The sequence below is a fragment of the Tetrao urogallus genome (assembly GCF_951394365.1).
Source record: "Tetrao urogallus genome assembly, chromosome: 1".
NCBI classification, from domain to species: Eukaryota; Metazoa; Chordata; class Aves; order Galliformes; family Phasianidae; genus Tetrao; species Tetrao urogallus.
Window position 1 is genome coordinate 151,027,194 of NC_136813.1, and position 72,089 is coordinate 151,099,282.

At 38.9% G+C, this 72,089-nt stretch overlaps 2 protein-coding genes across 2 annotated transcripts; both read left to right on the forward strand.

Annotated features, from left to right (window-relative positions):
• Window positions 1-16,690: 16,690 nt before the first annotated feature.
• Window positions 16,691-58,424, forward strand: POC1B (POC1 centriolar protein B; the record flags this gene model as incomplete). The annotated part of the gene is made up of 14 exons (XM_079533087.1): window positions 16,691-16,712; window positions 17,950-18,047; window positions 18,895-19,203; window positions 19,293-19,377; window positions 31,268-31,439; window positions 32,190-32,369; window positions 33,442-33,549; window positions 34,172-34,287; window positions 34,591-34,724; window positions 35,472-35,540; window positions 37,407-37,559; window positions 41,583-41,669; window positions 56,925-57,107; window positions 58,320-58,424. 14 exons carry the CDS (start codon window positions 16,691-16,693, stop codon window positions 58,422-58,424), a joined length of 1,821 nt encoding a protein of 606 aa, XP_079389213.1.
• GALNT4 (polypeptide N-acetylgalactosaminyltransferase 4) lies at window positions 19,813-21,564 on the forward strand (the record flags this gene model as incomplete). Its single annotated transcript, XM_079539950.1, has 1 exon — window positions 19,813-21,564. The coding sequence occupies one exon, from the start codon at window positions 19,813-19,815 to the stop codon at window positions 21,562-21,564; it is 1,752 nt and encodes a 583-aa protein (XP_079396076.1).
• Window positions 58,425-72,089: the final 13,665 nt, after the last annotated feature.

Below are 72,089 nucleotides of genomic sequence, written 5' to 3' on the forward strand. Positions count from 1 at the left end.
TTTATAAGACAAATCTCAGGGCAGATAATGTTGGTTTTGGAGGAGGGGTGAAAAGTTGGTTGTTTTATAAGTGGTTTCATTTTTTCTATATTGATCTTGACAGGAGGAGGAAAAACCTTCAGCATGGAATAGTCTGAAGAGAAACAATGCTGTAATGTCAAACCAATAGGAAAACACAGGGGTCTGTAGCAAGTGTGAGCATCCAAGGACGATGAACTGACACCCAGGGATTTAGAACAGTAGGAAGCTTTCCAGTGTGTTTCCAAGTGAACAAGTAAATGTAATATTCATGGAAGGATAACTCATATTCAGCTGATGGTACTGGGAAGTTTTCCCAAAGGCATAATGTGTGCAGCTTCTGCTAGCAGTGCCAGCTTCTGCAGTGTAATGTCTAGACAATACTAAGCCTTGTGAAAATTAAAGTAGAACGTCTTAGCATCCATTCTGCTTTTGCAATAGAAATGCTTGGTTATAAAGAGCTCCTTGCTTTTCCCACCACCATACCCTCCCCAAGCAGTGTATATCTTCTGATCTTAGAGATTCCAAGCCCTCACTGAAATACCTTAACTTTTTTGGATGAACCTTACCAGCTCCGACTTAAACTTACTTACCTTGAGACAGAAGGTCTGGCTTGCTTGTTCAGGGTCATGTCCTGAGAATTTTTGTGCCAGAGTCAAGAACCAGAGAGCTGCTTCAGCTTATCTCCTCATCTCTATGCAGAAATATCTAATCAATTTCTTCAGGAGATCACAGCACCAATCCAGGAGTTGGCTTACATGGTGTCTAACCTAAAAGCCTCCTATGGGTACTTAAAGGAACCTGTATCATTTTAAAAGGACATAAAGATCTCAAAAAACGCAAATTCTGCTGATTTTTTTCACTGCTTTTCCTGGAGCTTAGCAGGGCTATGCAACTTTTAAATAGGTGGACTACTCGGATATTAAAAGTGAATGCATCCTTTTTGTTTGTTTGTTTGTTTGAAAACATATTGCAAACAAATAGAAAGCTGTGTAAAATCCAAAGCTTAGGAAGGGAGTGCCTTTACCCTAGTCAGCAAACTCAAGTTTGTAAGTAAAATGAAGTTTCCTTCAGACTGCATTCATTCCCACTAGCTCAGTTATTTTACTCTTTTGTATTTCTAGACTTAACAGAAATGGAGGCATCAATTTTGTCACAGAACAGTAAAAGAAAATAAAGTTAATGATTTTTTTAATCATTTTATTTTTGGTAGTTAATGAATAAGATTAACCTGTGTAGAATTAAAAAAAAGCTCCTAAACTTCATGTGAATACCTTCCTAAAACTTCTGAGTAAAGTGTTGCTCTTAAAAAAATAAAACAAAAAAACAAAAATCCCACCAATAAACCCCAGAGGATATATTAATTTTCTTTGACAATTCCAATTTTCTAAGTAAAGGCTTTAACCTGTCACTTTCCCTTTCCAGAAGTTGGTTGCTCTGATGATGGCCGTAGCTAAAAAGCATCTTTAGATTTAACCTAAGCTAGTCTCAAGATCTCCCGAAGGTAAGCAGCGATTTGGCCGATGTTTGTGAGGAAATGAACTCATTTCTGATGCTGTGCTGGCAGGTACTGAGTAGTGTGTTGTGCTACGTACTTCAGGGGGGAACCTGCAAAACTGTCAAATAAGAACATTCAGGTCCTTGCTGGAGGACCTGTCAAAAGACACATGGGTGAGAACTTAGATTGCCTAAAATAGGGAGATTTTGGGATTGATATTTAGGTAAGAGGCTCTCGGATTTGCTTTATGAGCAGCAACACTTCTGCAGATGGGAAGGTAGATCTTTTCTCACCAGACACTATGTGGGCCTCTACATTGTTTCTGACATCATACAACAGTTTAATAGAGCGTTGGGAACCACCATATAACAAGCACTTCTATTAAACTACTAGAACTAAACTACTATGTAGTTTAAAATGAAAAGAAAAACCATCCACCAATCCTGGAACATTTATTTGCCGTGGTACTTTAATTTTCTAAGAGGAATAATTCCTAGCTTTTTTCCTTTTACTGAATTATCTGGGCCATTTTAGTGAACATAGCAGGAATGTGGATATGACCTAAAACCAGGTATGATCTCCCTTTTCCTTGCTTCTCCTTCCAGTTTGTCAAAAACTGTCCTAAAGAAGCAGTGAAGGGCATGTGCAGTAAGAGGTACAATTATGGAGTTCTCCTGTATCATCCTCGTGCTTTGCCTTGGGTCTCTGCCTTCTGCATCAAGATCTCACCCACTGCCAGCATGCTGGGAAATATCTGTGTGTTGTGGCTCTTCATTTTTTTTTTCCAGCAAATTATCAATTATATGCTTCAGATTTTAATTGGTGTGAAGGCCTAAAGAATTATATCTTAAACTAAGCGCGGACACTCAATGAACATGAAAAGGAACAGTCGTGAATGGCAATTTCAGGCCAAGCCAAAATTTTTCCCAGGTAGTTGATACAAACATTGCTGTGTGCAAGAAACATTTTGGATCGGTCTAAAGTAAGGGAACCCTCTACTGCTCCTCAGTGCAGTATGTATAGTTCAGCTCCAAGTTATAAGAGTCTGAATTCCTCCTGTAGTTGCCAGGCCTGCACAGTCATTTGGGTGACTGATCATTAAGCATTCACCTTGGATGACCCACTGTCCTGGCTCTAGCAGACACTTGTGTAACTTTCAGCTGCCTCAGCATGAGTGCCTGGTGCCATTTTAAGTATGCTGATGAGCTGCTATTCTGAAACAGCACGAGACTCTCTGGTGAAGGATCCCCTACTTGTTCAGGGCTACTGCTGTGGTTGCATCGCCTGGGGCTAAATCACACGTTGTCAGTCTCCGTGCATCACTTCAGGCTAATGTTAAGCCCTTAAATTGGTATGCTGAGGGAATCTGGAGAGAGCTGTCAAGCAGTTGTGTTAGTATTTGCTATCTGTCTGTGGTGAAAGGAAAACAAGAGTGCAAAAAAGGTGTACATACCTAGAGAAATCACTACAGATGAACTGAAAGTCTACAGGAACAAAGGAGGTGGAGGTTATTCCAATCCTTCAATTCCTTCACATCAGGATTGAAAAGCCTTGAAAGAACTGCTTTGGTAGGGATTGGAGGGGGTTGGAGAGTCACAGAAGGAAAACTTCTTCATGGGTTAGCTACAAGAAGTGAATAAGGCTTTCCGTGTATGCTGTAAGCTAGCAAAAGAAACCAACTATATTTTTTGAAAAACAAAAGGTAGTCTTGAAAGATTCATAACAGAGTTTATTGTGAAACACATGAACAATAATTGTGTCGCACCTTAAAATTCCCTTTCTTACCCTCTTTCAAAAACAGGCAACAATAATTTTTATTTTTATTTTTTTTTAATGCAGTAAAAACATTTGAGAAGTGACTTGCTTACTATCTGTTAAGGGCAGTAGGACCTTTATATTGGCTTTATTTATGACAGAGCATGAAGAGAATTTGCAGTTGCATTTTAATACTCTGCTGCTCTATGCTTGAACTTATTAGGTTTTGAGCCAAACTTTGAAGTATTTTAAGGAATGTACATTACTGAAATGGAAATCATAAAGAAAATCTGTGGATATCATTTGAGATGTTAACTTCTTAAGTACATTTAGTTGACTTTACTGCTGTTGCTTGCTCATTTTATCCCCCAAAATCAGTAGCAAAACTATCCAGTTAAATGAGTTTGCAAAATACAGTGTAACTGGCAAGTCACAGGCATTATGTTCGGATGAGAATGGAGACCCACAAATTTGGGAGCTGATGTTCACATTGTTTTATCACAGAGCTTAGCGGTTGCTACGCAGATTTTGTGTAAAGTCTAATCCCTGCTTCTTCTCCTTTCTCAGCTTACAATGCAGTTCTTCCGACAGCCATCTGGGAAGATATTCTGAGTTATAAAGAGGGGTACTGAGTTAAACCAGTACTTAAACATTCAAAACAAAATATTATTCCATCATTATTTTATGCAGATGGAAGACTATTCAGCAGAAAATAACACTTACGGAGGAAAATTCACAGCCTTTTTTCTTCACAAACATTAAAGATGCTTCATGAGCCAGTTCAAGTGAAACTTCACAAAGTTCTACTGCTTTGAACAGGAACTTGTATTAGATGACTGTCTGAGGCCCCTTCCAGTCTGTATTATCCCCCAATCCTATTTTTAAATACTCTTCAGTGGCTATCTGTTAAACTTTGTTTATGCCCTCTAATGTTTGGTTTTTACTGTACAAATAGGGTTTGCTCAGCCACTTTGAGGTAGCAGTCTGTAATACATGGGAAAGCCTACGGAAAGCGGTACTGCACTCACGTGGAAAGTGGCTGTTCCTCCAGGAAGAAGATAATTTGTCACTCAGTTATTTGGCTCTTTTGAATCGTTCCAGTGTACAAAGAATGAAACCTACTTCTAAGGGAAACAAAGAGCTGCTTATTTGCAGACTGGTGTGGTTTCTTTGCCCTCTATTAGGGATGCTTGCAAGAAGTTGTTCCATTTTCTTGGAGCTGCCGTTTTATTCTGCTGGTTTCAAACACTGGTTTCTGAAAAATATGGTTGTCTTGTCATTGCACAGTGCTAATGAAATCTATATGATTGTTTAAATAAGAAAGAACAGAGCACAAATATATATTTTCAGTAATAGAGGCCTATAATTTCAATGGAATTGAGAAGCTGACTGTTCAGTTTAACTTACAGAATGGCTGTCTTTCAGGCTTTTTTGATACTGAGTGAAATAGTAAAAGAGAATGCAGTATCAGCTTCGGTGCTTCCTCTTCCGCCTCAAATTACAAAATAGACCTGGTTACAATTGTAGTACTTCATGTTACATCAACTTGGGTGTCTCTACTGATTTTCAGTCAATTGTGTGTATAATTTTAAATGAGTGCAATGTGCAGATAATCTGCAAATGTAGGAAGCCTGTTATTTGGTACATATTCTGCCAAATATTCCAACTTTAAGATCTATAGTAAAACTAGCTGGCTGACCAAACATTAAAGTGACCTGAGATTATTCAAAGAGGAACTTGACATTCTAGCTATTAAAAGAAGTCAATTTCCTGACAGTTGCTATAGCAATGTCTTATTTATAACAAAAGAAAAGGTTTCTGAAACTAAAAAGATTTTAAATGAGTATGTTTACAAGACATGTGAGAACTGCCTACAACACTAAATGTTAGTGTATTATGTTCTGGATCTCTAATAGTACAGAAATTACTTGAATTTTCTTCGGTAGGGCCAGTGTATTGCCATGTGTTTTATTTCAAAAGTATTAGCATTTTAATAAATGGTGACCTAAATTCCATAGCAAGAGTTAAAATATAAAGAAATAAATTCAGAATTGCTATTTTTAAAGATCAAGCAGAAACTGCCAGGCATTCTGCAGGCGTATCAGTACCTGAATGCAGTTATTTCAGCTTTAAACTTCATTCATTCTAGTCTTTGGAAAAAGGGCTAAAAACAGTGTAAGTCTGAATATCAATTACAGGATGTCACATTGATACTAATTACTATGATTGACATTTTCTCTACTTCAGTGGTGAAGTTCTACGGACTTTCTGATCATTGGAGCTGATAAAATATTCCTTTATGATACCACTTTACATGATACTGAACTGGGGAGATGCTGTTGACTCTCTGGGGAGGGATGAGAGATCCTACAAGAAAGATTTGGATAGACTGGAGAATTCAACAGTAATCAGCACCAGGGAATTCAACAAAGGTAACTGACCACCTACTGGTATTGCACCTGGAATACAGTAGCACTGGATACAGGCACAGGCTGGAAGGTGAGTGATGGTGAGCAGCTCAGCAGATCTGGGAGTGCTGCTGACAGCAGGCTCAGCACAAGCCAGTGGTGTGCCCTGGTAGCTAAGGGGCAATCTGTTTTTTAGGATGCATTAAAGGCAGCATAGACATCTGATGGAAAGAGGCGATTATCTCACTGTATTTAGCATTGGTGCAGCCTCGTATTGAACATTACATGCAGTTCTGGGCTCCACAAAAAATAGCAGATCTTAAGATATTTGAATGTGACCAGAGGAAGGTAACAAAGCTGGTAAAAGGGCTGGAAGACATGTCTTACAGAGGAGGCTGAGGACACTTGGGTTATCTGGTTTGGAGGAAAGGAGGCTGAGAGAGGAAATGAAGAGAGAGGTGCTGATCTCCTCTCTGGTAAGCAATGATTGAACATGAGGAAATGGCACAAAGCTGAGCCAGGGGAGGTTCTGACTGGATATAAGGAAAAAATTATTTATTATGAAGGTGGTTAAACACTGGGACTGGGTTCTAGAAAGATGGTTGATGTCCCACAGCTATCGGAATCTAAAAGGCATTTGGATAATTCCCTCATTAATATACTTTTGACTAGCCCTGAAGTGGTTAGGCAGTTGGCCTCAACCTTTGTGTAGGTCCCATTCCATTCAAGTTCAGTTAATTGCTGAAAGTTATTACTTACTGACTACAGCCAGAATACTGCCCAATACAAGGTAAGTGTTCTTCTGTGTTTCTTGTCTTCCTTCAGTACTGCAAGGCCTGTAGTGTAACTTAAAAACAAGAAGTTTGAGGAAACTTCACGGAGAAATAGATTCACCTATTGGCCACCCCATTAAAATTACACAGCTCAGGAGGTTTGCATTTGGGACAGAAGAATAATGATGTGAAATAAAATAGGTTAGCTATTTCCAGAAATGTAGTTGGAGAGGGAAGTGTTATTTTTGCATTAGTGTTTGTTTCTGTTGCTATTCTAACATCTCCAAGCAATTGGAACAAGCTTTGATACTCAAAGATGATGTCCCGGTGTTGTGGGTCTGGTTTCATAGAGTTATATGTAATAAATTGGTTTAAGTGCTATATAACTGTAACTTTCTCTAGTATAAATAATGTTTCACTCCACAAACTACTAGTAGGATTTGGGAAGCTGGAGAAAATGCATTGCTGAAAACTGATATAAAAAGAAAAGAGTCCATCAAACTTTTCCATGTCCTCTGGCAGTAGGTGGGTCCCAATGAGCTGTGCATGCACTTTCCTTAGCTTTCCTTTTGCTGTCACATACTTAAAGAAGGTCTTATTGTTTTTCATATCCCTCCTTCGAATTCCTGCTAAGCTTCGTCTTTCCTAATTCCAATCTTCTGTATGCAAATAATTGTTAAAACTGCCTTCCTCTTCCTGAAGTTCTATATCAAATCTTGTTTTCCCTTCTTATCTTCCTGTTACCTCATCAACTTTTATTAGTGGTTACTTTCTTATAAACTGAGGCAGAATAGACAGTCAAAGGTGAAGCCATCAGTAAGACTCAACTGAGCAACAGTCCAGGCATGTAGCACCCCCTGGCAGATGTGACATGAGAAACAGAACTTTGAGGCTACTGTTGTTACTTGCAAACATATACAGTAGAACAAGAGAAGAGAAGATCTGTTCCACCCTGGCTGCTGTGTCAGACCCAGAAATGCTAACTTCCAGTACACGTTCTGATAAAACAGTAGAAAACAGAACTACCATGTACCTATCCAGGGACATTCCAAGGCACCAGGCCTGCATCCAGCATTCCATGTGGAAGATAAGCTGGAGGAAAAAGGATGTGAGATGATCACTGCTTCCTCTACAACTTGATGTCTGTCTCATCACAAAATAAGCAAGGTTATAGGTCGAGTTGAAGCTGGCTCTAGAAGCAACAGAGTATTGCCAGTATTACCTTATCAAAAATCCTGATGGCATTTGTATGTGAAGTAGCAATGAGATGTGTTGAATTAGCTCAACTATCTCTGCTCCTGTGATGGATTACTTAGGTTGTAGATAATCTCTAATTAACTATGTATGGCACGATGTTGAGTATCATCTTCATAGTTAAAAATCCTAATATGAATGGGGACTTCTATAAAATCCAAATAAGAAAAAAAGTACAAAACCTGTGTTTTTTTAAACTGCAAACTGTAAAATGCAAATGTGAAATTAATGGCACAAATAAAAAAGCAATTTCTTCTCAGAAAAGACAGCAGAGCCTCTCTCCACTATCTCATACAGAGTAAGAATAACAGATTAAGAAGAAACTTGTGGAAAAGGTGGAACTTGGTAATGCAGAGGTGTTCTTAGCCCATCAGAATGTAGAGACAGGGGAGAAGCTTGATGAACAGATGATATTTCAGCTCAGTGTGACAGGAAGAAAGAAGTAATAAAAGAGATTAACTCAAGGATGTGGGGCAAAACCCACATTATGTAGTGTGCATACTTGGTAGAAGGCAGTTTAATCTCAACGTCTTACCTGGTGACCAGCTGACAGCAAGTTTCAGTTTAAGTATAAACAAAGCAATGAGAAAAATCAAGATGTTATGATACAGTCTTTATTTAGCAAATTCATAAGCTGTACCTACAAAAGCAATTTATATATGCAGAAAAATGCTCTTGATGATCTGCCAAAAAGTTATTTTACAAATCCATCTTTCTATCTCCACTTCTTTCATCTTCATCTAAGTTCAAAAGACGAGCTGTACAGCCAGTGGGTGGGAATCAGTAAACAACCACACAGTTTGTAAACATCACAGGAGGGAAGGAGAACCGGTGTGAGAAACATTAGGGACACGTTGCACTATACTGTGATTACTGAAATTACCTTGTTTACTGTCAATAAGCCTTACAGCAATCAGAAAACTTTTTAGTTGAGTTGACCTACTTTTAGCAGTAGCATAACATTACAAGCTATGATGCAGATCAGGTTGTTGTTCCTAGCTGATCACGTGGTGGCACTGTATGCTGATGAAACCTAGAAAATGAGTCATCTAAGGATGTCGTTTGACAGCCTCTCCAAGAGAACGTGCAGAATAAATACTGCCCAAAGCCATAGTGCAACACTTAGCAGCAAACTCCAACCACTTACTGTGCACCAGCATTAGCATCGATCTGATCCTGAGGAGAACTGGAGCACATTAAGGAATAAATAAGAGAAGAACACACTACTATTCTTGTTGGTTTAGCACTCTAAACCAGTTCTATCCTAAGTCAGATGAACATTAATGCCAGTATGAAATAGAAGAAATGATGATGACCCTTTAGGCAGCAGCTAGCTGCTAGGTTTGTCTGTTTTGGCACTACAGCTAAGCATAAATGCGGCACAAGGACGCAAGAAAGTTCAAAGTTAGAACAACAATTTGATTTAAAAGCCATCTGAAACAGGCCAGTCAAACTAGCATCTTTAAACACTGTCACTGCACAAACCTTGACATACCTTGCCGACACTGGAAAGTCCATTAAGCTTCACCCTGAGCTAGGAGATACTTAAAAAAAAAAAAAAAAAAAAGTGGAATTTTATCAACAAGAGCAAGAAGCATTCAGAACAAACCTTGGATTCTGACTCAGTCTTAAAGTATGCTATGAATCCAGGTACTGTTTACATACCTAATATATCTTGCTATAAACTGCCTATAATCCAGAGTTCTATTATTCTCACCATTTAAATTTCAAGCAAACATCCAAAGCAGTGCAAGAAATATAGAAATACTGTTCTCTTGTTCTTCCAATTTGACTCTGATGCTATAAAACAAAACAAAAACCAAGTAGCTAACAGAAAACAAAAGCAGCAGAAATTCTCAAATGCAATCCTATGGATTTCAATTCCGTAAAAGATAAGAGCAATAAGAAATGGCATCTGAACAAGGCATGACACAATGCACACATCAGGATTATTGAACAGAAAATGTCATTAGTTAAGTGAAATTCTGTGATGCCCTTCAGTAGGTACCTTTAGCAAGTAGCTTTAATTAAAAACAACTCTTACAACTCAGAATTTTATCTCCACACATTTTTCTTTTTTTTTAATGTCCTTGGAGGCTTGCCAGTAATTTCTTGGAGCCCTGAAATAAGAATTTGGAGTCAGATACGAATTCTGGTTCTGATTCTACTGCAATTCCCTATGAAATCTGACTCCTTTTCAACAGCAGTCTTTAGCATTCAGCACTGTGTGTGTCTCTGCAGAAATTCAAGACTACGTAAAATCCTACCTGTAGAACAAACTAGTAGTCAGACTGGAAAAGTACCTCACAATCTCCGAATAAAAAGCATCGTATCAATACAAAATACCTGATTTAGCAACGACATGCACATCTTCTATTTTTTCATTCAATCCCATAATTCCCCAAAGTCTCAGAGAAAACCTATGCATCCTGTTCTGTTTTGTTCCTTCAAGATGAGGAAAAAATCCCCAACATTCTTGTCTTTGTTCTTCACTGGCACTTTATCAGCTACCCATCCTCACTGATACGCTCTGGATTATTGCACAGCCTTCAAATCTGAACATCCTTCATTCACTTCCTTATGTTTATTTCTTAGCTGTCCATCTACATTCAAGAGGTATTTTCTTAAAAAGTTTCTGACAGCTTTTTGGGTTCCTGAAGTGTTCTTATCAATTGTAATTGCAGGTGGTAAAACAAGGTGATTTTTCTACATTTTCTGTTTAAATGGAAAGCATACAGTATTTTTCCTTTCTAAAAGCTTAGTCAAGCAAAATGCATTAAGGTTTTATCACTCCTTATATTCTCTACATTTTCACTGCAACATTGAAAACATCACCCTTCTACTTTCAGTGAAGTCTGGTTTATAGTAAACCCCATGAAATCCTGCCAACAGGAACTCTGCTATGTGCAAATATCAGGTTCCTCTGCAACATCCAACAAACAGATGTTGTGCCACCATTTATTCATCAATTCGTCACCTCAGACAGAATTTGTTTTCACCACGTTTGGACTTCAAGAAAAGCTACTAAAATTGAGTGAGTTCATCTATTAAGAGTTCATCTTTATTTAAATTTATGGTAGTTTCTCTTAGTCCTGTCTATTCCACTTCTCAGTTTCTTCTCATTATTAGTTCCTTTATGAATAACGTTGCCTTGAGGTGCACCAATAAGCAGACATTTCATCAAGCTATGTATCTTCACACGGCAGTTCATCAGTTTTCATTAACTCACTCTTGCAGTTAATAACCACATAATGTTAGATGAAGTTGTTATTCAGCTGTACTAAAAGGAGATAATCTGCAAACACCATAATGTATGGCATCTGCTAAAGCATCACATTTATTCTAATTTTTGCTACATTGTAATAAATTCTTCAAAACTGGTTCTAACTTCATGAACCTAGTAAAACACGTAAGTGTTCACTGGTTTTAAACATCCCTTACCAGAAACTTTGCTGAAGTTGATTATGCAATTTTCCCAGATTCTGTATGCAATGGAAACAGTCATCATACCACATATCTATTTAGAAAATGCTGCTTATTTCTAGAAAAAGTAGATGCAGGTGCTCTGAAATAGAAATCTATTTACCAACATACTCGTGTTTCTGGCAACACAGCAAACATTACTAGTATTGGTCATCTGTTAAAACATTATGTAAGGAGAGGAGAAGGAAAAGATGTTCCTTAAATTTAGAATTGCATGTGGCATGCAGGTAGTGATGTCATGGCTATAAACCATAGCAGGATTATAGAATCCTAGAATGGCCTGGGAAAAGGACCACAATGATCGTCCAGTTTCAAACCCCCTGCTATGTGCAGGGTCGCCAACCAGCAGACCAGGCTGCCCAGAGCCACATCCAGCCTGGCCTTGAATGCCTCCAGGGATGGGGCATCCACAGCCTCCTTGGGCAACCTGTCCAAAAACTTCTTCCTAACTGTCCTAAACCAGACACAGTATCTAGTTATGACTTATAACCAAATAATCAAGTCATAGTAAGGAAATATCTAACCACAGACTTCCTAGCTATTAACCCAGATAAATTTAGGCAGCATTTACTGTTAATTTCTACAAATTTACATAGTCCACTTCAAAGATCAGAATGTTTAAGGTAAAATGCTTTACATGAAAAATACAAATTCATTAACACAAATGGATTTGACATTTGGAAAAAACCTATTTTACCTGGCCCCAGAGTAGTGTTCCCATGCCCAGGAAAACAGACCACAGCCACTGTTCAATTGAGAGTTTTGAGCAACTAAAAGGCTTTCCACCAAACTGCACGATAATTATCTGTGAAGAGCAATACCATTAAACATGTATCAGTGATCCATTAATAGAAAACTCCCTGAAGCTTCAAGATCAGCATAGACAATGCTGCATTAAAACACTGGATTTACTATCTCATTAAGCACACACTTCTACGTCTCAGCAGCTTGAGTTATATTTCCAAATCTAAGCAATTTTCTCAGTATTTTAAGAACTTATTGTTATTCTTCAAATGGTTCACAAAAAGAAAAAAATGTTTTTTGCTTCTTTGTCCTTACACTTTTCCCCTTTCATTTAACATTTACAGCGTGTACTTGATGCTACACATTTAGTTCAGCTATCTCAGAACCAAGTTAACTAATGATCTTCTATTAATGCAAGTCTTAGGTATCCAAAACACAAACACGATTTCTGAAATCATTTAACAGAATATTACCATGTATCCCAGTCTTAAGCATGAGAGTTTATGTGACAAACTGTGATGAGGAGCTGAAATCTGAAAGCCAAGTTAAACACATTCCCACTGACTTAACTACTAGAACAAGCTACATGGGCTCTAATGAGCAAAGTATCTCACTGCATAGGAACTATATGCATGGAACGCTGCCCTGGAGAATAAACATTCAAGCAGCAGGGCAAGTGTCAAAAGGAGACAGTATCAGCCATTAAATAGGGCTTTTAAGCCATATCAGTCATTAAATAGGGATGGGGCATCCACAGCCTCCTTGGGTAACCTGTTCCAGTGCATCACCACCCTCTGTGTGAAAAATGAAAAACTTCCTGCTAATATCTAACCTAAATCACCCCTGTCTCAGTTTAAAACCATTCCCCCTTGTCCTATAACTATCCACACTTGTGAACAGCTGTTGCCCCTCCTGCTTATATGCTCCTTTCAAATATTGGAAGGCCACAATGAGGCCTCTCCAGAGCCTTCTCTTCTCCAAGCTAAACAAGCCCAGTTTCCTCAACCCTTCCTCATAGTAGAGGTTCTCCAGCCCTCTGATCATCTTAGTGCCCTCCTCTGGACCCACTCCAAGAGCTCCACGTCCTTCCTGTGCTGGGGGCCCCAGGCCCGGACGCAGTGCTGCAGATGGGGCCTCACAAGAGCTGAGTAGAGGGGGACAATCACCTCCCTCTCCCTGCTGGCCACCCCTTTTTTAATGCAGCCCAGAACACAGTTGGCCTTCTGGGCTGCAAGCGCACACTACTGGCTCATGTCTAGCTTCTCATCCACCAGGACCCCCAAGTGCTTCCCACAGGGCTGCTCTCAAGGAGATCTTCCCCCAGTTTGTATAAATACCTGGGATTACCCCAGCCCAAGCACAGCACCTTGCACTTGGCTTTGTTGAACCTCATTACGTTCTCATGGGCCCACTTCTCCAGTGATAGAAGTTATCCATTATCCCAGAAAATTCTACTAGTCAAACCAATCTCATTATCAGAAAAAAAATCTGTGGCTGCAAGTATTCTCACAGGTTCAAACAAAATGTGTACGTTACAGAGACCATGATTTATAACGAACACTGGAGGTGAAACTAAGGCTTAAACAGAGCTTGCAGCATACTTGAAGTGCACATTATTACATGAAGTACCTTCCCTGTGCTTTTAAGGTACTTATGGAGAAACATTAAGAAATGTAATTCCCTGAAGTCGTTATAAAGATACGCTTCTTTTATACAAATTATCCTAATTAAAAGGAACAAACAAAAAAACCCTTTGGATAACACACCCATTTTTTTCACAAACTCTAATGACTTAAAGACAAATTCTTTGGCAGAGTAACTGCCACTCAGCTTCTAATCCAGACAGTTATTGGTTTTGTAGCGTAAATTATGCTGTTTCTCTTTACAGGTGTTTCCCTTCAGGCACTTAAAAGTTCTCTTATGTATCCTTCAATAAAAATACAAATTGTACAGTGAAAAAGGAAAAAATCTTAAAAATCTATCAGCTGCAAGCTACTGTGAACGTTAAAAATTATATTTAGATTACTATATTTCTGTACTGTGCTTAAGCAATGCCCTGTTACACATTCTTCCTCTCTTGCCCTATTTCAAAGATACCTTCAAGCATCAAGGACACCTTACAAAGTCATTTAACCACGTATGTAAATTTGTCACCATTTCATCAATCTATGCAAATATAAAACTAATTATTTAAGGAATCAAAGCTCTTGACATTTTAATCCATCCCACTATATAGTTATTGAACTACAGAACCATGTAGATCTAAAACACAATGCCTTCCAATTTCTAATTAGAGATACATGTGACTTGCATGCAATATCTAACTTGTCTGGCTGGAAAAAAAAGTCCAAAAATAAATGAATCCAAATGTTTTAGTTTAGCTAATAGAATAGCTATAACCAGTGCAACTCAAAAAGTTGCAACTCATTTTCATTAGAAGATTTACACTGGAGATTATGTAGTCTATTTGGAAATAGAACAGTGATACAGATTACAGACATTATAAATACGAAATACTCCACAGCCATCTACATGAGGCTGCCACTGATTTTAATGAAGACAAACCATTCAATATTCAATAACTTTCATGTATTTTAATAGGTTTCCTGAGCTACCTCATTAGCAGATTTAGATGTAAAATGTAACTTAATATTTTAATTAAGCTAGTAGTACTTAAATATTGGGTAATTTGCCATGTATGCCTTGCTTTGATAAGAGCCTCATCTGCATTCTGAACTACGTAATACTGTTATGAGCACTTCACTAACATGAAACTCCTATCATATCTTTCACCTTTTGTGAAGAGTAGAAAGCTGTGACATGAAGCAGGTGCTGATTATGGTTCTATCTTGCATTTAGTGGCAAAAAAAGCGTCCCGTTTACACAGCAAGAAAATCTAGAGTTTCTGTAGCTGGAGTGTTTGCTGTCTCCTCAAGTTTTTTAGACCAGCTGATGAAAGGTCTGCCAGGAGCACAGTGCGGTGTTTTGAAAGGGCTGCAGCTACATTCTAGCTGAAAGCTAGAAAGATCTGTTCAGAACAGATCTTGTACTATCTAGATGCTTATCAAGGTCTAATGATCTGCAGTCCTATGAAGAGTTAACAGACAGGAAAGCAATGCATGGGGTTTAGCTAATTTTTATGCCTTCCTTCTTTGATTGCTCGCAAAAACAAGAACAATGTTTCTGAGCTTTCCCTCAGTTTATCATATGCATTCTGATACTTAACACACTGTACAACTTACTTCTGATCTACTCATTGCTCATTCCTGAAATTTCAATTTTTGTTTAGATTCAGCTGATCTGATCTGTCAGGCTAAGGAAATAATTTGATACAGTGATGTATGCATAGAGTATAAGAATACACAACAAATACACCTACCAAGCTTTCCCACTAAAAGCTTCTATGAGTGCTCTTCAACAAGTCTTTGAAGTCAAACAATGTTTTTGAAAGTTTCAAGTGACTTTCTTCAAATAAACTATTCTGTCATCCCCAAAAGGTAATTTCCAGTTATCTCTCAGGTATATGCGTCTTAGACTATAAGTAACATCAGATATTTTTTGAATCACCCTTGCATTATAAATCTGTATGTACAAGCTTGCAATCCTTTTATGTTCTAGATGTTGTTGGTAAAGAGATTTTAATGGGACTTTGATAAGAAAATTTCTCCAAACCAACAGCACTCCACCGTTTTACAGTCTTATTTCACAGCTCTTTTTAACACAGCAGAAAACAATGCAGCAGATTGGAAAGATGCAGAAGGAAAAAGTTGCAATAGTTCTGTAACTGCAAAATAGCCCCAATACAGGAAGGATGTGGAGCTCTTGGAACAAGTCCAGAGGAGGGCCACTAAGATGATCAGAGGGCTGGAGCACCTCTACTATGAAGAAAGGTTGAGGGAACTGGGCTTGTTTAGCTTGGAGAAGGGAAGGCTCTGGGGAGACCTCATTGTGGCCTTCCAGTATTTGAAAGGATGTTCAGTTCATCCCTAGTGCCACATGCATTATTACCTATGTAATTATGAAACAATATGTGCTCAACTTAATTTATGTATGCATTGCAACATGTATGCAAGAAAAGTACTAAGTTTGTCCATGCGTCCTTAAATTCAACACATAATTTAATTAGGCCCTTCCCTACTGTGACCAGGTAACCCACATAACTTTGAGCTACAATCTTAGCGTTCCTCTATGCACAGTTTCTGGTTGGACATACACACACTACCTTAACTCAGTATCTGAGAACAATATCACAGGTGATAAAGCAGCACCTTGCTGAGACATTATGCTTGGAAGGCATCTTCTGATGCACCATTTGTCATTGCCATCATGGCATACAAACAACCCTGTATAGCAGATTGCAGCTGTATATTACAGAACAGTTGCTTTCAACCATAAAAAAGTTAATGTCAACTCATAATTTTACTAAATAACTAGGAGATTCAAGAATCAGAAAATCATTCTAAAAATAAAATCTATGCATGCTAATGAGAAAAAGAAATCTACATAAAGACTATTACCTGCCAGCCTTATAGCTACAATTATTATAGCTAATTATATATCTGCAACAAGGGAGTACTTCATCTCCTACAATCATTTGGGAGTCCTCAAAATGCCCTCAGGTGAGGGAAAGCAGCAAGGAACAGATTAACTTTGTAAACCCTGAAAGTTGAGAAACTTTCAGCCAGTAGAAACAGTGATATCCATACTCCTTTCATAGCTGCAGTTCTTTCTTCACTTTGTGCCTATCACCTGGCACTATGTCAGGAATTTTAGGGCCAGGTACAGATTTTTGTTAATTGGCAACACTCTAAAATGAATAAAAGATACTGATCTGCTGGAAGTGTATGTACCTGATGCCAGCTGATGTAGCTGGCAGTAAAAGGAGAAAGATTCATTATTACTTAACTCCCATTTATATCAGCTTGTAAATATAATGCCAAGTACTCCTGCCCACTGGCTTCCAGAACACAAGATACCAGAAATACTGAGATACTGCAACAGTGAATTACAGAAGTAGAGGATAATTTCTCTCAGAAAATATAATGCAGCAACTTGAACTGGTACTAAAACTGCTTCCCAGATGCATACAGCTCATGGGTGCTTGGCTGTTTCCCTGCTGATAGGCTTCACTCAGTCAATAAACCTTAGGAGAAATGGGATAGCTGGACAAACAGTAAAGAAGTGGCTGGAAGACTTCCATAGTGGTAAAGAGGACAAATGAACTCACTGAGGATACCTCAGTGTTCCTACAACACAGCAGAATCAGAATGTGGGACACTCAAGTCTTATTATTACCAATTTTTTAATGCTAGATTTTTACTCTGTAATAGTTAAGTCATGGAAGTTAAAATGAAGGGATGAATTAGAGTGCTGTGTGGAAAAATACAGTGCCAAGCCAAGAACAAATAATGACATAAAGCTGTAGTTTTACTTAGGTCAAAGTTTAAGTCAATGTATCCCACCATTTATTTTTTGAAAAACTTCTCTTAAGCTCTGAAGCTGTAAAGCCAAATAACCAGTATGCAATGAAAGGTCTGACTAGAAGATAATAATGGAAACCTTTTTCACATACTCGTGATAATCCTGCTTCTTCCAGCATTTCTAAATTGCTATTTTAAATCTAAATTTCATGGTTAAATATAATTGATTTGGAGCTGTTCTGTAACTGACCAATCTTACATGTTGGCCTAATTACTAACCTGATTCTATAGATGTTTGAGTTCAATGTCAGATGAAACACTGTAAAAATGCAGGCTAGATTAAAAAAAAAAAAAAAAAAAAAAAAAAAAAAAGGGTAATTGCAGTATAAGCTATTTCTTCATGAATGCCTGCATATTGAACGACAGCCTGATAGCAACCTTAGCCTTCCATTTGCCAATTACTTTTACCTATTTCTCCTAGTACAACTATTGAAGCAGTATTTTTCCCTTGAGGTTGGTTTCCCTATCTAAGGATTTGAAAGGCTGCACAAACATTCACACCACTAGTAACAGTAACTTTTTTGTTGTTTAAACAGAACAAAAAGTCTACTTGTACTTTTTTGAAGCATTGCGGCTGGGAAGCCCACCTGTATCATGTGTTGCATTAAGAGGGGTGGCCATCAAGACAAGGGAGGTAATTGTCCCCCTCTCCTCTGCCCTTGTGAGGCCCCCATCTGGAGTACAGAGTACAGCTTTGGGGACACACAGCACAGGAAGGACATGGAGTTGTTGGAACGGGTCCACTAAGATGATCAGAGAGCTGGTGCACCTCTCCTATGGAGAAAAGTTGAGGGTGTTGAGCATGCTCAGCCTGGAGAGTGCTCCTGGTAGACCATACTGCAGCCTTTCAGTACTTAAAGGGAGTTTATAAGCAGGAGGGGGACAGCCTTTTTGTGTGGGCAAATAGTGGTAGGACAAGAGGGAATGGTTTAAAGGAGGGGAGATTTAGGTAAGATGTTGAAAATTTTTTACTCCGAAGGTGGTGAGGCAGTGGAACAGGTTGCACAGGGGAACTGTGGATGTCCCATCCCTGGTTCAAGGCCAGGTTGGATAGGATCATGAGCAACTTGGTCTAGTGGATGGCAACCCTGCCCTTATCAGAGGGTTGAAAATGAATAGGCTTTAACGTCCTTTCCAGCCCAACCCATTCTGTGAATCATTAAAGGAGCATTTGAAGACAACTCTGTGCAGTACAAACACTAACTGGGAAATGTGGAAAGCACAAACAGGTTAATAAAGAAGGGGAGGGGGGGAGAAGAGGCCAATACTAGCTTATTTAAAGCAAAATCGCTCACTGAGGTGTTACTTACAACTTAGAGTTGTTCTGCGTTAATTTAAGGAAGATCCAGGACATGCGGGCCGTAACTTTCACCAGCTCTGAAGGTTTTGTCCTTTCCGCAGCTCCCCTGAAGGAAGGAAGAGGCAGATAAAAGCACTGATAGAAACACGCACTGCAGACTGACTCCTGAAATTACCCTCAGGCACTCCTTGCCAAGTCTGCTGCTTGGGTGACGCTCCTACAGCGAAGAAAAACGACAGGCTTTAGTCGGGGAGAAAAAAAAAAAAAAAAAGAGAAAAGATCGAGTACCGATGGCGGGAAAGAGAGCGGGTGCCGGCAGGGCACAGCCCCGCCCCGCTCCTCCCGTGAGGCCGCCAATGGGCGGATCGCAGGACGCGAGGCGGGCGCCGCGGAGGAGCTCGGGGCTCGACCGGCCGGCCTGGAGCGCGCGGGGTTTGAGGCGTCGCTCGGGCGGCCGCAGCAGCCCGCTCCGCCCATGGCCTCCGCGCTGGTAAGGGAGCGGGACGGGGGGCGGCGAAGGGCGCGGGTCTGTGCCACGGCTCTGAGCCACGGCTCTGACGGAGCGCCGCTTTCCCTCAGGAGGACCCTGTCTTGATCCGTCCCCTCAGAGGCCACGGGGCGGCGGTGACGGGCGTCGCCTTCAGCGCGAGCGCCGCCGAGCTCGGTGAGTGCGCGGGGCGGGAAGCGGCTCTCCCCGCCCGCTGGACTGAGCCGCTCCGGCGGCGGTTCCGGGAGCGGGTCCGGGGGGCGGGGCGGCCTCCCGCGCCGGCCGGGCTGCGAGTCTCTGCCTCTTCCTTAAGCGACAAGTTTTTGAGCAAACCACAGGGCGGGGGAGGGGTTTGTCCCGCGATGAGAGGGGAGGAGGAGGAGGGGGAGGAGGAAGTAAGCAGGCGAGCAAGTAAGTGAGGGCAGCGGCGGGGCCGTGCGGGCGGGGGCTGTGCCGTGCCTTTCTGCCGCCCCTCGTCTCCCCGGCCCGGCCTGCCGCACCCCCGGTGTCGGCCCGAGCCCCGCGCGGGGGCAGCTGGGGGCGTGAGGGAAGCCGGTGGCGGCGGCGGCTCCCCGAGCTCCGCTCCGCGAGGGGCTGCTGCGAGGGGTTGCCATGAGGATCCGGCTGGCGAGAAGGTGGACGTGGGTCCGCAGAAGCTGTGCGTTGTTGGGCTTCTTGACGGTCGCCTACTTCGCTTTGGAGCTGTCTGTTTCTTCCTTCGGTGCCTCCCTCTCCGGGGAGAGCATCTCCAAAGGGAAATGGGAGCGGCGCTTTACGGACGGAGCAGAAGAGGCGGTGGATTTGGCTCGCCCGGTTTATGATAAATCTCCACCCAATTCTTATGCCCCGGGAGAATGGGGCAAACCCACTCGCCTGCAGCTGAGCCCTGAGGAGAAGAAACAGGAAGCAGAGCTGATCGATAAGTATGCAATTAATATTTATTTGAGTGATAAAATCTCTCTCCATCGGCACATTGAAGACAATCGAATGAGTGGCTGTAAAACTAAATCATATAACTACAGAAAGCTGCCCACAACCTCTGTTGTAATTGCCTTCTACAATGAAGCCTGGTCCACGTTGCTGCGGACAGTACACAGTGTTCTTGAAACTTCTCCTTCAGTGCTTCTGAAAGAAATTATATTGGTGGATGATTTGAGTGATAAAGTGTATTTGAAAACTGACCTTGAGAAGTACATAAGCAGCCTGAAAAGAGTTCGTTTGATACGGACCAACAAACGGGAAGGGTTGGTTCGCGCGCGCTTAATTGGAGCTACCTTTGCTACTGGTGATGTCCTCACCTTTCTCGACTGTCACTGCGAATGTGTCTCCGGTTGGTTAGAACCATTGCTTGAGAGAATTGCCGAGAATGAGACCGTTGTGATCTGTCCTGTTATTGACACCATCGACTGGAACACGTTCGAGTATTACATGCAGTCAGCGGAGCCCATGATTGGGGGCTTCGACTGGCGACTGACGTTCCAGTGGCACTCAGTGCCGAAACACGAACGGCTGAGGCGCAAATCTGAAACAGACCCAATCAGATCCCCAACTATGGCCGGGGGCTTGTTTGCTGTCAGCAAGAAGTATTTTGAGTACCTGGGTACCTATGATACAGGAATGGATGTCTGGGGAGGAGAGAACTTAGAGTTGTCATTTAGAGTGTGGCAATGCGGAGGCATGCTAGAAATTCATCCGTGCTCCCATGTAGGCCATGTGTTTCCAAAGCGTGCTCCGTATGCTAGACCGAATTTCCTTCAGAACACAGCGCGTGCTGCTGAGGTGTGGATGGATGAGTATAAAGAACACTTCTACAACAGAAATCCTCCAGCGAGAAAAGAAAACTATGGAGATATTTCTGAGAGAAAGCTACTAAGAGAGCGTTTGAAATGCAAGAGTTTTAACTGGTATTTGAAAAATGTCTTTTCTGAGTTGCACGTACCAGAAGATCGTCCTGGTTGGCACGGTGCTGTCCGCAGCATAGGCATATCGTCAGAGTGTCTTGACTACGTTTTACCAGAGCATAATCCTACTGGAGCTCACCTTTCTCTCTTTGGATGTCATGGTCAGGGAGGGAATCAATTTTTTGAATACACATCAAATAAAGAGTTTAGATTTAACTCTGTGACGGAGCTATGTGCTGAAGTCCCTGAGCAAGAGGATTTCATAGGTATGAGGAGCTGCCCAAAAGATGGATCTCCTGTCCCAGAAATTATTATATGGCATTTCAAAGAAGATGGGACTATTTATCATCCACATTCTGGAAAGTGCCTTACTGCTTATCGTACTGCTGAGGGGCGTGCTGATGTGGAAATGAGAACTTGTAATGCTGCAGATAAAAATCAGATGTGGAAATTTGAGAAATAATCACTAGCGGTAGTAAGAATCAAATTGAGCAGAGTCTCCAAGGTTTTTACATATGCGAGCAGATAGCAACATTTGACTGTATACCTTGGAATGTCTTCAGATGTGTCTTTCCTGTAGTGGTGTAGAAACTATCTGCTGTGGTGAACTATATGGAAAGCAAAAGCAAATGCTGGGAGTTAGTTTCTTAAACAGTGATTTACATTTCTAATGCCTTCTATTTTTGTAAAATTTTGACCAATTAGTTTCTTATTTTGGTCTCTCTTAATTATGGCAAAACAAATCCTTTTGAGTGGACTGAAGAGGGATTTTCTCATTGTTTACTCTTAGAAAATGAGCGCATTAAGCCTGCACAGTAATGTTACGTGCAAGTAAAAATTTTGTACTTACTGAAGTAAAGTTGAGGTTCTTGCAGTGTTCACCTATTTGCAGATTCATCGAAATAGACATATCTGTTGCCCTAAGTTATACTGCAATAGCATGTGACTGCATTGGCATTGATGTGGAAAGCTGAATCTGAAGTCTTGGAATATTCTGGGAATATTTTTTCTAGGGAATTTACATGCTATTAAGGGTTTTAGGGTGACCTCTAACAATAATGCCGCATTGAAGAGAAGGAAGGACTTCTTAGAGTGTGTGGATATGGGCACAGCTTTGCAGTCTTGCTCCTGTTCTGTAAAACTCACCTGGCCAGGATGAGTCTCAAGTTTAGAAAAGAGAGCACAGTAGCAGTGAAACCAAGGACATGCTAGAGGTGCTGCAAATGGGAAGAAATGAATGGTTAGAAGTATGAGTTCTGCTGGAAGGTAGTAAGTAAAGCACAGAATTGCATTAGCAGCTGCTGTTTCTTTGCTATGTATTTAATATTTACATCACTGTGTAAGCTTTTCATTAAGTTTGGCTTCATAGAACACAGTCTATGTGACTATGCCATGTGTTTTTTTTTTTTTTTTTAATTTTAATGAATCTTACACATTTTAGACTGACAGCAGAGTAGGGGGGGAGAAATACAAAGGAGAAGTTGAGCTGTCTTATTCTGTATTATATGTTTGTCACCAGCTGGCATGCTCTGCACACTCGGTAGTCTGGAAATAGTGCAACATCCACAGGTTCTTTCTATTCACCATAGTGTCCTGGGAGGCCTAGTCTGGAGTTGCTGAGGTAAAGAGGGCTGGAAAGGCAAAGGAGAGATTGGAAGAAAACAAGATGTCTTGTGAACCGTATAATAAATCTCATTAATGTTTTCTGTATCCTGTTATACTGAGCTTTGAGTAACACCGATTCTAGAATCATGTCATGATTAGCTTTCAGTGTGATGATAGATAGTAGATGACTGATATGTTTTTTGTATTTGAAAAAAAAATCTTGATTCTGTGGTTTTTAGTTATATGCAATTAAGTTGAACACTTGCTTTTATGTTTTGGGCATTTGAAGTTTGTTTGGTCCCTTACACTGAAGTGGTAAATGTCTTTCACAGTATAGTAATCCTTGACTCTGGGCTGGTGGGAACTTGAACTTCGAGCAGTAAGAATCTGGATAAAGACAGCTGAGCTATGCAGTAGATGCTCATTTAATAAAGGCGTTGCTAAGTAGAAGGATTAAAGGGGAGCAAGTGAAACCTGAAGTGACTATATTAAAGATAATAAAGCAAGAGTTAAGAAAGATATATGTTAGAATCTTAGCAATTTTGAAGAACGGAAGGGTTTGCGTGCAAACAGGCTGAGATTGAAGGGGAGCAGAGGAAGAAAATTTGGAGTGGGGGATACAATGTTGAATCATGCTCAAAATGCTTGCCACTGTGTGGCATGAATTGTTTTAAGCCTCTAATTTACTTTTAGGAGGTTACTTACAACTTAATTTTTTCTCTTTTTTTTTTTTTCTCTCCCCCTCCCTCCCCCCCCCCCCCCAAATACAATTTTGGGGTAAAAGGAGCTTCTTTACTATATAAGGGAGACATTCCAGCAAAAATCCATTCCACTGCAGTAAGGAATTGTTTTGCAGACCTACGAGTTATGAATCATGTATCAAATGGTAAAAGGCAACCAGTCATGAAGTACTGGAGGAACGAATTATACAAAGTTACGTGCTTTTGTGAAAAGCTTGCTGTAGGCTGTTATGTTCAGTAGGTACAACAGTAAAAAGGCCTGGGTTCTTCTACGTGACTGAAGCATCAGCTGTATATGCAATGCATGTTTCCTCATATGAAAGTAAAAAGCGTGAATATGGACTATGCAAATTTTATGCAATTAATTTTTTTTAGGATTTGACAAAAATATATATTTTGTATAATGAACAATCTTCATGTTAAATCTGCCATTTGAAGTGTTCCTTATCTGTTTAAGCAATAAATCAAAGTGAATCTGCCTCTTAAAGTTTAAAAACTTATTCTATGCATACTTGAACCTTTCTTCCTTCTCCCCACTACCTCCCCTTCTGTTTTTGTGGTTATTTAAAACCTATATGGAACTGGGAGGGGAAACAAAACCAAAAAAGGCAAAAGCAAACTACCTGGCTGAGGTAAACAATCTGGATTTCAGACATAAAGTGTGTATTTTCTCCCAAATGGAGGAAAAAATTTGAAAGGGGGGGAAGTAGGCAAGGAAAGAAAGAGAGAAGAAAAGCTTGCTGTTCCCAGTTCAGCTAGTCTTGAACTGGGTTGTAGCAATCGTACAGAAATCTTCCAATCTGGTCGTCTCCCAGTGCAGATTCCTGGAAAATCTGTAGCTGTGGAAGATTTTCTATTCTGTTAAATTTTAAAAATTTGGGAGCACTTGTATATATTTTAAACTACTGATTTTTATGTGACTTAAGCAACTGAATGTAAATTTAACACTGAATGAATGTGAGATTACTTTGAGGTTTCTCTTGAAAAATAAAATCCAGAATGATAATTAAATGTTGGCTAGTTTTGTTCTGTTTTTTCTTTTAATTTATTTATTTTCCCTGCCACTTGCTACATGGTGAAATTGCCACAATTGTGATCTTTGTGGGAGCTATTGAAATTTCTTCATGTGGAGTCCACTGTTAGAATCCCACATTAGTTACTTGGTCAGAGGTTTGACTGCTAACTCTTTTCCTTGAAGTAGGAAATTTTTGGAATCGCTGCTATCTGTGTTTGTGTTGTGACGCTGCACCTTATCACAGTGTGATTTGCAACGTTGCTGTAAGGTGTGAGATTTTCCTGTTTGTATTGTTGTTCTTCAAATATTCACACACATGTTCTTGTTCTCCATTTAATGTGTAATCTTTGCACCGAGTGAGCTAATCGTGCTGGGCATGTTTCTGTATGAGGGGGGCAGATGGGATGTAGGGGCAAAGGAAGAGTGACCAAGTGGTGCATTTAGCTGGGAGAGCCTTGCTATGTGTATCCTTTCTGATCTTTTGCACAACTTTATCTTGTAGTCACTACTGTGGTGTTCCAGGAAATGGAAGCGTAGTACGTAATTCCATACTGAGGTACCTTGTGTTTATTTTTCTTTATCTATATATGCATACATACATTTCATGATGGAACACAGGCACTGCAGTTTGAACTTTCTTGTAATGCTGATGTATGTTGTACCACCTCTGATGGAGTTGAAATTGTAGTACACAAAATGCTGGAACCATGTTGTATTATCAGAGGATGTGGAATCATGTGTTTTGAATGAAACATTCAGTGCTGTCATGGTGGTGTGACAGAAAATGGCAATCAAGCACAGCTTGTTTGGATAAGTAATGTACTTTGTAAGGCTTTGTATTCACATCTGCCAGGGCACACAGGTGGAGTCTGAAATTGCACATTAACAGCACTGTATTAACTCAGGACGAAGTATCACCTCTATTGTTCTTTTGATTATTATTATTTTTTTTTTCTTCTGTACTGCAATTCCATGAAAGGAAATTTTTTGTTCATTTGCTTGTTACTTTATTTAGTTCATCAGTTTCTGACGTGCTGTTGTATGAGTCTCCAACTCAAAAAGCATTCTTAGTTAGAGATGATCTTACCTAGGTAACTATGATGAGCATAGTTCCTGCTGACAGTTATCTGCACTGTGCTGGAACGCTCTGAGTATGTTTGTGTCTCAGAACTAACTATAAAATTAAAAAAAAAAAAAAAAAAAAAGATGGGAACTGCATAGAGTCTTGGTGGGTGAGCAGTAGGGCTTAGGAAAAAGTTAGGAATTCGGGATTTCCATGTTTGAACTAAAAGCCTGAATTGAATGCTGAATTGAATAATAATTCTTTGGGGGCTTTTTGTCGTTAAACGTGGCTGAAGTTGTCAATCAGGTGAATCCAGGGGAAATCATTAATTTAGGGTTTGTGATTTCTCCAGAACATTTACTGCAAGTATGTGAAGATGGGCTGAGTTCTCTGTGTTCTCAAGACACATTCATGGCACTTTGCACCCAAGGAATGCTGCGTGGCAAGCTGAAGAGGATCAGTGTGAGGCTGTTGTCAGTGTTGGGTGGGAGATCCAAGAAGGAGAAGATAGAGATAGGGAAGTACTTCAGGCAAATCTCAAGGCGGCACAGGTCACTGTGTTAGGATACCAGACAGAGCAGGGAGCCTCAGTATATGGGCTGCCTGTACCCAGGTCACCACCTGGCTTTCTGGCAGGACAGTTTCAGTGGAATTTTTTTGCTCCTGAGTTGATCAGTAATCAAACTATAATTTTGAAAAGGGGTATACTATGTAGAACTGGAGAAGGGGCTATAATATACTACCTTGGGTATAGACAGTGGGAGTCCCTCCGTGGCTTGTGATTGAATTCTGCTGATGTTGCCTTGAAGCTGGGAGCTCCGTGCTCTGTGAGAACCATGGGAAAAAATTAAAATACTGTTTTCCTTCTCTAGCCCCATAAAGATGATGCTTTTGAGCTTCCCTTACCTTCTTCCTGCCAAAGGAGATAAACTGGTATGGTCAGTAGAGAGTAGTGCTCTCTTTGTTTTCTTTCTTTTCAGTTGAACTCTTCTTTGCTTGACATCGATACGTGCAGTGTAAACAGTAACGTCCAAGCTGTCAAGGCAGAGTTGAAAATATGGCTTATTCAAGACCTCTTAGAATCACAATTTTATGAAGTTTTGTAACTCATTTTTTAACTTCATAACATTCAAACAGATTCGTGAGCGTTGTTTTCAGAATTTTTAATTCAAAGCACATGAAGAGGCAGAGTCTATTGTGTAAAGTGGTGATTCTGAATGAGGCGTGTGTTGGACAGCCAGATTGTGCATGTATATCTGTAGAGAAATGTTGGCCTCTAGTTGGACTTGAGCTGACTTCTGAGAAATCTGCTCTTTGTTCTCTGATGAAAATCTTATCAGGCAGAAAGTAAATAAAACGAAAGTTGGAAGTTAATAGATTTAATAGAGCAGCATACTAGCAGGGATCCAGGACAAAAGGATTTTCTTGAATTGTTTTCCCTGGTTTCATTTAAAATGGGATTAATAGCTAAGGTGGAGGTCTGCCAAGTATTTCTAAGTACGTTTGGTTAAATCCTCTAGTTCTAATTAATGAACTGAAAATCTATCAGATGGGTATCTACTACCATTCTTGAATACATTATTCAGTGCAATACTTGCCCTTCCTAGTAGCTGGAAAATGTACCTAGAGAAATAGTGCATTATTACAGGTCATGAATCATTTTTGTTCATGGCAATAATGAAACACAAAGATGAAGACAAGTTGAAAGATAGAAAATGACCAAAGACGAATTGTGACTGAGAATCAGGGTAATTTGTGTCCTTTTTGCCTGCCAGTATTCTTTTAATGTGAAAAATTGGAGGGGATTTTTAAATGTCATAAGCATATTTGAAATGAACAGTAACTGATAGTGATAGTTATAAATACTTTGATTTTATTTAATAATATTTAATTGAACAGAAAAAGTAGATTAAGAGGTAGGGGGGAAGTATAAGGGGATTTATTCTATGTGCACTCACTAGAGAAATACATTACAAGTTCAGAGGCTAAAAAAGAAGCAAGTCAAATAAAAATGAGCAGTATGCTTCAGTTTTTAACAAGCTAAGTAATGGATTCAGCATCAATCAGTTTCCAGTCAAAATATTTATTTTCTTCCTTGATATCCTGTAACTCAAACAAATAGTTGTCTCATTGCGTAGGAGGTCAACCACAGCAGTCAGAACAAATCCTTCAAAAAGAACAAAAAACAATTAAAAACCAACAAACCATGAAGCTAATGAAAGATGTATATAACTTGTAATAGATTTCTTACCCAGCTAGATCATGAAACTTGACAACACTGCTGGAAGTAGAGCTGTATCTGCAAGAATGCTTAACTCTTGAGAAAATCTAATTGCAATCCTGCTTCAAATAAGTATTTTTTCATATTTCTGCAAATATGTCTTACTGCTCCACTTTTTTAAATATTTTCAAGAATCAGACTGGTATAGGAATAAATTGGAATCTTTGTCTTTTGGGTGTATTCTCCCCTGGCTATGTATGCACACAGCCCCATTTGGTGCATGTCAGTGAATACCACCCGGTTCTTTCAGCAAATCAGAATGCAAGACCATCATTAATTTACTGTCACTGATTGATTCTTATAGTCAGGACACGTGATTTTGGTAAAGCATCTTCTTGGCAATACTGGAAGACCTTGAGGATACTCAGAAGCCTCTCAGGAAATATTTTACTGATTGTGAGGAGGACTTGAGATAGCACTTGTAGGTATCCACAGGATTTGTAAAGGATAGTGAAGACAAATTGGCAGTGAATGCCTGCATCTCAGACTGTCTAAATGATACTGTGTGTGGTTTCAGGCTGATGGCAATACTGTTGGGCACTGAGAGTGTCTCTATAACAGTAGCGCTGATGATATGAGAGCCTGCATGCGGGGTTGTGGCTGAGCCCTGCAGACACATTTCAGCACGTGTGTGCATACCAAATCCATCAACGTGCCTAAAGGTGCATGTTCACACCACACAGCTCAGCATGTATGGTGTGCATGCCACACACGTGAATACACCTGTTAACATCACACCTCAGCATATGCGAATGGACCCAATATGTTCCTCAGCATGCCTGTTCACCTATTTTCATTTCTCCTTTCAGTATGCTGTACCATGTTTGTATGTTTTTACATCACATTCCTCATCGCAATTGAGCGTGTGTGTCCTATAGGAAAGGCAGAGCTTGATTTCATTGCAGAATACCTTAAACATTTTTCTTGGCTTATTGAAAGCCTAGGTGTTTGTTTAGAGAACAGGAACAAAGCAGTGTGTAAACTTGACCTTTGCATTTAATCCAGGTCTCTGTTCTTTGGTATTCCCTTCTATTGTGACACATGACCACAAAAACGAATTTTCTAGCACTATTTGAGACTTGGCTGTATGTACAGAAAGCCCTGAGTTTATAAACTGGACCAAGTTGCATATTGAAGTAGCCCCAGAGTGTTTTTCAGCTTTCATCTTTCTAGTTACACGTTGCAGGTGGTCAGTTATTATCATTGCTACAGCGAGCATTGGTTAGTTTTTTTCCTCTACATGGATTTCTGGTTACATTGTATTTCTGGGAGGAGAATGTGCCCCAGATCCCTTATGTGGCTCCTCTCAAAAAACTGCTCTGGACCTCCTGTGTTTGTTTTATTTCTGATGCTTTGAATTGGCCATGGAGATCTGTGTAGGCAAAGTACTGGTGATATGATAACAGGAAGCCAAGCATTAGGATACTGGCTTATTTAGCAAAGTGCTGGCAGGAGGTAAAGTCAAGGTCTGGTTTGTCCCCCTGCCGGACCCCACATAAGCTGGGTTGGAAGGCTCTTGCTCCTCTCCTTTTGCATGCTTAATGTATACACAGTGTGAACTTGAGACAAGAAAAGTACTTCAAAAGGTGAAGAAACAATTCCTAAGGTTCTGTGCCTGAGTAAATTGGAGAAGCAGTGTTACAAAGGAGATAAAATCCTGTATAGTGAAATAAGGAGAAATAGAAGAGTTAATTTGATGGAAGTGATTTCTGATGCACATTTAATGCGTTTACAACTTTTAAAGATTAGATTTGATAATAGAAATTACTTTTGACGACAATATTGCCCTGTGAACTCCTTCCTAAAATAAAATATTTGACTTTACAGCAAAAAGCTTAGGTGTTAACCACATACTCTGAAGTCGATTTCAGCTTCCTTGGATGGGTCTGAGGCATATTCCTGGTAAGGGGACCTAACTTCCTTTGCAGCCCAAGTTCAAAGGTTTGATTTATTTTCTTTCCCTGGGCTTAAGCTTCTCGAATTGCCTTAAGAAGGCATTCATGTTGCCTCGGGAAAAGAATTCTGCATCTGGTCTGCCAGTTATTGACCCTTTCCTGTGCAAGTTCTGAACTCCTCCGTTCTTCTGACCCTGGAGTGGTGTTAACTGGGCTTGAACTGCAGCAACAGAGATAATAAATGGCCTTTAAACTTCTTGGTAATGAAGAGGTGAGTTGAAGAGAGAAACCTCCCTAAGGATGGAGAGAGGATGCTGTTTCAGCACAGGCAGTGGGGAATCCAAAGGAAGAGAAAGAAAGGTTTTTGTAGGTGTTCCAGGAAAGCAAGAATGTCACTGCTTGTGTCATTAGCCTTGAGATAATCCTGTGAGAGTGCAAGTAGCAAGAAACCAGGCTTTAAATTTATTATACTGTCATCTCTCAAAATATTTCCCTTAGTTTTAGAACTGGAAGCAAAGAAGGCTAGTATTTGAAAGTCTGTCGGCAGTCTGTGAGGTGCTTATTCACGTTCCATAGGTAATTGGCAGTTCGTACATTTTAAATTTTAGGAAACATCCACCTTCTACGTTCCACGTTTTCAACATGACTCCTTCAAATTTTATTGTGGCTTATTTTTGATTTTATTTCCCTTCTTGTTTATGCCGCTCTAGGTCACATTTTTCTGAATCAAAGACAAAAATAAAAATCAAGTACCTTTAGCAAAAGCTTACTTTGAAATAAAGAGATCAGAAAAGTTGGAATGGGGGTGTGGCTAAATATCCTATGCTTCTGTCAGATTTACGCCTACTGATATGGGTATTGGGAAAATCTAGTTCCACACCTTCTAGCAGAAGCCATTTTGGGAGGAAAATGCTATCTCTGAGCCAAGCTGCAGAGTCTAGTATTTTGTGTAAGGTTAACTGACTTCATTTCTTCAATTGCTGCCAGTGCTATCCTGGTGCCTGAAACAGGCATCTGTTTAGATACACAGGCATCTTTAGGTACGCGTTCTTTAGATATACATCTCAGTTTAGGTATATGAAGTATAAGAAATGTTGTCCTGAGTTTAAGATTGTCTGTTTCTTCTGAGTTAAGTAGTAGGTGCTCCAAAAAAAAATAAATTCATCTCAGAGAACAAAGTTCCTGAACATATCATTGAAAAGTTTCTGTTGTTTTTAATGATGTTCTTAGCATGTGGTAACATAGTATCTGGATCCACACTCATGATATGTGTAATGTTCATCTTACTTGCTCTATATGTGGGAGAGCTAGCTGTTAAGCATTATTTGCCTTTACTTCCCTAGTCTTTTCATATCCTTGCCATAAACTGTTGATGATGTTTCTGGCTGCCAGGCTTGCGTTGAGGCCAAGCAAACCAATCTATCAACTGAAACCCAGTAAATTCTCCCTCCCCTAATACCCTCCCAAACTAGCAAGTTGATGGTGATTTCAAATCTGTAATCATATGGTCTGATTTTTCAAATAACAATTGTCAGACTTTTAACATGTTTTAATCATTTTTTGCCAGCTACCTCTTCTTTGGATAGGTGTCTTATGATATGGAAGCTGAAGAAACAATGCAGAGCTTACAAATTTGGAGGTCACATGGATGCTGTGACCAGTGTGAATTTCTCACCAGAGGGGCAGCTACTTGCTTCAGCTTCCCAGGATCGTACTGTCAGACTGTGGATTCCTTGCATGTGAGTGTCATTGGGAGATGCTAGCTATATGTTTCTTTAAAGTGCAATGTGAATACTGGGGCCCTTTCACGGTAAATGTTTCTGTTTGCTTCTCATGTCCCAGCCTGGGTGTTGACAGATACAGAAGAGCACAGGTAGTGTGATTCTTTACTGTTTACTTTTCTTCCAGGAAATAGTCTAGCAATTTAGAGATTATAATTTCATGAGTGTGCAGGAATACACGTGGTAATATACTTCTAGTTTAATGGGTGTATTTCTTTTATAAGAACTGCATGGCTGTACCTCATTTTGGAGAGACAAATGATGAAAGAAACAAGAAGTGTTTTTAAAGAAAATATTATAATTGATTTGTCTTCTTAGACTTATTTTCAAGCAGCTGTAATTATGAGCTATCCAGGATGATCTTGGGAAGAGTGGTGTTATTTTAACTCTTAAACATTTTGTAGATTAGTGTATCAAAATATTTAATAAATCCTTTTTCAAATACTGCATGGAGAATGGATCTGATAGTTGCAATATTTTCCAAATATTGGTCATCTTAAATATGATCACTTTATAAGCCTGTATTCTAATATTTTATCTGCAAATAAGGCAAAAAAATATTGGCAGCAATGATTTAGCCAGTGTGTATTGCTTTTTTCTGTTTGGATGAGATGTAGTCTTCCAAGTAGATAATTTTTTTTTTTTTTTTTTTTTTTTTTTTGCATTTTTTAACCCTATTTTTATTTTTATTTTTATTTTTTTTTCCAGTCATGGTGAATCATCAGTACTGAAAGGTCATACAGCATCTGTCCGTAGCGTAAGCTTCTCACATGATGGCCACCTTCTAGTTTCAGCATCCAATGATAAATCAGTAAAAATATGGAGCGTTCAACGTCGGCGCCTTTTGTTTTCACTGTTTCAACACACTCACTGGGTTCGCTGTGCCAAGTAAGCTTTGGTTTTACTCTCCTCAAAGAGGCTTTCATGGTGGATTCTGTGTTCAGAACTCCTTGAAAAGGATCTTTATTTCCTAAAACAGAACTAATTGAGGAAAGATCTGTGAATGGTATAAGCTGATCTATCGCTAATAATACAATTATAATAAGCCAATATCTCACACACATAGTTTGCATTTATCTCCAAATTAAAATCTGAAAGTTTGCTTTGTGTTAATATGTGCACATATATCAGACACTGATTCTTAATCCTTTTACTCTAAGGGGCATTTAGGTCTTAGATACTGAGTAAAGGAGATTTAGGTCGTATATCACTGAGTGTCCTGTCTCCTTCCACTATCCTGTATATGTCTGTGCTCTGGTAACAGCTTACTTTGCAGCATTCACATATGTTTAGTTTCATTTTTCATGGCAGTGATTTTCTTAACTATTCTTCAAACAATAATGGCATAAAAAAAGGTCATGAGTCAAAGTGAGTTAAATTTACAGAATTGGAGAAGGTAAAATAAAGTCTTTGTACTGAAAGCTAAGATTAACATCCCATTTAAGGCAGAGCAGATTTTCAAAGACAAAAAAAAAAAAAATTGTTCTTTCATAATTTCTTTCCATATTAATGGCAAATCTCCAGCTAAGAGGCCCACTTTAAACATCTTGGGGAAGAAACATGATACTTGTAAAGCACTGAGGCCCTACAAAATTCCAAAGTATCTAACCTTGAAAAGAAAAATGGAAGCTGTCAGAAGTGACAGTTTTCTGTAATTATCTCATTGGTATCTGAAATGCCAACCTTAGGCTGCTGTTACTGTTGGTTTTTTCTCTTTCCGTCACTTATGGGTCTAGTATTAATTGTAGTTGTCTGGAAAAGAAAAGTATAGAGGGAAGTTTACAGTTTTATTACTTCCTGAAAAACATGAGAAATTCAAATGTTGTTTGAATGCTATACATTTTACTTCTGGGTAGACTTATCAGGTTCTGGTGTTTTGCTGCTTATGTCTAGAATACAAAGTGACTGATACTTCTCAGACTAACAATCTGTACATTTCCAATTTCTATACACGTTCCAGATTTTCACCTGATGGAAGACTAATAGCATCTTGCAGTGAGGACAAATCTGTGAAGATCTGGGATACAATAAATAAAACATGTATTGATAGTTTCATAGATTATGGAGGGTAAGTGTTGCTATAAAAAAAATGTAAGTGTATAGTTCTAATAAGATTAAATTTGTGTTTTGTTTTGTTAATGTGTGCTATATTTGAAGATAGGTTGTAAGTTCTTCTGTCAGCCACATAAGCTAAAATAATTAATTTTCCTAAATAATGCTATTTAATATTGGAATTTTAAGAATTCTCTACTTGCTGTAGAAGAGGATCGTATTTTGTTAGCTTCAGTGATCTGCCACATCTAGGTACGGAGACATTTATTTTACTTCCTACTTAAAAACTCTTGATTCTTGTGTTTATCAATGCCATTATGGTCAGGAATAGATTTTGTAGCATTTTCTTCTAGGAACTTTGTACACCAGTATCAGTTGTGGATATCTGAGTCAGTAAACTGTCCTTAAAAAAAAATAATACAACAAATAACAAAAAAAAAAAAAACAACCAACAAACAGATTGTACAGAATCATCAACCTTAATGAGTCCATGATTTATCAGGCACATTTTGTTCACTCATGCTTAAGTTGTTTGGAAACTCAAGTAAGGTATTTCTTACATACTCAATACTTTATTAGAAAACCCAAATATTTCTACCAAAACAATTAATCAGTCTATTTTCATGAATTATATTTAGGTTTCCAAATTTTGCAGATTTCAACCCAAGTGGTACATGTATAGCTTCTGCAGGTTCTAATCATACTGTGAAACTGTGGGATATTCGAATGAACAAGCTGCTACAGCATTACAAAGGTAAAAACATCATTTGTTGTGTTTTAGAAAGGGTGGGACTCTGTTACAAAACGTCATTTACTTTGATATATGTGATTTCATTCCTTATTGGAAAAAATAGAGAAACAGATGATGCTGGCATTTTGTAAATAATCTTTTTGTAGCCCAGTGACCCTAAAAAAAAAAAAAAGAAAAAGCCTCAACATAATCTGCATTCTGATTATTCTAAACAAACATTACTTTTAGAGTGGGGAAGTAGAAAAGATCACAGAAATTGTGTGTATTTCCTTATATAGACTTTGAATGTTGTCTTTTGTATATTAGTTCACAGAGCAGAAGTTAACTGTGTATCGTTCCATCCTTCTGGTAACTATCTCATCACGGCTTCTAGTGATGGTACCCTTAAGATTCTGGACCTCTTAGAAGGAAGGCTTATTTACACGCTTCATGGACACAAGGTATACACCATAAACCTATTAAAGTAGAGATTTTAATAAGTTTCTCTTTCTTTTTTTAAAGTGGAAGTAACATTTGCAATGTCTTGTCATAATTGAAGATTAAATTTCAGTGAATGGCAAAGTGTTATGTTAGTACACCTTTCTACAAGTGTGTAAGGAAGCACATCAGTTTTGGCTACAGCTGTGCAATTCATCTGTCAGTATTGTGTGCATGCTTAACACTGAATAATGGTTTGTGTTATGAATTAATAATTCATTTTGGAGAGTTAATTATTTGGAACTTTAGGCTTTTGTCTACTGAAAAACAGTGCTCTCCTTAGGGGGAAGCTTATGAAAGATATTTTTTTGTGAAGAACGATAGATTTTTTTTTTTATCCTTTTCCTCCTCATGCAGAAGAAATCTTAAGTTTGATAATGAATCTCTCAAACACTTTCTCTTGAGAAATGTCATATATATTTGATTTTTTGTTTGTTTGTTTAATTCCACATAAAATCTATGGAAAGTGTCACCTTTTTTTTTCAGTATCTATTGTAGTAATCAAAATGAAGCATCTTACCAAGATGTGCAACTATAATGCATCCGTCAAATCATGCAAAAATTTTTATAGCTAATTTGCTCCTTTATTATTGAAATTGTTTTTTTTTAATATTAAATAACTATGATTTTTTTTTTTCCTTTTTCTGTGTGTTAAAATACTATGACTACAGTCATAGCATTTTACTCTGCTATTTTGTTTTTTCCTTCAGGGACCTGTCCTTTCTGTGGCCTTTTCAAAAGGTGGTGAAAAATTTGCCTCAGGTGGAGCAGATGGTCAGGTTTGTAGTGCAGTCTTTTGAAATTAAATGTCTTCTCAATGTTTGCTACAGTTAATGTTAATTAGAGTATGGTGACATTCTTGGCATTTTGTCTAAGAATGTGTTATCCTAAAGTTAAATTTGGGTAGAAAAGTGGTAAATATGTTATTTAAAAACTTAAGCTTAACTATGTTGGATTGGATATTATGAGAAGGAGATAACAGGCATTTCTCTCCAGGTCATTTGATTTACAGTAACGAAATGGTTTGTAATTGTTGCAGTTCAGTGCCAAATAGGTTTTTTGCAAATAATATTAATTCATACACACTCAATTTGTTTTTCTCTTCTTTTAAAGTCACTACTTTGTTTTCGCTTGATGTTTCAGGCAGCACCCTTTCTAGAAATGACTTGAAAGCATTCAAAATGTATTCCTTGAGCCACTAGTATAATCTTTTATTTTCTTTATTGAAATTTTCATATGAGATTTTTTTGGCTGTCCGAAGAAAATTTTGATTCTTAAGGAATCCTGAATTGTCCTTATTCTTATGAGCACTTTCTTGGAGCCTAACAACCTCAATAAGGAATTGGATGGATGATCACAGCCAGAGCATTGCACTGTGTCCAAGTGAAGGCTGGTGATGAGTGGTTTCCCCCAGGGGTCTTTCTTGGGACCAGTACCGTTAAATATCTTTATCAACAATCTAGATTAGTGGGATTCAGTGCATCCTCAGCAGGTTTGCTGATGATACCAAACTGAATGGTACAGTTGATGCAATAGCAGGAAGGGATGCCATCTGGAGAAACCTGGACAGACTTGAAAACTAGGCCCACATGAACTGAATGAGGTTCAACAAGGCCAATTGCAAGGGGTTGGGTCTGGGCAACCCCAGATATGGGTGCAGACTGGGAAGAGAACTTCTTGAGATCAGTCTTGTGAAGGACTTGTGGGTTCTGGTGGATGAAAAGTTGGACATGAGCCAGCAATGTGCTCTTGCAGCCTGGAAGGCCAACTGCATCCCAGGCTGCATCAAAAGAGCAGCCAGTAGGGTGAGGGAGGTGGTTGCTCCTCTCTTCTCTGCCTTTCTGAGGCCCCACATGGAGTACTGCATCCAAGTCAGTGGCCCCTGGCACAAGAAAGGTGTGGACCTGTTGGAACAGGTTCATAGGAGGGCAGGGAAGATGATCAAAGGGCTGGGTTATTTATAAAGAAAAGTTGAGGGAGCTGGGCTTGTTCAGCCTGGAGAAAGGAAGGCTCTGGGGAGACCTCACTGTGGCCTTTCAGTACTGCTCTAAGCGATCAGTGGAAGATGTTGAACTTGAAATGAGCTTGTAACAATCCATCTACTTTAGATTATACTAGAAGTATGATTTAGTCTTACTGGAATTTCTGCTTATACGTTTGACCTTTCTGATGTTTACATATTTTTGCTTTTTTTCTAAAAAGCATTTTTAATATTTGCTGTAAATACTCTTGCTCTTACAAGCGAGTGATTTTTAAGTCAGACCATGCAGAGTAGACCATGCTCCAATCTCTTTTTTTTTTTTTTTTTCTAATTCAGAGGATAACTAGAAGAAATCAACATTGGTCTTCTGGAAATTGCCATCTTCTGCTAAGTGTTATGAACTTCTTTTTATTAATTTTTCTCAGTATTTAAAGACATTTATTTAAAGACAAGTATTTAAAGACAGAAATCACGAAACTTATGCTAAATTTAATTAAATGACTTACATTTCCAATTATTTTGTTACATGAAAGAGATGCTATGCAGAAGTGTCTGTATTGTAGAATAGACCAGGCTTGTTCTGATGTTATGATCTATTGATGCTAACAAGTATCAGTGAGTAGACTCAAAATAGTTATTTGCTGACATAGTGGCTTTTTTACAGGTATTATTATGGAAAACCAACTTTGATTCATTTGATTATAAAGAAGTTCTTAAACACCACATTAGAAGAATACAGACTGATGACCCTCCTCATCTTCTTGATATTTACCCAAGATCACCTCATCTCCATGATGAAAAGCTTCAGTCAGTTGAGGTGAGTGTAATAAGTGCTCCAATATAGGAAACTGGAAACTTACTTATAAACACCATCTGTGTAACATTTATAGTTAAATGTAGTCTGTATGTACTGGAAAACTTTTTGTTGCTGTGTACGATATTTTGGAAGCAATCATAGCTTACAAATTCATATTAACATTACTAGGCTAGTTGATACTGGCAAATAATCCTATAGAATTCCTTTCACGTTTCTTGTGTAGGTCTGTATCCTTCTAATTAGAAAAAAAATGCAGACAGGTAGTCTGATTTCTACTGAAGTACCATACCAAACTGTTGCAGAAGATATCTGAATCTTCAGTGAGCACACAAAGTAGCATTGTTACTGATATTCAGAAACTAGATTGTCACAAGTTGCCACTCTTTCCAAAACCTTTAGATGTTGTGAGAAGATCTCGTTATTGATCTGAAAACGTATCAAGCTTTTCTAGGACAGTGGAGTTCTTTCGTGTCATTATGACATAGTAGGTCCATGTAGTCTGATTTCCTGCACCTTGTTCTGCAGATGCTTTGCTGTCAAGTCTTGTATTAGGAAGCTTTAGAAGTACTGGGAGTTGGGGAACCAAAATGGTATATTGAATACTGCCAGTTTGGAAAATCCTGTTGTCAGGTTGTCTGATAGTTAAGCTAAATAGGTGAACACTACAGTGCTATAGACAAGACAAATGTTTGTGCATAAATCGCCATGGATATGTTTGTGACTGCCTTTGGTAAATCTGCTTGGTGACGATTACGTACATTTTTATATCTTTGATATTCTCCAGATGTCTCTACTGTCCAAAAGTTGAATCCAGTATATAGATCCATTAATTATTTGACTTCTGTCATTACTAATAGGGTCCTATACAAATTCACCATTATCTGTTTTTTATTCAAATAGAATGCTGCTATGGTATTTGTTTCCTTCTCTGACTTTTCAAAGATTTGAACTTGACACTGAGAGGTGCCACTGTGTGCCTCTGCGGGCATGTTTGCCTTTCCCTATTGAATGGGCCTGAGCATGAAGACAGTACTACTACACCCTTGTAGAAAGCACAGATGTTCAATCTGAGTATTATAAAGATTGAAAATATTTTGGTGGAGGTCAGGAACCCCAAAAGAATCCATCACTAAGTATTCTCACTTATCTGGTTTGTTGTCAAGTTAGATGTGAGACTTTCTGATCATGGTCAGAGTAAGAGCAGGGTAATTTTTTTGTATGACAGTTTGATAAATAAACTTCTCTCATGGACAATGATATATCATTGCAAGGTCAATGAATGAAGTGTAAGTCCTGTTTGTAGCAGCCTTCAGTATCAAGGGTCAGTGTTTGAACCAACTCAGCCACAGCATTTACCATCATTTAAACTACCCTTCCTGCATTAGCAGTTTGCTTCAGGATCTGTTCAAATTGCATACACTTTAAAGCACTTAAATGCTAAGAACACAGGTTAATATATATAGTTTCAGGGTTTGGTTGAGTTCTTTTCAAGTTGATTTTTCCAGACTACTCAAATGCTTAGCAAATGAATGCGTATTTACTAAAGCAATCTTCCTCCTTGATTCCAGGCAATCAAGGAGATCTGGAAAAGTGTTGAATTCAGGCTACAGACAAACTAAGGTTCACAAGCACCTAGTTATCTTCACTAAAAGAGCAGATAAGGGAAATCTGATATTTGAATGTCAGGAAATTATTTACAAGCCTGTTTTGATGGATTTAGTTTAACCTATTGTCTGCATTTCTGCATGGTTGTAACATTTGTAGCATTTTACAGGCTTCTGGGTTAGCTGCTCCCAGGGAGTGTAGTGGTCTGAATTTTAAGACACAGCTTTGAAATTCATATTCTTGACTTACAAATCTTTATGGCTGTTGTTCAGTTGCCCTGCATCTATGCAATTCTTGATTATTCAGGAAACAATACACTAGGATCTGCTTCACTTTTCTAAAGCTTGTGACCATTGCAATTATTCAGACAATTCGGAAATAAAAGTAAGTGACTTGAAGTGCTCACTTTTCTCCATTGACCATAGAGGTAATCTTGGATGACCAGTTCAAATACAACAGTATGTCTAAGTTTAAAATGAGGTGAACCCCAGTCACTGTCTCCTTTTTGAGCTAAGGAGCTTTTGAGGGTATTTGAAAATAGTGTGTTCAATCAGTAGCACAGTTTTAGTGCAGTATTCCGGGAGATGCGTTCCACTTGGTGGCAATTATAGAAAGTGAAATGTCCATTAACATGTTAAAATCCCAATGCTATCTTTTTTTAAAGATATGTGGAGTTTCTATCTTCAGCATGATAATCTAATGTTAATTTAGTTTCTCATTAAAATGTCAGTGTACTTTCAGTTGCAGATATTTTCACAGATGTTTGAAATCCACATGTACACTAGATGGCAGTAGAAATAAGAATATATGGCTACTGCTTGTTTGCCTTGAGAATTCCAGTCTATGAAAAAAACAAGGGTTAATCAAGCTCAAAGCAAAATTTTTTCTGTATGTTTGGAGAGATTATTTAACAGCTAGCTATATCACTTTTCTAGGAAATGTTTTGCATGAGTCATTTAGAACTTTATCTTTTAACTGATAAATTAATAATCAATTTGCTATCTTTTTATTTAGCATCAATGTCTTCTTATGAAAGATGAACATTTTTTGTTTCTTTTCTTGTTTGATTTTTATCCACTTTAGAATGAAATAGATAGAATTAATGCCACCTCTGCTAAGGCTGCTGTTGGTCTACTGATAAAAAGTTGAAAAAGGGAAAATTCATTTCTCTTTGCTACACCAGACTTCATGGTGTTTTGAAAGTCATCTAGTCCTTCTTTATTTCAGTCTATACAAAATAAACGAGCTTCCTTTTCACTTAACATATTTAGCACAAGAAGCTGGATGCATTGGGCTGTAAATCTCCATAACTGGCAGCACAATTTCTGGCCAACAAAATATTTGGCCTTTGTGCCTTCTTATAATGCATATGTTTACTAATTTTTCCATATATGAAAAGATTATCCGAGGGCAAAGAGAGTATCCTGTATTAATATGGTGCAGGTTTTTAGCTATGTGGTGCTGAACTATAAGGTTTTTTAACTATGGTAATCATGAAGGTAAGTTATAGTGTGAATGCTGTAAGTATACTAGCAGTGTACATGCTGCAAGTTTCTGTTTTGGTGAAGTAAAAATCTGCAGAATAATTCTTAAGTCTGTATGTTTCAGCTGTAGTGAAGTGGGAACAATTTGGAGAACCATGGACAAACTAGAGCAGACAGCATGGGTGATGCAAACATATGACAGCTAAAGCTTTCTATAGTTTCTTTATTTGTAGTTACGGAGAACATAAACTAGCTCCAGAACTGAAAACCTACTGGCAGCGTTAACTTGGTATTCCATATAAGACTAGCTTCACTCTATTTCTACCCTGTGCTACAGAACTAACACTGATTCAGCTGCCTAAAATGGTTCATTGCTCTATGGAACATGTTTTGATACAGTATAGATTCTTAAGTGTCTGTGTCAATTAAAAAGAAAGCAGTATAACTTAGCAGTAGCACATGTCAAAACTTGCAAAAACACTTTCAAATGAGTTGTGCAGTTTGGAATTTTTATGAATAATTCCTATTGTTCAGTTTTCAGCAGCAGCATTGGTCACTTTTTTTTTTTTTTTATGTTGGATGATTTTGAGGTAGCTGATCATGGTAAATCTATGTCAAGCTGGTATTTTTGACTAAATTTTTCTTGATTTATCATGAAACTAAATCTGCTATTGCTTAAGCTAAGAATGTTTGAGCTAGTTTTGAGGAAACAGATGTTTATAAAATATAAATGACATCTTTAATAAATGCATGTCTGGATTCTGTTTCTGTACTATATGATTGCGTTTTATATTGTTGTGGATCAGCATCCTTCCTTTATTCTTAAGGCTTATTTTCAGCTTGTGGCGAATAGCAATTCCTCACTGAAGCTTTCAGTCTTATTTCCCTTCTTGTACTGCTGGAAATAATGAAGACTGTAATTAATTTTCAACAGGTCAACCCTACGTTTGATGTGGCTGATACACAAACAGTTGACCCACCTGTTGTAGAGATTAGTTCCTCTCCATCTTTTGGTACTCTGGTAAGTTGCCTTCTGAGCCAGAATGAAAGAAAAAAAGAAAGAAAGGAAAAAATAATACTGCTTAGCTAGCTTAGCCTTAACTAAAGATGTTACTGATTTTTTTTTTTTTTTTTTTGTATGAATAAAGTGCATTTTTAATAAGTTGTTGATTGTTCAGAGCTCAGTATTCCACCTTCTCAATGTAAGCTTTTTTTTTTTTCACAGTTCCCAAGGCTAACCAGAAGATGGTGTAATAGTGAAGCTTCCACATTATACTAGTAATTTCATTAATGTTCTAAGCAGAAATTCTAATTAGAAGCCCATCTTAATTCTATCTAGATATTGCTGTTAAAATCTCTGGCTTTTTCTTAGACAATTTTTGTAGCTGTCCTGAGCTTCAAATAATGAGAAACATAGAGTAGTTGCCTCACTGATGAGAATCCAGTAGAAATTCCAGTTTTTCCAGAGGAGAAAAAAAAGCAACATTTTAGGAGAGAAACATAGAATTAGTTCCTTCTAGTGTTAGCTTTTCATATGACATTGTTAGAGCATGTGGGAGGAGAAGGATGAAATGTTTTAACCATAGTTTTGCATGTGGGAGTAGAAATATGCTCTTCTAGTTTGAAGTCCTAGAAGATGTACTATTCTAGAATTTAAATGAAAACATCTTTTCGTTCTGAATCTGTTCATGGGAAGGTATGATTTGTATCTTGAGCAATTTTAATTACCATAACAAGAATTTGTGTAGCTGAGGGGTCAATACATATGAGTGGGCAGCAGGTGTGGTTTCTGTTGTTTTCCTTTGCTGTGAATGCTTTACAAAAAGGCACGTTGTGAGGATAGTTTATAAAATGCTTTAAGGTCGTTCAGTGAAAATCATGATAGAAGTTCACATCCTAAAATAAACCTTTCCTTCAAAAACAAATAAACGTAATAATTCAATGTGAGAGATGGCATTCAGGTCACTCCAAAAGTAATGCCTTTTATTTATTTCTGTGGAAACCACAATAGATACAAAGAGCACAATGACACTATTTGATAAAGCAGATTCTCAGCTACAAAACACTATTTTTCAACGTAGTCACCAGCATTAGGCAATTCACATGGATGAGCTGGTTGACACGCTCTTCATTTTATGGTGTGACAGCTGTGCATGGCCATCCAGAATGAGGCTTGTCTTTCATGTCGCTGTTGCCACTGTTGAAACACACCACCCACTGCCTCACTGTGCTCACATCCACTGTTTGGTCTCCATAAAAATTTAGCAAGCGTGGATGAGTGTCAATGGGTGCAATTTTTTCTGCGTTGAGGAATTCAGTGACACAGCTCTGCTTCAGACATACTTCTGTGTCAGATATGACTTTGTCAGACTGCCCTTCTTCTGCCATCTGTCATATGGCAACAAAACGTTACGGAATATTGGTGGGAAGATTCAACCTCTAATGCTATACCACCAACATTCACCTCTGATGTTGTGGGTCAATATAAAAAAATAGGAGGCATTACTTTTGGAACAGCCCTGTAGCTCCATATATTTTAAGTTGCTGTAGTTGATGTGTTATGTTTTCACAATACAGTATGGATCTCTGAGATAATTTCAGTCAAAAGTAATTTGCGGACTCACAGATGTCTCTTTAGGAGGCTTGACAGATTAAGGATTGCAGTGGATAAAATTTATTGATTGTCAATTCAAAATATGCCTTGTTTACTACTTCCTGTTTTTGATACTGATCACAGAATCCAAATGTACAGCTGCACTGTAATTCTTTGTTATGTACCTATAAATCTACCAATCATTTAATCTCCTTCCTTAATCCATTTAATAGGAAAGCAGTTTATAAAATTTTATGCCCAGAACTCATTCTGGGATTAACTTGACTCGCTACTGACAGCATTCTCTTCATTTCAGTATAGTTGGCTTTACCTTTTTTTATTACAAAAATGTTGCTTCAAAATTCATATTCATCTCTTTTGACAGACAGTAATCACTATGTTTTTGTTTTTGCATTATCTTCATCTCCTATTCAGCATTGGTTCCCACCTTTCTGCATCTCAGTATTCAGTCTGCATATTTTGTCTATCTAGTGTTGTTTCTGCATCCTTGCAATTCAGACTACAGACATAAGGACAACTGCTTTATCTTCCGTATTTTTTCTTCAGCTAACTTTCCCCTCCAGCACAGTAAGTAATACTTTGCAAAACTCTGGCAACCTTATCTGGTCCTCCCTGCTGTATGTCATCTTACCTTTTGAGTTATCATTCCGTTCAGCATCTGTGTACCTTACCTACATTTGATGTTTGTGGAATGATTACCTATTTCTTCATTGGGTGAACCATCCAATCTCTTGGTTGCTTTCATCTGAAGCTATCTCGATTTCTAGTATGTAGAGCCTTCATGTTTTCTTTCTAAAAGTCAAATGCAGAAGGGAGATACTGGATTTCTTCCCATCCCACCTTCACTGCTAGCTCTCCCTCCTGGATACTATTTGGCATCGTGTGAATGGTACTGTGTTTGTGTATCTGTGTATTGGAAGACGTCATCAGCCTCTAATGAAGCTCATTTTCTTCCCTGATGTGTTACCTCCAACAACATCATGCTGAACCTCTGGATTACTCTTTTCCTACTGATTATCAAAGATAATATAACTGTATACTATTTTCTTTGGAAACTTGTCAAGACGTATCAAATCCACTTGTGGTTTTTGGTCCTACATTCACTGGAAGAACTCTTTTCTAGGCTCTTGCTCTTCTGATAATTGAAGTTCTTAGATCAGGTTATCAGATTATCTTACAAAAGACCGGCGTTTACCTACTTTATTCTTTCTCAGTCATTTTTATTTAGCTTAAGCAATTCTGCATCCATTCTGGTTTATTTAGAGAGGAAAAAATACACTCTGTACTTACGTATCCTTAAAGATTCTTGATCAGTGCAATTGGAGGTTTAGGTTGGATATCAGGAAAAACTTATTTACAGAGAGGGTTGTTAAGCACTGCAATAGGCTTCCCAAGGAGGTGGTTGAGTCAGCATCCTTGGATGTGTTTAAAAACCATTTGGATGTGGTGCTCAGGGACATGATTTAGTGGAGGGTTGTTAGAGTTAAGGTAGTACGGATGGGTTGTGGTTGGATTCAATGATCTTAAAGGTCTTTTCCAACCTGAGCAATTCTGTGATTCAATGGCAGGGCCCTAAGGAGAATTTACACAACATTTTGGCAATTCCCTGGGCCACTGGTGATAGCCAGCCTTTTTTCAAATCACTGTCTTAAGTATTTAAAGACAGACTTCTCTAGAACAAATGAAAAGCTTGTGTAGGATCTGTGATGAGTTTCCCCTAGATCCCTGAACGATCTCCAGAGAGAATGGATGTCTATACCAAACTGTGTAATGTTTTGTTGAAGCAGAGAAGTATACCTTTTCCTCCCTTCTGTACAGATAGATTGGAAAGGATATCTGAAGTAATTTCATCTGTCCCCTGCCTTAAAGCAAGGCTAATATGGATGAGGTTCTGAAGGGCCTGGTCCAGTTCTTTTGTGAGTATGCGTAACAACGAAGGTCATGCCACCCATCCAGGCAGTTTGCTATGATCTTATACTAGTGAAAATATTTGTCATAATATGTAGCTAGAGTTTCCCATGTTCCAGTTTATCTGTTGTCCCTAATTCTGTCACAGTGATTTTCTCATAAATTTTTGGCTCAATCTTCTCCACTTTTCACCCGTTAGATATTTTAGGTGGCAGTGAGATCTCCATGTGGCCTGCCTTCTTTGAAGCTGAGCAAACCTGGTTCTCAACCTCTCCCTGAATTTCATGTGTTTCAGCCTCTTATCTGTCTTGCTCTTCTCCCTCTGGATTTGCCCAGAATGTCAGTATCTGTCAACATACAATCTTGTACTGAGAAATACCAAACTGGGCACAACTCTAGATAGTTAAGGTGCAGCTTCATACTATAGTTGTTAATTATTTACAACTACGCAAATTATTAAACTCCAAGCAGCACATCTTTTCAATATTTGTACAAAGTTATATGGTATAGGGCCAGTTATTTTCAAACATAGTGAATAGTATGCTTTCGTCTAAGATCCAAACTGAAGCAACTTACTTCGTGAACATAGAAATGGGAACATAGTCATTGTGTCAGTGTAATAACTTAAATGTAATTATTAGTACAGAGCTACTTTCTTTTGAACTGTAATCACATTTTAAGAAATCCTCAATATAGTCAATTAAGTCAATATACTGGTATTTTCAGCAAAATGGCTTTTTTAAGCTATTTTTTTAGCTAATTTGATGATTCATTTACTTGTTTCCCGTGTGTTACTGAAATGTATATAAAAACAAGCAAACAAGCTGTATATTCTATGTAGCTAGTTTGCTTAATGCCCTGACTTTTCTGATGTTAAGAGTGTTTATATGTTGCAGTTATTGAAACTGAGGTATGTGCTAGCCTTTTACACTGTGAAAACTTTCCCTGAACTGGGGTCAATGTTTTTGGGGCTACGTGAGTGGGTTCTTTTTCACCTCTGTCTCACTGAAGACCCTGAAAACATTACTGCCCCTCTTCCAACCACTCTTTTCTGTGTGTCAAGCTTCTTAACATTGCCTTTGTTTTTTGAGCTATTGAAAAGGAAAAAATGGAGGTCTTGTTTCCCTTTTTTTTTTCTTTTGGTATGTAAGCCAATACACTCATAACCTCCGGTCCCTGATAAGCCGTTGGGAGCAAGTGAAAGTTGATGATGTCTCAGTAGTTTTTACTGACAGCAGCAGGAAATCACTGTAGAGGCTCTCTAATGTTCCATCCCCTGACCTTGCTCATGTAAACAGGATTTGGAGGAAGCAAAGCAATGTACTGTAATGTGGAAGTCAGAAAGTCTGCACTGGCTGTGAGACGTTTGCTGTTCTTTCTTTTCCAGTACTGGTTAACACTGAAAGAAAAATGTGCTTTTTATTTATTGCAGTATGGATTGTTAAGACTGTAGATTAATTATTAGAAGGGGAAAGATTGTTCCTGTTTGAGACAAAAGAAACATGCTGTGTTTTAATATAGGAAGTGACCAAATAAATTCTCCCCAAAACTTGTAAAATATTCAAATAAGAATGTGTAATTTTTATTCCTTGAGATCAGACATTATTAGCTAAGCTGTCTTGCATATGTAGTAGGCCTCTGGATGCAAAAAGAAGTATCTATATTCTCAATTTATCCTATACACGTGCCTTCCTTGGTATGTATTTCAGTGGCTAGGTATTTTTGACAAAATTTTTAATGACTGTATTTTGAGTATGACCAAAAAATAAACAACCCCATATAAGTTGTGAAGTGTGTCAGCAATTGCAAAGGCAAAATTTGCATCTAGCTCTTCCATCTCTGTGTATATTAAGGTCTACAGAACTATCCTTCTCATGGCAACTTCTTTTGAAAAAATCTTCATGGGATATTGTACTTTCCTTGCATGCCTTAACACAACTTTAGAATTCTAACAAAGAGAATGACAAAAGAAAATTTATCTTAATGCATGTTTTACTTACTGTACAACTTCAAATATATTGTGATTTACATCCTTTCCTAGCTCTATCCTTATATGGAAATAAACACCAGCCCTCTTCAATAAGTTTAAGGCAAAGGGAAGAAGAAGAAAGGAGAAAACAAGCATTTTACAGCTAGATGCAGCTTTTGTGTAGGTTAGTATACTAAACTTTAAAAGAATCTTCCAACACAAATGCCAAAAGAATGAAGCAAATGGTATATTGACCAGTGAAATTCTAAACTTTTAAATGTCTTCATAGATGTGCAGGTATGTTTAGAAAAAAATGTGTGTTTAATCCTAAAGGAACCATGATTTAATAATACTAACATAAAATAACAAAGGTCAAGACACATAAAAGTGAACTCGGTGTTCACAATAAAAGAAGAATAAGATTCAAGTGGCCCTTGCATTTTGCAGTGGTGATATTCTACCACAGCATGTAACTGCAGGTTTACAGGGATAGAACAGGAAATGTGCTAATGTGCTACATAATTAGGTAATAATATATGTCTTGATGTTCCCTAATAGGATTCATTATATTCTTTGAGTGAACTGGAGCTTCAGAGAGTTGAGTTTTCACTGGAGACAGAATTCTGAACACTAGAGAGTGCAAGAATATAATATTTCTTATACTGTTTTTTAACCTGCTTTCCCAGGGCAATGTAGCTTATGAGTTTATATTGCTTATTTGTCTATCTGTGTCTCATCTCCCTAATAATTCTTGAATCAAATTTTTTTATGAACCAGATTTGAAATCAGGAGCCAGCAGAATAAAGAAACTAAAGTTAGTGTGCTGCCACTAAATTAAAAACAGGTGGGATGATCTGAACCCACTGATGCTGGACTAAGAATGGGCTAACTGCAGGTGAACTGTCCTGTAAGAGTGTCACTGGACATATGGAGCGAGCTACAGTAGGACAGGAAGTTCAGAAGATGGACCTAACAGAAATCCCTCCTCACCACTCCAGTGTAAAAGATTAAGCTTCAATATTTAGTTTCTTCATAAAGCAGTTAAATTATGTTGCCACTGCCCCACAGTGATATTGTTTGCAGGTGCTGTTGCTGGACTTTTGGTACCATTTTTTGACATTATGGGCTTGCTGTAGATGACTTTGAAAACTGGCAGTATTTTGCTTTGTCTGAGGTCTTAGTCATGGCAACAGCACAATGCCTCAGGAATGCTTCAGGTTGATCCACGTCTTTATATTGTTCTTTCAGCAAATCAGCACTTTTCTGGGAACTGGGGGCCTGGAAGTTCCAGGTATTATTTCTGCTTCAACTTCCTGAGATACTGTACTTGTCTGTTCTGACCTTGTCTGCCAAAGTCATGTTTCCCTCTCATATCTGCTGGGAATCCAAGCTGTATTCATGGTTCTCACAGCTGATTCTGAGGCATGTAGAAAATGCTTGACAGCTATCAGCCCCCACATCCAATAACAACTGGTTCCTTCCTCTTCCTGGGGAAGTGTAACATCCTCTGAGAAGAACTATCCCCTGAGGAATGCACGAACAGCAAGCAAGCCTTTCACACAGGAAATTGCTACTATTGCACTTGCAGAAAAGTGTCTCTGTCACTTGGATTGTCAGTCTATAATGAGCTTCCTGCTGACCTAGATGATGATTTACTACTGATCTGAGTGCCATTTGTGAATCATTTAGCTTAATGAAAATAAATGAAGTTAGCATTCAGTAGCTCTACTACTGTAAACATCTGTTATAATTTTTTTTCATTCATTAGCACAAGTTAAGTTTTGAACTTCTTAGTATTCATGGCACTTCAATAATTCTGAGATCCCACATTTTCTAAGACAGAGAAACAAAGGAATGTTTGGCTTGATTCATAGTGTGTGATTCCCTTAGAAAAGGTTACAAGGTTTTATTTTTGTTTATCTTAAACTGAGTAATAAATTTGTGCCACAGATGAAGCATGCCAGAAAAGGTGATGCTATGCTCTTGACTTACTCTATGTTCTTAAGTATTACTGGAATCTAAGTTTGGCACAGTGTGCTTTCAAATTAGTTGTGCAATCTTGAATATAAAATTAAGTATTTATAATAAATATGCTCTTAAAGTGATTAATGCAAGTTTGTTACTAAAGGAAATGCTTTAATTGTGTTTAAATCTCTTCTTATTTTTCTAAATAACGGGGCTTGAACGAGTGCTACCAAATTCTATTTATCACTGAGATTACAGTGATATCTAAACAGAGGATATTTTCGGCTAGTTTGCTGTGAGAGTTTCTTGCTCCATGTGAGATTGTGGAAACACTGAGTTGCTTAAAATGGGACTTGCAGAGACTTTTAAAATAAAATTCAGTACCAAGAGCAGAGATGTTTTTCATACAGGTCTCATCCAACAGATGTTTGATGCAGAAAAAAGTGTGAAAACCTTTTGGTTTCATCTTCCATTTAAACAGTTTTGAGGTCAGAAACTAGGTAGAACAGTGCTAAAAGATGATCTCCCAGTCATTTTATCTTAACTGTTTTTGTTTGTTCAGTTGCATCCAAGTCAATTCCCTGATCTGCTTAGCTATCCAAACACTAATATCAGCACAAAAGAAATAGTGGGAAAAATGATGTGGATATTAAATAGGTTAGTGCTGGCTGTAACTCAGTTTAAGTTAACGAGTGTCTGTTGAGCCCATGTATTTAGTCTCAAGAAAGACCAGCTGAAGTGATTGTACTGTAACATGTACAGATGTGTTATATACATGGCACCTCTGAGCATAACCTTTCTTAAGATACTGTCCAGGGAGAAGATATGAGCAAAGCAGGTGGTGGTGGTGGCTTCCTTTTGTTGAGGCAGTAGGTGACTTGGGTTCAGTTCTCCTTTGCAGCTTTAGAGGGTTCAGCCTGCTTTCTTCCATCTGTGTGGCTCTACCTACATAGCAAGAAATGAAGACAGAGACTGAATGGAAAAGATTACTTTTCCAAGCAGTGATTTGTTCTTACAGGTGTTTTGCCATTTCTTACACACTGCTTTGGAAGTATAGACACAGAATTTCTGTCATGTTTTTACCAGTGTAATGTAACAGTATAATACTACCTCTTGCTCTAGCTACTTTCATGTAGCTAAAATTATATTGAGGCTACTGTAGTTCTTCACTCAATAACCTAATCATATTTGATTTTATCTTTTCAATCAGTTACATATTATGATACTGTAATTCTTTTCCAAAACGTTTACTGTCCAGTCTATAATTTGATAGCACCTTCATCTCGGCGATCTTACCCTTGAACATGATGTTGCATTTGGGTGGTTCAACGAAATCTGTTTGCCAAACAGCCCTGACTGTTTTAGATAGCAGTTTCCAGTATATCTCTTTTACATCATCTGCTAATTTCACGTTTCTTATCTTTTTTTTTTTTCTTTCTCAAATCACATTGATTTGCATTATGTTATGTCTTAAGTATTTGCTAGTTATGTTGTAAATCAACTTCTCACTGTTTTCCCTGACATTATTCTCAAGCCAATTGTGACCTCTGACCGCACAGTTATCCTGTTTATCCTTTCTAAATATTGATGGATTGTTAGCCTCCCCATTCTCTTGGTATTTTTCCAGGACAAAAGCAAAAAAAAAAAAAAAAAAAAAAAAGGCAATACCATTAGCCTACCTGTCAAGTTATTTTAAAACCATTGAGTACAAACTGTGTAACCCAAGCTTTAAAAATATTTGCATGCAGTGTAAGTTCTTTAACAGTTATTCTGATTATGGTTGAAATCAAGAGTATTTTACCATAAGTGCAATTACTGCATTCATGTTCTGACTAAACAGAAGGTAAAATTACCTTATTAACCACTTCAAAAAAAATTCTGCATTGCTCTCTAACATCTCTAGCTATTAGGAGTATTATTGCTAGGATTTCTTTTGGTTCTGATATTTGTAAAGTACAAATAATCTTTGAGTGACAGAAACAGTGTATGCCAACTTCCTACATATCTATGTTGCAAATGTTGTATTTGATGCTTTTGCCTTGTTTTGCAGTAATTGTAAGTTCTATTTCTCATGTATGCATTCTCTGGTCTCCAATAATATGTAAACTTGTGCCAGATCCTTTCTCCCAGTGGGAGTACTTATTGATTTTTCTCCTTTAGCTCGCAATCTATTCTTAGGAAACTTATCTGAAATCAGTTCTTTAAGATACCACTATCATATTCCTCTGTCAGACCCTTTAAAGTCTGCAACAAGTTCAAAATGTAGAAATGAGGTGTGGGGACAGCCAGGCAGAAATGAGCGGACTAAAATGTCCTTTTTATTGCTCTTAATTCTAATGGCTATAGAGTTCTTGCTGATGCCATCAGTTGTCCCAGTCTGCTGCATTTTGTCATTTATAGCTTATGGTCATTTGTGTGATTCTGCTAAGTTGTGAAAACCAACAATACTTTTTATGTATCTGTGAGGACTGTAACTCCCCAAGAGGAACTTGGCATTTAGGATTGGAATGCTAGCTATTGATCTGGGATTATAGTGCTAACTACTTTCATTTTTATTTTCATTTTAACATCCTTTCATGTACAGTATGTGGTACACAGCAGTGTTATGTGTCTTCTTCCATATTCCAGAGTGCGTGGCATCCCACATGCTGACTAGACCACTACCTGTCATAACTGATACTATACAATTGATTACTCGTTGTTTAGCTCTCCTGTGCTGCTGAAAGCATACAGTTGGCCTGAATCAAATAAAAATAATAAAGGGAATATAACACCTTTGTCTGGTTTACATGCCTTTTAGCATGGTTGTTTTTGTATATCCCACTGCAGTTTTTCGTTAGTGGCAGCTACATATCTTTCTATGTTTTTCTTTCAATGCAATTGAAAGTTTTTCACAGTAAGGGTGGTGAGGCACAGGCACAACCTGCCCGGAGAGGTGGCATCTCTAGTTGGCATAGGATGTTCATTGCTTTTTATTGTTGTTATTTTTCTGTTGTAAGCATTATTGCTTATTTTACAGAGCAACAATCCTCAGTTTCCTCTAAATGCCAGCCCACTCGTTGATTAGACCATTTTTAAAGGATAGTGGTTCTCCCTTTGCAAATTGCGTAGCTACAGAACTTAGGTACTGAGAGAATTTCATGCTAAGGGTTAGGTTTATCCAAATCCAGGGAAACACAGCTTAGCTATTAAGTTTTTGTGGATTCCCTTTAGTGGATCTGACCATGCAGGCAATTGTCGACATCAGAAATAAAAATCAATTGCAAAAAAAAAAGAAAAAAAAAAAAAGGAAACCTCAAAAAATAATGTTTTCTGCCTTTAAAGTTTAGGTATTACTGATAATCTAAGAATTTAGGAAAAGCTCAGGGAAATATTATTTGCTTCTAGCTGCATGTACACAAATATTAATGGACTGCTATGATCTGTTATTGAGCAGTTTAAATTAATTTTTTGTACTTCTTTGGAAAAAAAGCTTTTTTTTCCTATGTTCTCTTGACAAGAAGGGAATATGGAACGAATTATTTGATTCGTTTACTAGATTCTGAACATGTGGAATTACTGTTTTTCAGCTTTTTTTCTGACCAGCAGCAATGGTAAATAAAGCTATTGGAGAAAAGCTGACATAGTAAAACAACATAGCCAGTTTTCAGTATATGTTTGATAAAACACTGGTAATGCACAATATGATTTATTTACATAAAACTTTAGTCTGTCGAGCCTGTGAACAGAAATGTTTAGTCTTTTATACTGTTACAGCAATGCTAAATTTAACATAACTGTAATCCTGGTAAAAATGAATCTGATGAATCAGTTCATTCCTGTAAGTGCATCAGGATTTCCACTAATTTTGCATTGATGTTTTTAAAAACAAATTAGCAGGTAGTTTTTATTGTATTGTACTGACCTCTTGACCTCTATAAACTCAGCTGGCTTCAGATGGAATTTGCTGTTTTCATGGTTAAGAAAATGCTATCAGTGAAAATACACGTTTTGCTAAGGAACATAGTTGGATAGTCTTGCCTGGTGTGCCAGCTGTGAATTTGTATCCTGATAGCACCAGCAGCCATGGCTGGATTCCACGTACTACCAGTAGTGATGGCATTTCGCATGGAAGAGTGAATATTTGCTTGCTAAATTGGATCAGTTGCATTTACAATAAGTATTTTCAATTTATATGTTTGGATTCATTTAGATTGCACATTCTTTTAAGATCTAGAGAAGATTAAGGTGTGTAAGAAACTATGAAACCTTTGAATTAAATGTGAAATCCTGTATTGTGAGTTGTTCTGAAAGCGTTCTGCTCAAACTAGAAATGTTTGGTTGAACTTTTTCAAGACAAGCTGCATAGTTTATATTATTGCCTGAACACAAAACTTCCATTAAAGTTTGCAAATAAAATATATATCAGAACAACCACATCAGATAACAACAGGCAGAGAACTGCAGTCTGACACATGGCAAATTTTTGCTGTGCTTAATGCTGATTCATGTGCGTGCAAGAGAAGAGAGGAAACCATGAGTGCTGTCATCAGCTGAAACCAAGAGGAAGTTTTCTGCAGTAGAAACTGATAAAACGGATTGTGATTTAGCATGCTGGGTGTTAGTCTACTAGATTAGAGAACTTTATTTTTTGTGGATCATTTCTTCATTCAGAAAATAATTTCAAAGCACTAGAAACTATCTGCCTCTAGTTATGGCCTGCCAAAGATACATACATACATACGTGCGTACATTCCCCTGTATGGTTCACTTCAGCATATCCGCAGTGAAACATTTTAGTTTGAGGGGTGGGTTCGCAAGATGGAGGAAAAAACAATGATGGCAATACCATCATTACTTCTCCTGAGAAACTTCCCATGATTAAAGACAAACAAACAAACAAAGAGAAAACCCAGAAAGTCAAGCTATGGTGAGATGGGAGACCGCACTGTCAAGTCTTTGCTTGTTGGTCTATTTTGAGCTCTAATGCCCTATTTATGACTAATTGTTTGTAGTTGTTTTAATCACAGTATCAGAAATGTTTTAGTATTAGCTGGCAAATGTGCCATGTGTTCAAAATTTAAAGCATTATTTTTAAAAAGCAGGCCATGCCAATTTTTGTGATTCATTAGGAAGCTTACCAATGTCACTTTTTCATATAAGCCCATCTTAATTATAAGATCATTAGGGTATTCATTTGGAAGCTGTTGTGTATATTTTCTGAATTCAAAGAGCTCTTAGAAGGCTGAAGCCTAATGATTTTCAATTGAGTGACATAGACGTGTATTATTTCCTACCTTTTTTCTCTTAATTTTTTTTTCTCTATAAATAAAACCACTCGGGCGTCTTGATATATGGATGCATTTTGCTCAAATTCTATTCTTATACATGATCTGTGAATGTTTCGTGGGAAAACATTTTGGAATACGCAGAGATGATCAGATCACATGTAAGGATTTTTCAGAAATGGATTAAGTACCACCCACAGAGTTTTGTCTTATTTTGCTCAACAGAAAACAAAGATGAGCAATTATGGTTTGCTGCTTATGACATCATTTATAGGCTGAATTTAATTTTCTACTGAACATCCGCTTGGTAATGTCATGGTAATAACTTCCTATTGATTAATTAAATCTGCTCCTTCTCCTCCTTGTTTATAACTCACATGAGTTTGTCCAAATGTGAGTCTGTTTTATTACTAAAGAGCTATGAATGGAAACAATGTATAGATTTTAATTTTCTTCTTAGTTTGCTCCAAAGTAACAATTTTAAATTGTTACCTTATTCAAATTTATTCTCTTACAATAAGGAGCAGCTCAGAAGTTTTACAGAATATCACAGGTTTTTTTGTTTTGTTTTTGTTTTGTTTCGTTTTTTTTTAATTAGAAGGCATTTTTACAACATTCCTGGCAGTTTGTGTTATTTTTATGTACTTGAGAATTAACTATTCCTTAGGACACTGAATTTGCAAAGCAGTATGCCATAACCAAAGCCAAACAGTATTGGCTGGTGTTTAAATATAGTTACTTAGGTTGCTCCAAAAGCAACTCCAACAGATACCAAGAACACAGTAGCACTGTTTAATAGAGCAAGACAGCCTCAAAACCCTATTTTTCAACGTAGTCACAACCATTAGCTATGCATTTTCACCAGCAATGAATAAGATCCTGCATGCAATGTTCATAAAAATCTGCACCAGCAGAGGCAACCCACTGTTTCACAGCTGCTATGACCACGTTGTTGCATTGAAAATGTTGCCCATACAATCTGTCTTTCACTGGCCTTAACAGATGGAAGTCAGAAAGCACCAAATCTGGACTATACTGTAGGTGTGAAAGGACTGTCCAGCCAAGGCTGACAGTATGCTTCATGGTATTCAAACTAGCATGGAGGTTTTCAAAGGATGTCTACAAAAAAAAAAAATATCGTACCAACTGGATGTTTTTCAGTGGCACTTTCAACTTCCCTTTCTCAATTGTCTGCATTTCATAAGGCACGTGATGATCAAGCAGGCAGTGTGTCCCACCTAAACTGTCTCCAGGCTGAGCGTACTCTAGAGAAAACATTCTTGACAGAGAATCACCCAACTTGTTTCTAAGTCTCCCATACCCTTGGCGACTCATCAACGTGCCTTGATAATCTTATAAAGGTTTGCCACTAATTCCGTCTAATAATTTACATTCTACAGAATTATTTTAGAGACTTAAGAGACAATTTTTAATGGTTCACAATGATTTTTAGATTTTCACTTGAAAAATCTATTCAGCATTACAATGTAAGTATTTTGACTATGTTGTAGACATTGTGTATTTTAAACTCATCAGATAAGATAGAAATTTCCTTTTTTTTTTTTGCTCAGTGCATGAATACTTTCATCAGCACTCAAGATATTTCAGAGAAACTGCTAAACTGGAACTACTTATTTTATAACGGTTGCAGATATTGCAAATATAATTAGAGATAATAAAATGTGATTGTCTGTTGCTTTCAATTTTTGTTTATTTTTATACTATCTGAAGGTAGAAGTTCGGAGAAATTGCAAAAGGATTAATAAATCAGGAGAAGTTTTTATGAGGGATCCTCTAAAGAATTAGTGATGATTTAACCTATCCTGGCTCAAAAGGGCCTTTAAATCTTCAAGGCACAAATAAAAGCAGAAGTGATTGGGAAGATCATGCTCTTTCACTTACCCTGAAGCAATATTTATACAGCAAAGTTATTTCCCTCGTGACATGGTGTGGATCTTTGCTGTTTTCTTTTCCTGTTTCCTGAAGAAATTGGTTCTCAAAAAAGTAGTGCAACTAAAGAAACATCTAAAAACTACTTTTTTGTTCTTTTAGCAGAAAACTCATACCAAAGAGAAATTTCATACTATGGAGTGGAACCCTTGTGATCATCCAGTCACATATGGAATTTTCATCCATATGACTGCTTTGAATGAATTCCTTTGTGAGCTAGAGCTATCTTTTTGAATTAAACTCAGGGCAGCAATAGTATTTGAGCTTTAATTCAAGCTCTGGTAGTAATGCATTTAGTTCTTCAATCAAGTACCTGAAAATTGTTTGTGTTGAAATCATTCGTAAAGACTGCTGAGATTTCTCAGTACATCGTGTGTGATTATTGCCTCATCTGTCACAGCTGAAATTACCTCTTAGGTCAGAAGGAGTTGAAGTGTTATGAATTGGACGTGGTACAAGAAGCAGATCTGAAGGCCATTGTGTGTACATGTGTAAAGATTTCTAACAATATAAAAACAGATCTTTCTGCTGATTTTCGTGTATTATTCCAATTAAACGAAGACAAGGGCAACTGAATATTCAAATGGTGTTTCTTTATTTAAGGATGATGTCAGCAATGAAGATTTGCAGTATCCCTCTGCTTCGGTCTTGGCAACAAGTTCAAAGAGGAAGTCTGAGAATGAGAGCGAATCAGTTATGCATAATGTGGACAAGAAAATAGGCATCTCCCCATCCCTGGGTAATGCTCTGGAGAACATTGTGGAACAGCTGGATGTTTTGACTCTAGTAAGTATGCAAGAACAGATAGCACTCACAGTGGAAAATAATAATTTTATCAATGGTGAAAAAAACAGGAACTATGCTCGTAAATCAGAATGTTAAAGTCTGTAGGCTTCAATGATTATATAGTCAAATGACTGTTTTGTTTCTTGCCTTTCAGCAAACACTGATTGCACGTGTTGTGTTTCCTAAAGTCAAAGCTTCCTGCTATGTAATCGTAAAGATTATTACTGTGTTTTTAACTGTAGAAAAAAAAATTCACTATTTTTCAATAGTGAGATCTAATGTGGATTCGCCAGAAGCCAGTTGTTGTGTTGACATTGTCAAATTCCAGCTTGAACAGTCATGCATTAGTAGGGGATGAACAAAGTAAATTGGCAATGTACCGTTAAATCCTTCTTCAAACTCAGTGCTCAAGATATTGGCTTAGGTAGGAATCTATGCAGTGGATAATTCCAAGTGTCAGTGAAACAGCACACATGTTAGTCTCTGTCAGTAACTCTGAGTTGCTTGTTTGCAAAAGCACAATACTTATTTTTGCTGATCCAAATTCAGACAATTTGTCTACTTTATGGTCTGGAATGTATTAACATTAATCAGTAATAGGAGTGGTTAGGATTTTTTCTTAATTCTTCTGCAATATGTATCTTAACTGAAGAAACATGTTTTGAAAAGTTTGGAGTCAAAGCATCAGCTGAAGATTATTTGTGCGGTAAGTTGCACTGGGAAGAAACTGTCAGCCTGTGTCTGGGAACCTACCCTTCTTGAGGAAGACGGTCTCTTGGAGAATGACTTTTAATATTGCTTTTTTTTCACGCTTCATTTATTTTTTATATCTTTAAAGTTTCTTTTAGGCTTTTGGAAGACATCATTTGGGGTCGCTGTTTATGGCAGTTTTTATATTGCAATATGGAGGCAGCTTTCACATAGTATTTCTGAGTAATTTTTATGTGCACATAAATATTGTACACACATGTACAGCTTTTTTTTTTTTTCTGAAAACAATTTAAAACCTTTGGACAGTCTTCATAGATACAAATCCATCATTCTTAAATACAGTTGTAAATAGTGGAGCAGCTAGGGCAAAGCCATCTTTAGGCTATTTTTTTGTTGAGTTAAAAGGATGTTTTTAAATGTTACCATTTTGTACACTTTCGTAGTACTGTGTGAATGATATAAAAACATACTAAAGCTATTGCTACTGTCCTCCTCATGCAGACAATTTCAATCCTGGAACAACGGCTGACTTTGACTGAAGATAAGCTGAAAGAATGCTTAGAAAATCAGCAAAAAAATTTACCTCAGGGAAGACAGGAAGAATAAAAGATGAAAATGAACTGCATTGATTAGTATGTTTTGTATTTTCACAAGGAAATAATAAATGTTGCTTTGTTGGATTTGACTATAAGTGGAAAAAAACTCCTTTTCTTCTTATCAATGTAATAAAAACTGAAGAAAAAAATTTATGATATTTTAAATATTGGTAGCAAGCAGACACTCTGGTTATACATTTAGTAAAGTGTAGCCCAGCCAAAAGTAATATCAGCCAAAGGTACCATCAAAAGTAGTATCCCACTGAATGTTTTGAGTTACAGGTCTCTTATTTCAGCCTAATAAGATCTTTAAATTAAACAACAAGATATATGTTTTTAGATAAAAAACACTTGCCATGGAAGTGCATTATGCAGATTTTTCAACTCAGGTAGGGGCTGTGAAAATAATGCTCATTGTTCTAAGGCAATATTACTCTAGCACATAAATTAAATAAGGTCCAAGTACCCCTATATGCTTAAGTGCCAGAAGTTTTCTTTGTCTCTTATGGACTGTCAGATCTTTTACCATAAGCTTATGACATTTACTCTTCATCTTCTACATATTTTAGTGATGACTGCAAGATCTAGTGTAATAACTTTTAGTTACAAATATGAAGTCATGTAAATGTTGAAACAGTGATTGTATGTGTGAATTCAGATGCAAGACGTGCGGTGTTGCACTTCTCATCCAGCAGAATTCATTTTTCATTTTTAGTGAAATGAGAATTAGCTTCATATTTCTGAGGAGTACATCTGAACCAAACACACAGTGACTCAAAGTCTCTATCACAGATACAAAAGATCCCCATCCTCCAAGGACTTCCACAGGTGCTCACGTTTCTTGTGCTATGAATTCTCCTCATCGTTTAATGCGTTATGAATAATTAAGCCACAATCAGTAAAGACATTGTGTGAGTCAGTTTGCCATGTATAATGAATTTTGGTTTTATTTGTAATAAAAATGCGATTTTTAGAAAGGCGTAATTGTAGGTATTGTTCTTCAGTAGAGAACATCTCTGCTTCTTTATGTCTACCTATTACCTTTTTAAACGGCAATTTAAACACCTTTTGTATATCCACAATCAAAAGTAAGTAGTCATCCCTTTCTGCAACTTTGCATTTTGTAGGTTGAAAAAATAGGACACTTGAAATGGGGGGAGCATCTTAATCCAATTCTGCAACTGACCGTATATAGATAAAGCCCATTTCCCAAGCTGAGCCTCATTAACATCAATAGAATTCAGCTGAAGTACAGGAGTACCATGCAAACACCACTGCAGTCGGAGCCAGCATAATGAGCAGTCAAATGTTCTCTTATAACTTTTTGTTTTCTCTTATAGTACACCTTTGGATAGCCAGAAGTCATATCAGTTCGTAATTAGTAAACACTGAATTTTGCCAACAAGTGCCACTTGTTTTCAGCTCGGCTTTAAATAGTGCTGTATATTGTGAAGAAACAACTTACAAGCTTTCCAGTTATGACTATTTCTATGCAACATCCTATGCCCTGATTTTTTAGTGGAAGGATAGTCTTACATATTCCAATGTGTACAGCCTGACCTTTGATTATGCAATTGTTTATAGTGCTATATAATGCAGAGTTATGTAAATACTGTCTTTTAGGTCAGATATATTTTGTGGTTTTGCATTTGGAAATATTCTTGTGGTCTTTGCTTTTTCTTGGTTTCATTACAAGGCACAAAACCATGCAGCTGTTAAAAACTTGACTTCTTGTTTTTTTTTAATGGACTACATATTTTTTATTTCTATATCAACAGGATTTTTTTGTTAAGCTTTTCAGGAATTATTTATCAACAACATATGAAAATATATATATTTTTTGCTTTATATTTTAATAAAATTTTTGCTTTTGTCTTCCCTTCTGCCTTTGGATGCCTACCTGTGCGACCTGCTGTAGGGAACCTGCTTTGGCAAGGGGGTTGGACTCGATGATCTCTGGAGGTCCCTTCCAACCCCTACGATTCTGTGATTCTGTTAACTCTGCCTTCTTCCTTTTCAATATATATACAATGGGAGCATTTAATACTTATGTGTGTGAATCTGGTGAATTAATGTAACATTCACAAATTAACGTATGCTATTTTCATTCAATCAGTAGTCTGTTGATACTGAAGTGCTCAGAATGCCTGACACCTGGGATATCTGTACAATTAGAGATGATAGTTTGATAAAAGTGTGGAGGTATTTTCCTCAAGGTGTGAGCGCTCTCCTAAAATACAACCACTACCAGCTAATGCGTTTTTTTAAAGGAACTTTCACATGGGCTATTAGCCTTTTTTCTTGATCCATATAATTTCAAGTAGGGCTACAGAATAAAAAACTTCCTTTCAAAGTGGCTGAAGGAGTTGCTTAAACTCTCAGAAGCAAGTATTCTCAGTATTGCGAGGGCGGCTGAATACCAATTCAAAAAAGTAATAGTTGTGTCTGAATGGCACGCTTCAAAGTGTGGTAGGTCCCTGATGTTTGTGAGTGTGTGAGCATGGCACAACAAGTAGCCCTGCCTGAGTCCCCTGGAAGATTTGCCAGGGGAACAGAACTGCAAGTTCATAAAGTTTCATAGTGTTAGGAAGTAGCTTAGCGACTCATCTTAGATAATTCTGCAGAGATTTCCAGTCAAAGCAAAAAATGCTTTGTGCGAATTGAAAGAAATGCTGTTGGCTGCTGCCAAGTTCCATTTGTAATTCCCATCAAAGTTTAGTCATTCATTTTAATGGAGTTCCTATCCCGAGCATTGTGTACAGCGTGATACTGAAGCAATCAAGGTATTTTTCTGAGTTCCTTACTTCGGATAGTTCCGTCTCATCTCTTTGAAGCACATGTAGAGGTACGGGCTTCGCCATGGGCTAGACACCATACTCATACTCCAACATGGGCCTAGAAGGCACTTCTGATATGAATGTACAGGTTTTCAAATGCCCGGGCAAAACCAGGCTGGGACGTTAATCTATGCCAATAATCAGTTGTATATTATGGACCAGACTGACAACTCAAAACATTATTCTGGGTTTTCTCTCACTCTCTCTCTTCTTTTATTTTTTTTAAATTAAATTTTATTTTATTTTGTCCATATCCATACATTCTCCAAAAATCTCCACTGTTTACCTTTTGCTGTTGCTGCCATGTCTTCTAAAGCCCTCGTGTTTTGGAAAACCAGTTCCTGGAGATGAATGTATCAGAACAACTCCCCATGTTGTTTATTGCTTTTACGCATGTAAGACAACAATTCATTGTTTCATTATCATAATCATTATGATGAGAAACTTAAACCACAGGCTTACGTTCTGATTAAACTTACCTTTTGGGTGGAAAAAATGGTTGTAGACACATTTCTCCTGGCCATTTCCCTGTGCAGATCCCTGTAGCATGACTTATCCCAGGAATATAAATTGCCATCTTTATTTGAATAATTAAGTGCGCTGTACTATTCTTAAGGTAAAAGTTATGTCTTTTTCTTCCTAGAAGTCTTTTAACAGGGCTACTGTATTATTTTAGTTGCTGTATCACACTGCAGAAACACTGAATGAGAGTAGCTGGGATCAGAATGTATTTCCAAGGACATAGCTTTATGTAACCTGTTTACCCTGTAAGACTTGTAAAAATCAGAAATTCTGTACTCTGCCCCAAACAATTAATGAATATGTATGTTCACACTGGATCCAGGAACAGTATGTTTTTGTCAGAGTGCCCCCTCAGGGACTTTTGCACGCTTCGGATGCATAATACAATTGAAGCCGTTTCTTTGTGAGAAAATAGGTTAATAACTTGCCAAAAGGCAGATGTTAATTGGAAAAAGTGCAGACAAGTCCTTTTCTTTACAATGTATATGGATTGTGTTTGTTATGACTTGCATCCAAGAACAGGTGCAGTTTCAATTGACTCAGCTAACAGGATGTGCTGAGTGCACTCCTCTCCGATTTTACTATAAATTTTAAATCCAGCGGAAAAATATAGTTTCCGAACTAGTCAGTGAGTGGTAAGCTACATCTGGTACCTGTATTACAAACATATTTACAATGTATTGTTGAATGTGGACTTAAGCATCTTAGTAACACTAAAATAATGCCCTCGTTTATTCATCAGCGCTGAAGAATTTTACTGGTGGGGAATTTTACAAGACAAAATGTGTCTTCCCTTCCCAAGTGTTTACTTCCTAAGAGATAAAGCAGTTCTAGATGAGGTGGTGTGCCCAGCATGTGCGCTTGCAGCCCGGAAGGCCAACTGTGTTCTGGGCTGCATTAAAATAGGAGTCGCCAGCAGGGGATGGAGGTGCTTGTCCCCCTCTGCTCAGCTCTTGTGAGGCCCCATCTGCAGCACTGCGTCCAGGTCTGGAGCCCCCAGCACAGGAAGGACGTGGAGCTCTTGGAGTGGGTCCAGAGGAGGGCACTAAGATGATCAGAGGGCTGGAGAACCTCTACTATGAGGAAGGGTTGAGGAAACTGGGCTTGTTTAGCTTGGAGAAGAGAAGGCTCTGGAGAGGCCTCATTGTGGCCTTCCAATATTTGAAAGGAGCATATAAGCAGGAGGGGCAACAGCTGTTCACAAGTGTGGATAGTTATAGGACAAGGGGGAATGGTTTTAAACTGAGACAGGGGTGATTTAGGTTAGATACTACGAGGCAGTTTTTACACAGAGGGTGGTGACGCACTGGAACAGATTGCCCATGGAGGTTATGGATGCCCCATTTCTGGAGGCGTTCAAGGCAACGTACATCAAGTGTTGTCAATGACTTAAAGGAGAAAAAACATCCTTACTTTATGTAATTAATGCATTTCCTGCCACAAGGTTACGCAGCAGACTGAGCTCTTTACCCTGCCCCATCATTTTTCCTGTCTTAAAAAGCAAAAATGAATAAAGCAAATGAAAAGACACACGCACAAGAAAACAATACAAAAACATCTGGGTGTAGCAGGTCAGAAGAGCAACTGTTTCATATTTAATCATTCAGATCCATGGGTCTCTTGGGCTTGGCTGCTCATGAGTCCACTGAAGCAAGGATTTTGGTTTGGAGCCAGGTGCCCACCCAACCCTACCTCATCCTTGAAAAGTCACGGACATAACGCACGCTGGCTGTGAAAGGTATGGCTGCCCAGGAAGCAGCTGACTCAGCTTCACCCTGGAGTACTCTGCAGCCTCAGAATCAAAGCTCTTTTCTATGGTGAAACAACATTGGCTCAGACCTGTGCTCCAAAGCCACCCGCGTTAAGAACTGTTCTGTTAGGTTTCCAGTCAATAAGGAAAGCTGCTGGTAAAAGAGAGCGTGCATGTTTTTAGAAAGTCTTGATCCTGGTTGATTTTCATATCAGGCCAAAATCTGCTAGGCATCTTTTGAGATGCTGATTAGATTGAGACCCGTGGTGTAGACTGGGCAGTAACACCTAGTCCAGAAATCCTTGAGAAGTGTCAGCATTAATGGTGATACTGGGTCTGCTGGTGGTGGGATCACACAATTTTCACATGCCCATAGCTGAGCATGGGCATCAGCAGACTTGATGCACTTGCAGAGACAGGAGTGTGCTGGGGAGAAAAGCTGAGGCTCTCAAGGCCATCTAAATATAGGATTCCGTGACTCAGAGTAGTGGTTAGACTTGCAAGTCCCTGTACTGCTTGAGCCCCTGCAGAGCAGGATAAAACAGAGGAGCCTAACTTCTCTTCAAAGCTGCTGAAGAGAAAGCAATTGCCAGAAGACAAGAAGAAAAGACATCCATTAGGCTTCTTTTTCATCCTTTTGTGCTTTGTATTGCAACCAAACTGTACCTCTCTCTCAACTTTTTTTCCTCCTCCCAATCCCCAGAGGAAATCCCTGCTCCTTTTAGAGAAAGAAAACACTGAGAGGAGAAAAAGTAGCAGGATCTCTGTGCTGCAGGATTTCACTTGAAGCTTTTTCTGGCTGCAGTGACGGCTTATGATGCTTATTGCAGCATCATTACTAATCGTCAGCTCTATCCTAAGATTAACCATCAGAAGCACAGCGTGTTGGCTGCTGCTTGTTGGGACTTCCTGAACAAGTGCCATAGGACAGAAGTCTGGGAAGCTCAAAGTGAAACAATCCTGCCTGATTTATTTTAAGAAAGAGCCAGGTGAGCCGTGCACAAAGGGCCCTGCTGCTTCGTGCTGCCTTCGTGGTTCAAGCCTCTCAAAATGAAACATCTAAGATGCAATACACTTGGGTGGCAAAGAGGACAGAGTGCTCCTGGCAGCAATTCTTCCTCATGAGAGCATTTGTCCACCGTTTTTTTTATCATTCTTTTTATAATTATTTTCACTCTGTGATACATGTTGGATGCACAAAACCCAGGACATATTGCTAAAATCTACAAAGAGCAACTTGAAAGGGAAAGAAGAGACAGTGTTGGTATCTGGCTGTCAGCAGGTTCTGCACTGATTACTGTGTTAATTCTGGTGATTACAAATAAAATGACACTGTGCCTACAATGTGATGCTCGTGCAAAAGCAGGGCTTAGTCTGTGAGACTTGAAAATTCCTGTACTTCACAAGACTAACTTAGCTTCTAAGAGAAATTTTTTAAGTGCAATAAATTAGATACCTTTATCTTTTCAGTTTAGAAGTGAGTGTAATAGGGCAAAGCATAATAGGTTATAATATTTAATTGTATACAACCATACTGAGTTTCAGGCTGCACCAGTGCCTCTGTACCACTTCACTGCTGTAACACGGTGAGCTTTTGTGCAGCTTCTGCAATCTATTCAGTATTGACCCGACCTATAAATAGTCACATTATCGAGAGACTGCAGGAGCTTCATTAGAGAAGTTGTGGCAGCCGCTCAGTGCTGATCCCAAAAAGCTGAAGCAAGTGGGTGACACCAAGCTGAAGCATTTGCCGTGTAGGCAAGCCAGTGTCACTGCAACCAACAGAATGGTTTGGGTTGGAAGGGACCATAGAGATCACCTATTGAAACCCCAGTGCTATGGGTAGGGACACCTACAGATCAGGCTGCCCAGGGCCCCATCCAACCTGAACACTTCCATGGATGGGGGCATCCTCAGCTTTTCTGGGCAGCCTGTTGGAATGTCTCACCAACCTCTGAGTAAAGAATTTCCTCCTGACGTTTGACCTAAATCTCCCCTCTTGTAGTTTAAAACCACCCCCTTAGCTGTGCCTCGCCAAGCACACCGCGCTGGTTGCGGTGCCCGTGGGTTTCCTCTCAGACGGCAGCGCGACACTCGGCAGCCTGTGGTCAGGCAGCCACAGCCAGCAGAGCCCGGATGCTGCCAGGGTGGGTGCTCAGGGCCGGGGCCGTGGGACATCCTGCAGGGCGCTGGACCGGCGGCATGGCCACGACCGGGGAGTGACTCATCAGCCCAAAGTCACACGCAGGCAGCAGTGCTGTCCTGACTCAATAGGAAGTCTCCCGCTGAAATCAGTGGGACTTCTCACATGCTTGAAGTTACATGCTGAAAATATCTCAGTCTTGTACGTGGATTCACATAATGGAGGGAAAGAGAAAGAAAGGTTGGGAAGAAACCAATGGCTGACTTTTTCTGACTTTGTCTGGAAAACAAATGTAGCCATGAAAACCTGACTTTCTGATTCATTTAAAGGTGTACTTCGCTATTCGTTGCACAGCTTTCTGAAATAGAGGCCCTGGAACTGAGGTAAATGAAGAGGGGCCAGTGCTAAGTTTGCACACAGACCTTATCTGCAGCCTTCTTGATGCTCATTCTGAGGAGTCGATAAAACAAGAGAGGTCTACAGTGTCATTCAAAATTATAAAAGAGGAAATATCACTCATTTTGTCTTCCTCCCCCCCCCCTCCTTTTAGAAAGAAAAATGCTTTCAGCCACTCAGCTAATTCCAAGCTGTGTATATGTTGCCCGCGTTTCTCTCTCACTTCTCTAAATGACCAAGTTAATAATTTCAAAGGGAGCGTTATGCCCTTGTTACATAACCTGAGTACTGGGGAGGGAATTGCCATGTTTTTCTGTGTAATGGATTTGGGAGGAATGGGGAACAATACAAAGCCAGCAATCTGCACTATTTGAAAAATGTTGGCGTGGAAGACATTATGGATGCAGTAAGATCTCCCTACTCTCACCCAGTGTCTCACAATTCCATTTATGTTTGTTTAACTTGTAGAATAACAAAGCTGAGTCTTCAGCCCTCACTGTGAAAACAGAACCAGACCGAAATGCCCGAGGTCAGATTTTTAAGATTTGTTCCACACAAAGAATCACTGACTAAAATATATATAATTTGGCCCATTAGCATTAGCCATCGCACACCCACTTTCATTTTATTTATTATTGGAGGAAGAGCAATGCCATAATAAACAGTGCTGGGAGATTTCCAACAGAACAGGTTTTTGTCAGAGGATGCTGATTTGTCGTAAGCAAAATATTTCACAGAAGCACATCTGTTTGGGTGAGCTTCCGCTGCAGGCCAGGCAGGTTTCCATCACTGTCCTGCCTGACTTCCTGCCAGCCTGCCTGGCTGCTCTCCAGGCTCCGCGGCTCCGGGACGGCTCGGGACTCAACCTGGAATTCTTTCTGGTTCCTTGTTTTTCTTTTTTTCCTCTCTTTTGAAATTAGAGGGAAAAGGTCTTGGAAGAAATATAAACCAGCCCTGCGTGCCTTTTTCCAATTGTTCAGAATTAGTTTTCTGTTGTTTTTAATAATGATGACATCGCACAGCACATCTTGGTTTGTTATACAGGAGAACCGGAATAGTTTTCCTCCCTGATGGAGGCTAAGCTGCCCCTGGAAGTTAAATAGTTTCCATGCCATGTTGAGCTTCATTTCTGAGTGTTTCCTGGAGAACTCCTGATGACAGTATAATCTCCTCCTCGCTATTTTCTGAAACACTTAATTGCATCACAGTCTCTCTGAAGCAGCAGTGCCTTCCAGCACTGTCTCCCTCACTTGCTTCTCCCAGCCTGGTCTCTGATACAGAGGCGGCATCTACCCCCCACATGGCTTCTGGACACTTGCAGCTCCTGGTCATCATGGTGGACAACAGGTGGTTTCCTGGGACCTCAGGCACCAGATTTACTCTAGAAATCCACCTCAGTGGCCAGCTGCTTGTGCATTAGCTCTGCTGCTGCTTCCTGCTTTATCTGCCCCATTTTTATTGGAGACAGGGATACTTCCTTGCACTTCAGCCTGTGCCCCCTGGGTGGTTGTTTTAGGTTTTTCCTTACACTGTGGTTATCCGCAAGCAGAACCCTGTGCAGAAGTGTGCCCAGGATCTTAGGCTTCAAAGATGAAGCAAATTCTCTTCTCCTCTGAGCTCAGGTTACAGGCAATCTACTTTAGCTGCCCTTGTACTCCAGGCTCAACACTTCTTTCTATCAAGCTCCTATAGGTTTTTTTGTCTTCTTTTTTTTCCTGCCAGACCATAGGTTTTATCAGTGTCTGTGTACTTGGGTTAACTTGGCCTTGGAAAGTAGCTGACTAAGAAGAAGCATTTGGTCAAAACTGAGAAGATCTGGTGAGTTGAACTCTGGAATTTAGTTTTGGTGTTACCATGCTGGAGAATCTGTCTATAAGCAGCATTTTAGAACTCATTAGAGTATCTCATTTTCCCAGATCTCTCAGATTTAATGATATTTTCTCAATCAGGAAACCCATTACATTAGAAATTGGATTGTCCCAAAGGCTAGTGCAGCCACCAGTGTCAGCCTGTCAGAGGTGGTCAGGAGCTGTAGAAAAACTGGAAAAAGAAAGCCATGTGTCGCAGTGCAGTTTTCAAGGTGATATGAGCTCTGCCAGACCCCAAAACCTCTACGAAAAAGGCTCAAAGTGTTTGGGGTTTGAGTGGAAGAGGCAAAGCCAACAGATGCTGAATGTGGCCAAAGATAGGGAGAAGACAAACGTGAACCCCATTCTGTTGTTGTACCACCTCTGATAATTAGGTTGAATAGTCTTCCCGATGCACCCACAGCCTCTGCCTCCTTCTGCACGAATGCTTTGCCCCTTCCCATATTGCCTGTCCTGCTGTAGCCCGTCGCCTCTTTGCTTATCTCTTCCTCTCTCTGTTTTCACATTCTCTTCTCTCCCATCCTTTTCCTTTAAAACAATATTTTGCAGCCACAATTAGTGCATTTGGCTGAAGTCTCACTGGGCATACAAGGAACTTTTCCAGATCGCTCATGGGTGGAGTTTCCCAAAAGCATCAGTTTGGTATTAGTGTTGTACATACAATGGGCCTGTCAAACTGAGCAGCATAAGGCAACCTCAGAATGTGGTGCCTCCCTGCAGATCCCCACTTCCTCTGCGGATCATCTCACACAGCGCAGGCACACAGCAAGAAGTGACCAGGAAGGAGCACAACCACAGCATAGGGGGGATGGATCTGGCTCTCACTCCTTTTTATCTCTCAGTGTCCTCACACTGCTTGGTAGCTGCCCATTCAAGAGGCTGTGAAGAAGTCACGGCTGCTGACACAGCTCAAAATGCAGGCACAGTTTCAAAGTTGTGTGTAAATTACCCAGCTCATTTTTGCCAGCTGTCTTGGGATAATGAGATGTATAATAATGACATTGAGAGCAGCCGCTGTGGGACAGAGTTTGCATCACTACATTGTCTGCAAGAGGATTTTAAGTAAATATTGCAGTTTATACAGAACTAGTATGGCTTGGCATAGAGAATTAGCTCATTTGGGAGCCTTACCCCTGTGTAGGAAAACAGTAGGCAAGAACTCCTACAATAAACTTAAACCACAGACTGGGTGGTAGCCATTACTTCCTACATTTCTTTTTGTAAGAAGTGGTTCCCATAAATTTCTTGAAGTTAAAATGCCTTAAGTTACTTTTCCATTCTTGGTGCACATTTCAGGATGAAATTTTCAGGAAATCTTCATCTTTTTTTCAGAGAACGACACCCTCTCTGGATCTTTCCTACAGATTTTTATCATCAAGAATAGTATGAAAATCTGATGGGATTGAACTGGTGCAGAAGATGCTTGTTCAGCTCACTGAAAGCCATCAGGGAGGATGGCCCAGGTCGGACAGAAAGCAGACACAGTGGGAGTGAAGCTCAGCATGGACACAGAGTGGAGCAAGGACACAGAAGAGATCTGAGCACTGAAAAGCGCATGAGGATGCTATGAGATACTGAGGAGTTAGAAACAGGGTCAAGGAGATTTGTAGTGCAGGGAGAAGTCAAGCTTGGGGGTAATGGAAGAACTGATCCTGGTCCATGACAGCCTATTTCCTACCACTTTTAGTGTAACATCTTGCTTGACTTAACATCTGTCAAACACCTGGTTTGGTGCTCACTCTGAGTACTCTCACTCCTGTGATGTGAGTGAGGGTGGAGAATAACACCCTGCTACATCTCTTGGGTGCTGCACCTGTTCAAGAGGCAAAGTCAACGTGGTGAACCTAAAAGCACAGAGAAAATGCATACAGTGAAAAGTATCTGGAACTGTGCGCTAAAATAGTGTTACTAAGGCAGCTCTGGAGAACTGGATTTTATCTCTGCATCTGTATCATCAACCTGGCAGCTGTACTCTGTGTAGGAAGCAGTGGGATGGAGGTGTGAAAAGGATGGTAAGGAGGGTGATGTGAAACCCAAAACCTGGAGACTGAAGTTATAAGCAAGTGTTTTGGATCCTTGGTTGAGATCTCAGAGGTGCTACAAAGGAGAAAAAAGGATTTGAGCAAGAGTCAAATACTGAAAAGCAATGCTGTGATTGTAGGTCCAGTCAATAGCTTTTATGTCAACAGAAGGATGAAGAGGAGTGGAAAGGACCTTTGGAGGAAAATAATTAGTTCGGTGTTGGAAATGTGAAAAATAGAAATGTGAAAAGCTGCAGATGAGGCATAAGGGCACACTGCCTGCTGTCTTGCCTGAGATAAAGGTTCCACTCTCTATCTAACTGTGGTTTTATGAACCATAGACCATGTTTATCCGCTGCTCTTCCTATTCGATTTATAATGGTGAGTGCATCCTTTTGCATTTTTTTAAATCAATTTGATGCCTGCAAATTGATTTGCCATGCGAGCATCCTCTCCCGCTCTCAATGCGCTCAGGCTCTAATGAGCAGCCCATGCTGCCTTCCACTCACACGCTCATGGCCCCGCTGGCTCCGAGGCATTTTCCAGTCTCCCAAGCATCCTGCAGCACTTTACTCTCGCCCCCTTCTTCCAGCATCGGTTGGCATCACCTCAGTTGTTGTGCCTGCTGCTCTGGCCAACTGCTCCAGCCTACCGAAGGCCACTGGTCCCACTAACCTGCAAGGCACTTCCCTGGGTGCATTCCTCACACATGGCAAGCTCTGGGCCCAGCAAAGGCAGCGAGCTCAGCATGGTGGCAGTGGGGGCCTGAGGGCATTGCTTTCCTGCCAGGCCCAGCACTTTCACTTCAACCTGCATCCAGTTTTCCAGTTTGTTCCTCCCGGAGCCCCCTGTGTGAGGTGCAGTGCCTGGGGGCTCCCATTTCCACCTGCCCCCCTGGGATCCATTTGTTGTTGGGAGCAGGACGTTCAGGTGGAAGCCTGAGCGAAGGTGAAGGAAACCCGCTCAGTGAACTGGAAACTCCCACACTGTGTTGTCAAACATGCTTGTTCACTGGTGTGTAAAAGGGAAGCTGAGGAGAAATGAATTTGAATGCCTTTTAGTTGGGATTATGGGCATATGGTGCGGTGCCATTTGTTTTCCTCTTCCTGCTCTGCAGTGGGGCTTTAAGACCTTCACACATTTGCCTTTATCTGTCATGTCAAAAGGGGAGACAGTGAGAGGCCTTTTTTCTGCCCTTCTGCGAGGCTGTGCTCACAGCCTCTCACTTCACTCTGCACTTTGCCAAAGGAGCAGGCCTGATTTTCAGAATAAGTGCAGTCAGATTGCAGAAGTGGATTAAGCAGCTCCAATTTATTTTTATTAAACTTCTCAGTGGCTCTTGACAGAACTTTTGCTATTTTCCAACAGCAGAAGGGGATGGATTTGAGGGGAGAGGGCAGACATGATGTCCACGGTACCACATGCACACAATACATTTGGCAGCTGGATGGTTAGGTTTTATTGTTACGGCACTATATTTAGTGTTTTGTAGAAAGCTACTTAGGGAGCCACTTCCCTTGTAGTTAGCAGTTTGTTAGCTGTAAGATCCAGACATGAGCCTTTAATTACGCCTAGCATCTCCGCAAAAGCAATTTTGGTTCTCTTCTCTGCCTCATACGGCATCTTGGGATGCTCTGCAATTGAATGTGAACAAGCTATTGTTTAACACGGATTTAAATCATCACAGAAATGTTCTGTAGCATCAACTGGGAACGCCTGCTCCCATCTGCCCTGCTCATTTCTCACAGTCACGCTGGGAATGAAGGCCAATAATCACAGAAATTTTGTTTAAAGGTTAAGCACAGAGGAGTGTATCTTCATATGCCATGTGAGTTAATTGCAGGTGAAGATGTGCCTCAGAAACACTTAAAGAGGAATCATAGAATCATAGAATCATAGAATCACTAAGGTTGGAAAAGACCTAAAAGATCACCCAGTCCAACCGTTAAGGAAAGTACAAGTTAAGGAAAGTACAGATTGATACTGAGCATCTTTCCCAGCTCTCATAAGCATCTTTCCAGTCACTTTCCGAAGATGTATATTTATTTTTCAGAGGACTTGCATTTGCAGGACACTTAAAAGCTAAGGTTCTCTTAAAAAAAAAAAAGTCTGGCACTGCTAAAAGACAACGTGAATCT